This window comes from Meriones unguiculatus, chromosome 21, assembly GCF_030254825.1.
Source record: "Meriones unguiculatus strain TT.TT164.6M chromosome 21, Bangor_MerUng_6.1, whole genome shotgun sequence".
NCBI classification, from domain to species: Eukaryota; Metazoa; Chordata; class Mammalia; order Rodentia; family Muridae; genus Meriones; species Meriones unguiculatus.
The window spans coordinates 17,311,500-17,382,090 of NC_083368.1; the positions used below are offsets into that span (position 1 = coordinate 17,311,500).

General features: G+C 45.1%; 2 protein-coding genes, 1 long non-coding RNA gene and 1 other non-coding gene across 5 annotated transcripts in view; 3 read left to right on the plus strand and 1 right to left on the minus strand.

Annotated features, from left to right (window-relative positions):
* The first annotated feature begins 2,100 nt into the window (after positions 1-2,100).
* On the plus strand, positions 2,101-6,655 carry LOC132649726 (uncharacterized). The gene is made up of 3 exons (XR_009588229.1): positions 2,101-2,316; positions 2,748-2,827; positions 4,345-6,655. It is a non-coding gene; the product is annotated as an uncharacterized LOC132649726 (long non-coding RNA).
* Positions 6,656-9,848: 3,193 nt separating this feature from the next.
* LOC110542232 (solute carrier family 40 member 1-like) lies at positions 9,849-36,006 on the plus strand. Its single transcript, XM_060374208.1, has 9 exons — positions 9,849-9,887; positions 10,759-10,867; positions 19,665-19,750; positions 20,382-20,541; positions 22,504-22,619; positions 23,009-23,135; positions 26,575-27,288; positions 31,815-32,092; positions 35,631-36,006. The coding sequence occupies exons 1-8, from the start codon at positions 9,849-9,851 to the stop codon at positions 32,087-32,089; spliced, it is 1,626 nt and encodes a 541-aa protein (XP_060230191.1). The 3' UTR covers positions 32,090-32,092; positions 35,631-36,006.
* A 10,393-nt stretch (positions 36,007-46,399) lies between these two features.
* On the minus strand, positions 46,400-46,470 carry LOC132649826 (small nucleolar RNA SNORD93). Its single transcript, XR_009588332.1, has one exon. It is a non-coding gene; the product is annotated as a small nucleolar RNA SNORD93 (small nucleolar RNA).
* A 16,486-nt stretch (positions 46,471-62,956) lies between these two features.
* Positions 62,957-70,591, plus strand: part of Tomm7 (translocase of outer mitochondrial membrane 7) — an 8,723-nt gene continuing 1,088 nt past the window's right edge. Inside the window, exons 1-3 of one of the 2 annotated variants that reach the window (XM_060373994.1) lie at positions 62,957-63,158; positions 66,626-66,674; positions 70,330-70,591. The exon at positions 70,330-70,591 is cut by the window's right edge and continues 954 nt beyond it. In XM_060373994.1, coding sequence (XP_060229977.1) covers positions 63,056-63,158; positions 66,626-66,674; positions 70,330-70,429 — 252 coding nt within the window. In that variant the 5' untranslated portion in view covers positions 62,957-63,055 and the 3' untranslated portion in view covers positions 70,430-70,591. The remainder of the gene's footprint in view (positions 63,159-66,625; positions 66,675-70,329) is intronic. The other variant, XM_021661445.2, reaches the window with a different exon arrangement.

Consider the following 70,591-nt stretch of genomic DNA (forward strand, 5'->3'; position numbering starts at 1 on the left):
GGGCTGAGAGGTAGGGTGTTTGGGAGGCAACTGGTTCGAGAGGTCTGAAATCATTGGTGGAGTCATGATTTTACAGACTACAGAAGCCGTGGAAACTTTTAGGGGTGCAGCTTTCTCGAGAAAGTCTGTGGCTGGGAATGTGCCCTTGAGGGGCGTGACTGCTGTCTGGGTCCTTTAGCCTTTCTTTGCTTCCTGGCAGTCCTGAGGTGATCAGCTTTCTCCCATAGTGATGTATTACCTCACCACAGGCCAAAGGTCACCAGGCCAAGAGACCCTAGACTGAGATCTCTGAAGCTTGAGCCAAAACAAATCCTGCACGTTGCACATTGCTTGCCTCGGGCATTTTGTCACAGTGACAGAAGGCTAACGTGGAAGGTGAAAAGAAAAAGAAAGTTTCTGGGACCTTTCCTCCTCATCCAACACTACAACCTTCAAAGTTAACCTTCCCACACTCCCCACACTCAGTCTCATTAGATTTCCCACAAAGGCAGCATGAGATTGGGACCACAGTTTGTGGAGGGGCTGTGGCAGCAGAACAAGGCAGCAACTGCCCTGGCAGCCACAACCAAGAAGCAGAGTAACCGTCCACACTCACCCAGCCCTCGGTCCACAGAACGGAGCAGCTCACAGTTAGCCTGGGCCCTCCCGCCTGAATCAGCCTAACCCAGGAACTTCCATACAGACACGCCCGGGAGTTTGTCTTGTGGGTGCTTCTAGATCCCGTCAAATCGACGACATCAACAATCACGCTCCTCACTCACCCCCTAACAGGCTGCTCGCTCCTATTTATTGGTGAAAGAGCAGCTCCCTTTTACTATCAGTAATGGTGCTTTGTATGGTCTAAAAGCAATGATTAAAAAATAAAAACAAGAGTAAAAGTGATTGTTGTTTTACTCCTTCCGTGAGTAAGGAGGCAAGCTGACAAGCAACTTTCAAAGGTTTCATCAATAATTCAGCAGGCAGATAGACGCCTTGGTGATGGGCTGGGTGGTGAGAAAAAAATCTCCATAATGCGTACACCCCACACCTACAACTGCAGCAACTAAGACCTTTAGAGGCACACAGGTTAACGTTCTTGGGCCTTTTACTTTAATATCCCCATCACCAATACCGAGCACACCCATTTTGGGTACTCAAGTCCCTTCCTTTTATCACCTACTTCCCCAAATCTGCTCTCTAACACCCCTCAACAAATAACCTAACTGCAGTACTTAATCTGGACATCCATGAAAGTACCTTGACTCTCGGAATAAATCCACATCCCGTTGAGTACTCAGTATGCATTGTGAGAATGAAAGTAGACGGACTTCCTGAACAAACCCCACCTTCTGGGAGGTGTGTCCTGTTCGTGGGAAGATTTTCCCGGGGGGGGGGCATCAGCTCTTGCCCACTCCCACAGCTTTCTTTATTCTCACTTTTAGAAAAGATCGGGTTTTCTCAGGCTCAAAACACAAAACATGGATTAGCATAGTTGTGTAGGAATTTAGAAGCAGGACCTCTCATCAGTAGATAGGGAAGTTGAAGCTCAGAGCAGCTTAATGATGAATTCATGGTCTCTGTTTAAAACTGCTAGAGCCTGCTGGGAGCCAAAGCTATCTACTGAAGCCAAAGTCAAACAGTGAGCCAAAGCTATTTAGTGGAGATAAAGCTATTCACTGAAGCCAAAGCCAAGTAGTGAGCAAAGGTCATTTAGTGGAAACCTAAAGCTAGTTAGTGAAAGAGTTACCTAGGACCCTAAGTCATGGGTGATAGATTGTGAGAACATCCGTCTGTTAGTTTTAGAGCATCGTGAGATAGCTTAAGAAAACATCCTTACGGCATCTTGCAGGTGTAATATTTAACCCATGGAAGCACTCTTCCTATCTCCTGCAGCAGTAAATTAACCTTCCCCCCTTTCCTGCCTTCTCCCTATATAAGTTGGGTAAAAATTTCTAATAAACGAGGCTTTGATCAGACAAACAGACTTGGCCTTTATTTCTTGCATTTCTCGTCCCTTCCCCCCCCCCATTCCTTCTATTCTCCTCTTTAGGAACCCCGTTGAAGTCCCGCAGGTCGGGGCAAGAGCCGAAGAGCAGTAGCTAGTAGTCTGTTGGGCTAGTGGCATAAAGTCCCGTAAGCAACGGCTCTGGAACAGACAGAGGCAAGCAAGGAATGAGTGCTCACCGACTATTAGTGCCATCCATCACGATTAGACACAGATGGAAGGGAACCAGCGAGGTGAAACTGTTTATACGCAGTGGCATGGAAACATGCCCAGGCACTGCGGGATGAAATCCCAAAGCAGCACGGAAGCTGGATCCACTCACGAGAATCAAAGTAAGTAGTGTGTCTTCTTTTCTGGACAGGACATGAAAGAATGGGCCTAGGTTCAGCCATGGTGACCAAAGGAGGGTCATTTGAGTATCTGTAAGGTGCTCCTGTGCATTGATGGCATAAGCAGTAAGTTCGGTGTTAAAATGATACCACTGTGTCTCGTGCCGTACTCATGGCTTCGTTCTTGTCACTGTGATCCTGCTCTGTGGAACTCATCCCAGCCCAGTGGGATGTCTATGTTAATCTCTCATCTACGGGGCCTGACAGACAGGAAAGGAACAAAGGTTGTGCCTTTTAAGCTTACCTTTCCCAGAGGACTGGCTGCCCCACCTCCTACATATTGACTGTCCTTCAATGCTTTCAAGTGTTGGTATGACAACATTCAGTTAATAACTGAATGTGACTGCGGCCACTAATACATATTATTCCCTAAGCTCTTTCAGGCTCCACCAGACACCGCCTCGAGCTCCTTACGCACTGTCATTCCCGGCTGCTCCTCAGCACCATTCCTGAGGTAAGCACCATTATCATATTCACGCTAGAGTTGAAATCCAAGGCTTAAAGAAGCCAGCCAGGCCACGTGTGGCTGTGTGCCTTGTGGGTGGAGAGGCCCAGGTTCGAACCCAGGAGGTTTGATTCCAGGGTAGGCTCAGAAGAGCGCATTCCTCAGAGAAATGCTGACTGCCGACATTTGTAGGAGGAGCACACACACTGGAAAACAGGATGTGAGGCAAACTGGAAAATAAAGGGCTTTCGAGAACCCCGCAATCTAATCTGTGTTCCGCTGCTACCTCCTTGAGATCCTTTAAGCCCTTTAACTTAAGTTTCCATTATCCCTGGGTTGCTAAGTCAAATGCATCATTCTATTAGGCAATGTGTAGTATGGCGGAAGGGAATCCTGACTGGACAGTAAAAGCCTGTCTACTGTCACATACAAGACTCACAACAGTTTCTCCATCGCCAGTTCACTTTCTGTGAAACAATGACAGTAGCAAGAAACCTCCTTTAGTGGCAAACACTAAAGTAACAAGAAACATCCTTTAGTGGCAATCAGGGCTAGCCTGCCTGAGGCCAGTGAGCAGCATTCTTTTGACTTCAGTTTGGATGTCAGTTTCTTCTTCTTCTTCTTCTTCTTCTTCTTCTTCTTCTTCTTCTTCTTCTTCTTCTTCTTCAGATTTATTTATTATTTATATAGTATTCTGCCTGCATGTGTGCCTGCATGCCACAAGAGGGAACCGGATCTCATTATAGATGGTTGTGAGCCACCATGTGGCTGCTGGGAACTGACTCAGAACCTTTGGAGGAACAGCCAGTGCTCTTAACCTCTGAGCCATTTTTCTAGCTCCTGTTTTGCTTCTTAATGACATGAAAAGCATAAGGTAGCATGCTTTGAAATAATACCTATGCCTTCCTGTTTTTCAGAAAGATGGCCATCTTACACCAAATTACATTTTCCTCTTTGTTCTATCTTTATCTATATGTTGGAATTTATCTTAATATTTCTGTGGTCATAGTCAAAGCAGCTATGATTTAGCACTAAAATTTTGAGTTAGATGATTGAAATCTGTATTTAAGTGTATTTATATACATAATACATTTATTTTTATCTATGTATGTTTCTGTAATGTAGCTATTGATAAAAGGAAAAAAAAAAAACCAAGGTATCCTCAACTTAATTACAAGGGCTAGAGGAAGGATTTGAGGACAGATAAAGGAGGTTAATTAGCTCACAGCTGTCATGAGAACCACCCAGGGATTGTTTCATATTCTTTGGTGTATTAATATGTTGAAACTGTTTTCCTGGATAGCCAACCATCAGGTGCTGTGTCTTCGCTTATTTTTCTGTTGCTGAGACAAGGTATGAACAAAGACAGCTTAAGGAAGGAATTGTTTATTTTGGCTCACACTCAAAGTAGTGGAAAAAATCAAGGCAGCAGGAGCTTGAAGCAACTGGTCTCTTCACGTTCACAATTGGGGAACAAGGTGGTAAATGCCTGCTAGCGGTCAGCTTGCTTTCTCCATTTTCTGCAGTCCAGAATCCCCTGCTGGGAAAACGATTCCACCCACAATGAAAATCCCTCCTGTTGCTGAAGACACCACATGCTTAAATCATAGAACATGAAAAAATCAATCTGGTACTATCCTGGAAGCATCATTCCATGTAGGTGCTACTCATGCTACATGGGAAAAAAGTAATCATCAGGATTACCCAGCTGTGAACCCTGCAAGCTATAATAACAACTGAACTAGCAAGATATACCAACGGTTACAACAGTGGCATGAACGTTATGGAAGTAACCAAACACTTTCTGATTGAATTTAAGGAGCATGCCACAAGACAGAATTCAAGCCTGCACCACTAATAGATCCAAACTGAGGACAGGCAGTGGAGGAGGAGATATCTTTTATTCTGCTAAATAAACATAGTGTTAAACTGACTCCCCAAAACATATCATTATAACCACAGTTAAGTGCATCTCTCAGACCTCATCAAAGAAGTTTCTGCTAGCAGTAGCTGACACGGAGAATAAGAGATTGTGGAGCGATCAGCCCTAAATGGTACATTTACGTGACACTCTGCCCCCTGAGTAAGGCTCAGGGATCATCATAGAAGATGAGGGAAAAGAATTGGAAGAGCCAGAGGCGGTGGATGACTAACAAAAACAACGCTTTCTGGACACATCTTGGAAGTTGTGCTGATGCAAAGGATGCGATCGCATGCACCAGGCCTGAATGAGATCAAGCCAGACAAAAGGTTGTCATGGATGGGGAAGAAAGTCTCACTCCTAGCTGAGGCACTGTTGGCAATGGGTAGCTATTAAGACAGGGAGAGCAAGTTTTCTCCAGGGAAGAAGCCTGTAAGAGCTACTCATGCTCCAGTAACGCCCTACACTCCAGCACATACTGGCAAGACTAAGTGGACTCCCTGGGTTAAAAAGATAAAAAACAGAGCATATGAAACTGGGAGAGAATAGAGGTGGTAGAGAAAAAGAAGACCTGGAGGAGAGGGAAGGAGAGATGGGCTTGACCAAAATGCATTATTACGCATGTATGGAACACTCGTTCAATAAAAAAGAAAAGCATTCTTTCCACACCGATTAATGTCTTCAAGATAGTCCCTCGCAAGGGTGTCCAGGGGACCCTCTCCCAAGGTGATTGCAGATGTTATAGAGTTGAGAGTTAACAGTAACCATCACAACCACCATGCAGAAGTAAATAAGCATTCTGGATTATTACCTTAATCAATCTTGAAGCAACAAAACGCTTCTCTCTATGGAATGCCGTGACCCCCTCCCCACCTCTGTGTTATCAGTGCAGTCTCAGTGTAGACTTTCCTCCCCCGGGTAGCCTTTATGAAAGCACCTGTGGCTCTTAGTTCTGGCAGACCTATTTTTGTTACTTTGCCTTCCTGCTGGGAGCCGAGCAACTTGCTCCAGGACCACGTGATCTTTTTCTGACCAACATCTGTCCAGTAACTTCCTTATAAATCTCAAGAATCCCCAGTCTCCAGAGTTTTGGTTAATACTATTTATAAACACATATGTGTGCATATACTTTTAATTGGAAACATTTCTTTAACCTGGAAACCATTTGATGAAATATGAACTAATATGTAAATACACACACAGTACAATGGGTGCATATTTGTACAGTTTCTCATCAGTTAAAAATGGGAGGACACTGTAAGAAATGTATTAGATCATTTCATTTTGTAAGAACCCACACAAACTATGGGTATGGCTAAGATATCACTTGGCAATAAGAAGAGTTAGTTCAAGCTAATCCTATGAAAGGAATTACCATCATACATTCAGTTTACTGTTGGCTGAAACATTATTGGCAGTGCATCATTATGTTGTGGATATAAACATGGTTTTGTTTTGGTCCCAGGTGTGGGATGTAGGACTGGTTCAGATGGTCCACAGCAGCAGACTATTTGCCTCATGCCGGCTCTGAGAGGAGCTCTTTGCTAGCTGCAGATTGTTTAATTCTGAGGGCTCTGGAGAGAGAATAAATGCCAGAGCCCAGAGAGTGAGGAACTCAGAGAAAGAACAAGGCTGCTTCTGCTCCCCCTTGCTGTTCCTGGTTGCTGTTGTGAGACAAGAAGTTCAAAGGAGGATTGGATTGGCTCCAAGGAACCAGACAACCCTAACCAGCAGGAAGCAGCTAAGAGAACTGCGTCCCCTCTCCCACTAAGCCTTTCTCTCTCCTACCTGGTGTTGGGGTGTTGAAGAGGTCAGGTGGAGCAGGGAGAAAAAGATATAGAAATGTAAATAAAAGTTTTTTTAAGTACGCCTACATCATTATCTATATATAGACACATTTATATAATATTTATTGATATAAATATATGTATATTGCTTTTAATTTAAAATGTACATTCTGTCAGAGTCATGATAACACTCTTTTAACAATTGGTCCATACACTCAAATTTTTTGTCTGAAGTGCTAACTTGCTGTGGTTTTAAAAAATCATGTATGTACACAATGTATTTTGGTCATATACACCTTCCCTCTGGCCCCCACCTTTATGCCCTTCTCTTTTCATAATTGTTTTTTTATAACCCACTAAGTCTAATTGGTATTGTTCATATGTTCACAGTGAGGCCATCCATGAGAGCATAGGTAACACAATGGCCGCATCCCCAAAGAAAAATGACTCCCCTCCCTCAGCAGCCAGTAATGCCAATAGCTCCTCTTTTATCGGAGCCCTTCTGCCATCCATGCTGGAATTTTGACTAGCCTGATCTTATTCAGGTCCTTTATGGGTAATCACAGCTCCTGACAATCCATGAGAGCAACCATTACTTCACACTGCTTCTCCCAATCTTCCAGCTCTTGCATTCTTTCTCCCGCCCCTTCTGCTATGTTCCCTGAGCTTCGGGCGGTGGGAAGTCGATATAGGATCAACAGTCACTTATTTTCAGAAGTCTGACCGGTATGCGTCTCTTCATTAGCCATTGCCATTTGCAGAAAGAAACTTCTCAGGCCGAGGCTGAGAACAGCACAAACCTATGAGTATGATCGTAAATATTCAGAATGAAGTTTGACAGTGTGACCGTGTAGGAAAACAGTAGTAGATTTTCCTGTAGCACCTATGGCCTCTCCATCCATGGCCTTTGGTGGGTTTGCAGTGTATTCCTGTGGAGGAGGCCTGAGTTCCACTCGGAAAACAGCCGGTTATCCTCACCACAGTCTGCCGCCGTTGCACCCGCTCTCTATCCATTTTCCCGAAGGTTTCAGAATTCCATTTTTCCTTACGGTTGAATGAATGTTCATTGTACATATGTAGCACATTTTTAGCATCCCTCTGTCTGTTGGCAGATATCTGGGCCGGCCCCACTTCCTGGACGTCGCGAACACGGACGTGCTATAGTAGGATATGCTGGTGGATATATGCCCAGGCACGGACACTCCCTTTTTAGCTTCCTGGGACACCTCCTCACTGGTTTCCATAATGGATGCACTAATTTACACTCTCTCTAACAGCGGCTTTCCTTTTCCCCACATTCTCCCCAGTGTTTTATTGTCATTTTAGAACTAGATTTATTTTTTTAATTAAAATGTAATTATATCACTTCCCCCTTCCCTTTCCTCCTCCCAGCCCCTTCCATGCCCCCTCCATCTAACCCCTCCCGTGTCCTACCTCACTCTTAAATTGATAGCCTCTTTTTCTTTATTATATTGTTTATATATGTATGTATGTATATATATATATATATATATGTAGGTATATATACATACATGTATATATATGTATGTTTGTGTGTGTATATATATATATATACATACATATAAATATGCAAGCTGCTGTTGATGATAGAAGAGGCTGACTTGCAAAGCAGTTTTAATTTGCATTTCCCCGATGGCTAATTATGTTAAACACACTTTAAAACGTTTATTGGCCATTTGTATTTCTTCTTTTGTAAACTGGCTTTTTCCAACTCCTGCTTAATTCCGAGTGGGGAAACCCCTGTTGCCTCAATGCTGCACTGTCTCCATATGCCTTGCAGATGTTTTTTCTGAATGGAACAATTCTTTCTCCCTTTTGCTTTCCCTGTAATGGGACACACGTGTTTCTCAAAGACGAAGCTGGGACCTGTTCTATTCCTTCTAGGCTACCTCGCCCCCAGGTCATTCTTGTAAATAAAACAAATGGGGCTCCTTGCTCAGCTGTCTGCTCTATTTCCACCTTTTGGTTGAGATCCAAGCTGGAAGAATGTCTTCTCCCTTTTTCTCTCCTCCACGGCGCTCCCCAGTCACCAGACGTACAACACTTCTAAACAGAAGAGGGTTGACAAATGCATTGCTATTTGTTTCTGAAACCAAAACTGTTCATGTTAGACTGTAATATTTGCAAAAGTTAAGTACCGTGTCCATAATGTGTTATACACAAGGCTTTTGAATTCTTATTTCTTTGTAAGAACATTCATGATCTGAAAACTTTGTTGTTTTAGATGTCTCAACTAACTCTCCATTAACTGCAAACAAGATGTACAGACTAAGCATTCCTGAGCAGTCCATAAAGGCAATTACTGAATTAATGGAGGCATTCCGTTATCAGTGCTGAATGCTCATGGTGGTAAAGACTATCCGGCCACAGCTGCCATTCAATGCTACCCACTGTATTATGAACCAAGGACCTGGAGACAGTGTTGTGGTTGGACGCGAACATGCCTGCACAGGCTTGTGTCTTCACTGCTTTTCTCCTGCTGCTTGTGCTATTTTGGGATCCCAGGAAACCTTTGGGAGGCATAGATGGTGGGAGGAGTTAATAAGGGTGGGCCTTTGAAGGGCCTACCCACCTCCTGATTCAGGTCTTCTCCTCTGTTTCCTGGCCCTCTGGGATGTGAACAGCGTCTTCTAAGCATTTCTGAGTGGCCCACCCCACTACCCCACCATATTAGACTAAAACCCCTGAAACTATGGGCATATATATATATATATATATATATATATATATATCTTCCTCCCCCCAATTATGTTGTTTTTGACAGGTCACAGCAATGTAAAAGTAACCAATACATTCTCTAGGCCTACTATTTCCCCAAGACACTCCGCTCTAAAGAAATAAATAGATTAATTAATTAACTGGCTCCTGAAATTCTAATTTTAAAGTGGAATTCTTTAGGTTAGGTTGGTACTACTCTTGGAAGGAGGTCACCCTCTGTGGAGAACCAGCTCAAAGCCTGCGGCTACTGACTTGTACTGGGGTTCCTCTGCCCAGGGGCTGCCCACAAAGGGAGGAGTCACAGCATTTGAGAGTCTGCCTTTTCAGAAGGGTGTGGGGAGAGGGGCACTGGGTAACCTTGTTCTGGAAAGCCTGGGCAGCTGCAGCTCCCAGGAGGCAGTCACTAGGCATGGCAGAGGTCTTGTGACATGCTGCCCTCTTCACTCTACCAAGGACCAGCTATTTGATTCTAAGCAATTTCTGACATATTTGCAAGTACTAATAGGCCTTTTTTTCCCCATTAAGACTCTTGGTGGATGTCCCTGACTGTGTCCAGGTTTTTCCAAGACAAGAACCTTCGAGCATGTCCTTCCCCGGGCCCCCAGGAGTAGCTGAGCCCCAGGTACCGTTCTAGTGCTCTGAACTTTAGGCCCAGAAGGGCCCCTGCCAGAGCATATTGTGCTGGGCGGTCACGGGAGGCAGAAGCTGCTGGCCTCTCTTTCCATAGCGCACAGGACACATTTGCACCTCCAGCACTTTCCACACAAAGCGGTGTGTGGTAGCAAGGCCCGCGTGTGGCTCAGAAGCAGTTCACCGCGCTGCTCTGTCCTTGCATTTGGCCTTCCGGTGAGAGACCCGAGCCCGACGCTGTCTGTGTTTGGTAAGCAAAAGGATTAACTTTGAGAGAATGCCTCAGTTTTCCCCCTATTAGGAATAAAATAGTCATTAGCAGAAATAAATCTTTTCTCCTTGTGGACGAATGTTAAGGGAAAAAAGCTTTTGTTTATAACTTTCATTAGGTGTAACTTGTTGGCCTAAATAAATTTACACTGCTGGAAATTAAAAGTTGGGAAAAGTAACATGTTAAAGAAGGATAAATTGCATATTCTGTGGCCCCTGGGTTGAATGGTAACGCAGAGAATTTGTACAGACTCTATCTTTAACCTTTGTACGTGTATTTGATTTAATAAAAAAAGATTACTCTCTTGAGTCTCTTATCACAGCTCTATGAATGTTCCCTCAAATAGTTGGTTTGAGCATTAATAATTAGCCTATATGTTGGTGACAATTGCTATGGCTTTATACATGGGCAATAAAGCCCTTATAATGAATTATACAGTTAACACTCGACAATGCCATGAGGGTGATATTAATTGCTGTAATGGAATCCAGTCAGAATTAAGTTGATTAAGCATGCTGACATCTTCCCGAGAACAGCCATATTGTGGTTGCTAGAATGAACTTCTTGCTATTTGAAACCTGTTTTCTCTTAGCCTCTAATCATGGTGGGAAAATCGACTGACATTGAAAACTCTGGAAACGAAGAGAGACAGACCAAAGCCTCAGACAACAGGCGAACGAAGGGAGAGATGAGTACTGCTGGTAAGTTCCGGCCAGCTGGAACTTTCTTCCTGAGAAAGGGACACTCGTCCCTCTGTGGGGAAGACCTTGCTGCAGTCACTCTGCACGCAGCAGCTGTGATTATGCAGAATCGAAGGCTAGACAAGCAAAGGCACTCAAATAACATTTTCCCATTTCTGTGAGTCTATTCTAGACAATTGATTTTACTAATTTAAATATCACAACACAATTAGCTTTGTTTTCCCACCTCTTTTTTCCAAACTTTTTGGGCTAATTCCACTTTTTAATTCCATTCATAAACAGTGTTGACGGCTTCATGCACACAATTAGCGGCGTAATTACCCCCAACACTGCACTAAAAACATCATCATGGTCTCCTGGTCCTTCTCTCACCGGGCCGTTGTGAACTGTGGCGTGGGAACCTGTAGTGAGCCGGAAGGAAGCCTGTCCCCAGGGAGGGCCCCTAGCTCTGCATTAGGCATTCAAGGTGCTCTCTGTGGCTGTCCAGCTTGCATCTGTGTGTCCTTCCAGAGCAGCATACACTCCTCAGGAGACCAGCTCCACGCCTACATCTTCCCAGCAGGGAGCTCCCTTTACAGTGAGCTTAGAAGGGTTACAGCCTTCACTCCAAGCCTTTCTCAAATCGTTCCAGGGGCTCTGCAGGCCTCAGGAGCCCTCTTCCACTGGGACGTGACTTTAACCTCATAAGAGGAAGAAACAATGAACTTTCCTTTTTCATTGGAAGAAAAAGTGAAAAATTCCCAAGCCCCATTTGTCTCATTACATGACAAATTTCTCCAACCACAGAAGCAACAATAGGGGAATCCTGAGCAGGTTCTCAAATGGTATCAAAGAATCAATATTATCTTGGGAGACGAGCGTTGTGGGTCTGAAGGAAAATGTTCTTCTTAGGAATAAAGCATTATGATACCTACAACTTATCCCCCACATTAAAAATGCAAATGTGTTGTGCGTGAGATGGCTCAGCAGGCAAAGGCATTTGTAGCCCAGGCCTGACAATGTGAGCTCAACTGCTGGCACCCAGAGCTGTCCGAAAGGATGACATAATTTGTCTCCACTTTAGGACCAGGCCTAACTTTAAAAGAAAAGCCGTCACTCCCAGAACTAGGCCATAAGTCACCAGTCCTAGGGACTAGGTCATAGGTCACCAATTCCAGGAACAAGACCATAAAATCCGTTCTTTGATCTCCTCCCCGGAAGGCGGAGCAGCCTTACCAGGCCACAGAGAAAGACAATTCAGGCAGTCCTGATGAGACCTGATAGGCTAGGGTCAGATGGAGGGAGAGGAGGACCTTCCCTATTGGTGGACTGGGGGAGGGGCATGAGAGGAGAAGAGGGAAAGAGGGTACAATTGGGAGGGGCTACAGCTGGGATACAAAGTAAATAAACTGTAATTAAAATTTTTTAAATTAAAAAAAATCACCAAAAAACAAACAAACAAAAAGATCATAAAATCCCCTACCCAAGGAACAGCCTGGAGATGACCACAAGAATGGGAAAATATCTCAGGATGGGGCATCTGTGCCGGGCAACCCCACCTCGTCCTGTAGTTAAACGTTCATGGCACAGAAATGCAGCCCACCGACCCCCTGGATGCAAGCCGATTAGGAATTCACCCTTGTAACTTCCCCGACACCCACCAGTGAGGTTTTAGATTGCCTAACCCTTACTGCAATTTTCCTAGTTCCCTATAAAAAGGCCTGTGCACCTTTGCCTAGGGTCGCCATTTCGGAATAAGACACTCTTGCCAGTTGCGTATGTGAATGGCGGTCTCCGTGCGGTGATTTCAGACTTAATGTCCTCTGTCTTCCACGTGCACTACAGTCATACAATGTCCCCCTGAAAATCTCTTTCTCTCTCTTTCTTCCCCCTCCCCTCACCCACACATAAACGACAATAATATAAGTAAAGTAAAAGTGTACACACAAAGCAAATATGGAAAATATTAGAAATAGTTGAATCTAGACACTGGGTTTATGGGCAGTCACTGCACAGTGATTAAAGGTCTAGGGAACAGTGGAGGTTCCGCGGCTGCGCACACAACACAGCTGACAGGGGCTTAAACTTGAAAGACATTTGTTCTTTGCAAACCAGGAATTTCAGTAGTCAACTTGGGCAGGATAGGACGTGCATGGCTCAGAGTCTGGATTCACCCTGGGTTACAAGGTGACATTCTGACTCCGAAAAAGGGAGGGAGGGGGAGAGAGAGGAGGGGAGAGAAAAGAAAAAGAGAGGAGAGGAGGGGAGTGGAGGGGAGGGAGAAGAGAGAGGAGGGAGGGGGGAAGGTTGGTTGATGGGCCAGCTGATTCTGTCAGTTTGTCTGGGTAGCCTCAGCAGACTGGCTTTTGACAGTTAGTCATGACTGCCTGGCAGCTGGTGCAGCTAGAGGCACGGCAGTCTGTATTAGACTCACCTTGGAAGACAGACATCCATTGAGAGCCAATGCCTCTGGTATGGCTGCCTTGTCATGCGGCACATACTGGGCCCTCTGTTACACAGAAAAAAAGGGGAAATGATGGCAATTTGTCACTTCCTGACCTGAATAGGAGCCCTTTTTCTTAGAAAGGAAATGGAGTTATTTCACTAGACAGAGAAGTGGTTTTAAATGAAACTAAAACCAAACTCATTGTGTGCAGGGTCCTGTTGATGTCCAACTGCAGATAACTGGAGCTCAAAAGGAGAATTGGGGTTTCCTAACTGTGCATGGTCTCTTGAACCTAAGGAAATGGAAACTCACCCTCCACAAAAACTACCTTTGTATTGTTGGCAATCCATTTCAGAATACAGTGAACTTTTTAAGTCTGTTTTCATTGTGCTAGACACTACGTCAGAAGGGAATCTATTTCTTGTCTCATGATTAGCCACAGCTGGTCAATTGTCCTGTAAGTGCAAGGCACTGTGCTAGGTGGGAGCCTGTTCCTTTGTTTAAGCAAGAAGAATGTTTCTGGCTATTACACAAAACCCTAAAATAAATCTGAGTCATTTCTTTAACAAAGAAAGAGAAAAATGAAAGCTTCAAAAACCATGCTAATTTCCTTTCCTCTCCAGCCCGAGTGAGCTTACAACTGAAAACTCATGACGCTGAACTCTTTTTTTTTTAAACATTTCTCTCTCTCTCTCTCTCTCTCTCTCTCTCTCTCTCTCTCTGTGTGTGTGTGTGTGTGTGTGTGTGTAGAGAGAGAGAGAGCCCTCAGAGACCAGAAGAGGGTGTTGGATTCTCTGGAACTGGAGTTGCAGGCAATTGTAAGTGCCATGTGGGTGCTAGAAATTGAACCTAGGTCCTTTGCTCTGGCAGCAAGTGCTCTTAATGATTGAGCCAGCTCTCCAACCTCATCTGGGCTCTATCTGTTGACCACAAAAAGAGGCACAACTAGACTTTTCTAGATCTGTTCAGTGTCCCCTTCCCTTGACTTTTTTTTCTTTTGACAAAAGGTGCAATACGCTCAATGTGCAAGTGTTGGGATGGATTCTCAGACAAGTAATAGGTATATAATCGTCAGGGAGGGAGGCGTGGCTGTGGGGCTAGGGACAAGTCCTGGCCTTTGTCACCCAGCTCTTGTCTGATGATCTGGTGTGTGGGGTTCACCTGAAGTCTGTCCTGGCCCATAGCTGAGCACTGCTATGAAGAGCTGGGCTCTTCTCTGATAGCAGCACAGAAAAGCAGTGGCTGACAGAACTCCAAGCTGCTCCTGCCTTTCGGCCATCTGTCGTCTGAGTTACACGTAAGAAACCCAGTAAGCAAGCCAGGTATGATGGCCAACGTCTTTAGTCCCAGCACTTTCGATGCAGAGGCAGGCGGATCTCTGTGAGTTTGAGGCCAGCCTGTCTACAAAGTGAGTTCCGGGATAGCCAGGGCTCCACAGAGAAACCGTCTCAAAAAAAGAGAAAAGAAAAGAAAAGAAAAGAAAAAAAGAACCTAGTAAATTGAGGCTGGTTGCATGAGTCTCTGATGAGCCAGAGCCAGGAGGCCAGGGTAGTGTGTTAAGGTTCAGATAGTGGTGAGTTCATCAAGGAGAAACAAGAGGAATGTGTGAGAAAGGAAAGGCGCATCACAGCAAAGGACTGGAAGAAAGAAAGAGCAGCGAGGTAGGAGATGAACTTTGGAGCTAGTTAGCCGAGAGCAGAGCGTACAGGCTCTATCATAGTTTGTTCATTCCCTAAACAAATTCTCCTTAAAGGATAGGTCATGTGCCAGAAACTGTCTGCGGTGCTGAGAACGTGGCTGTGAACTGTTTTCCTTGTGGAGCTTACCCTCCAGCAGGAAGAGCAAGTCATAAATAAGACACAAAATTAAATCACATAGTCTAGTCTAGTATAGAATTATGTAATATATTAGTGACAGATGGAGAGGAATTACTTACTAACAAAGGAGATAAGCAAGTATGTGGGTGCCGCAGTTAGAACACAGAGGTTACTAAACTTCTGTGGCTGCATTTGAATCTGTTAAAATGAAAAGTCTGAGGCAGGCTTGCCTTTAATCCCAGCACTCAGGAGTCAGAGGTATGTGGATCTATGAGTTCAAGACCAGTATGGTTTTGAGCAAGTCCAGGACAGCCAGGGCTACACAGAGAAACCCTGTCTTGAAAGAAAGAAAGAAAGAAAGAAAGAAAGAAAGAAAGAAAGAAAGAAAGAAAGAAAGAAAGAAAGAAAGAAAGAAAGAAAGGAAGGGAGGGAGGGAGGGAGGGAGGGAGGAAGGAAGGAAGGAAGGAAGAAAAAAATAGAGGAGAGAGAGAGGAAAAGAAGAGAAAAGTTCAAGGCTGATGAGGTCTCTGTTAGCTCACAAATCGATGCATTAGCCCACTCCTAGGTTGCTTAGCCACCTGTCATGTCACCATTGGTCACTGCTTCAAGGGGTCTAGGAGAAAAGGACCCCTGACTCTTACTTCCCTCTCTCTTTCTCTCTGTGGCTCTCTCTCTATCCTCTCTGCTCTCTCCCCTCTCTCTGTTTGGGCTTTCCCCTCCCCCTACCATGTCTCTCTCTTTCTTTCTCTCTCTCTCTCTCTCTCTCTCTCTCTCTCTCTCTCTCTCTCTCTCTTTCCTCCTTTCTCCATCTCCCCACCCAGAGAGCTAGGTCTACCCCAGTCCTGCTCCTCGCTCAACTCCTTCGTGCTCTCTGCTTTTGTCCATAGGTGATACCTGTTTAGGGTGCCTGTCCTGCCTCCTCAGACTGGGCTGTCTAAGGCTATTAAGTTTTTCCATTATCTAACAGGCCACTTCCTTCCAAGTACCAGCACACCATAATCCTCTCTCTGCACTTGAGCAAAAGGATAGAGCAAATATTTCCCCGGTGTCACTCAGAATAATGACTACTTTAAGCCAATGGAAAAAAAATTCTGGGAATTCCCAAATTTGTATATATACCATATATTCTCTGTTGTCCTGTGTAATACCAGGTTCACGGGACCCTCAGAGACCACCAGGAGATGACTCAATGAAATAGCAAGAGAGCTTTGTTACAAGAGCGAGCAAACTCGGGACCAAAGTCCCACTGACGCAGCAGTAGAGAAGTGGGACCCTGAGCTCTGAGTGAGCAGGGTTTTTAAAGGGAAAGTCTGTGATCAGGGGGTTTCCATGACAGCAAGCAGGGGGCACATGTTTCCATGACAGCAAGTGGGGGGGCATGTCTTGATGTTACAGGATTGGGTAAAAGTTAGAGGCACATAATCACAATAGCTATTCTTCGAAACTATATCTGAAACATTGGGGAGAATTTTCCCACCCGATTCTGAACTGATTCCTATTGATTATTGCCAGGGAGATTGTCCCTATTTTCTATGAAGCATTTATTCTGTATTATTTCCTGGAGGCTGTTGCTAGGAGAGTTAACTTTGTTTTCTGCCAAGTGTACATTCTGTGATATTTCCTGGTACCTGAATTCAGCTCCCAGTCAAGATGGCTCTTTATTAAAATGGAGTTATACTCAGGCTAACTAAACTAGGCTAACTTAAACTCTTCACCTGTATTTTTATTTAGCCTAGGCTACTTTCTGAAAGTATATTAATGCTAAGTAACACTTTACTTTCTCTGAGTTATGCAAATTTGCTTTGAATATATGTTCATTTTGAATTCAATCATCTTAATGATTTGAATTTCTACATTTTAGGAGCAACTTTGATCTACCTCATGAGTCCAAGATTTTTGATTTATGTAAGCTGTGCCTTATCAATATGGGTAAGATGAATTATGAAATTAATGTTTTTACACTGTTAAGAAAACTTACATTAAAGATGTTGGAATGTCCAAAAATAATGGGTACAAAATACATGTGTTTGTTTAAAATGTTTTAAATGAGCTGGGCATGGTGGATTTCAAGTTTAATCCAGCACTCCAGAGGCAGAGGCAGGTAGACCTCTGAGAGTTCAAGGACAGCCTGGCCTACAAAGAGAGTCCAGGACAGCCAAGGCTGTTACACAAAGAAGCCCTGTCTCAAAACAAACAAGAAAGAAAGAAAGAAAGAAAGAAAGAAAGAAAGAAAGAAAGAAAGAAAGAAAGAAAAGAAATACGAACAAACAAAACAAAAATTTTTAAAAAGAAAAAGTATTTTAAATGAGCAACTGCAGAATGAATAGAAAATGCACAACACTTATGTATAAAGCATGATTCTTAAAGGGAGCAGGATGGGGGAGGGAGAGGCACAGCCAGCTTGAAGCCAGCTTGAAGCCATCTCTCAGGGACCATTCTCAGTCTCACCCTCCTCAACACGTCTCCTGGCATTGCTTCCTTGCTGTCTTTTGTTTTTTGTTTTTCTTTTCTCCAGCGTGACTCTGGTGTAGACAACCGTTAACGGTGTCATTGTTTAGTCTTTGAAGGGTGCGTAAATGAGATCCTACCGAGTATATCTATCTCCTTTAGTTGACTCTCACGTTCATAATACTGACCTTGTCATGAGCAGCCCTGAAACTTTTCATTACTGTGTAGATCTCCTTGTGTGACTTTTATTTTCCCAAAAGCCAGCATTGGTTCTGCTGATTTTCAAAATGAATTTATTTTTAGTATTTTTTTTAGGATGTCATCCAACATATTTTGATAATATTTGCCCCCAAGTCCTCCCCTTAATTTCTCCTGGATCCGTGCCTTTTCCTTTCAGCTTTATATCCTCTCTTCTGTGTGTCTTCATTCTCATTATATTTTCAGTTGGTGAAGTTTTGACTTCTCTCCTTCCCTCCTTTCTTTTCCTCACCCCCTCTCTTTCCTTTCCTTTTCTCCCTTCCTTTCTCCTCCCTCTTTCTTGCTTGCTTTCTATGCTTGAGACAAAAATTGGTGTCTTGCTCTGCCATTAAGCAATGGTTCTAGCCCTCTACTCTTACCTTTCTTACTTTTATTTTAATCATTCTTTTGCTTTCTTTGAGGTTCATTTGTTGTTCATTTTTCCACTATTTTTCCCTTGTGGCATGCTCTCAGCTGTCTCTATGTAGCCCAGGCTAGCCATTAATTTATGATCCTCCTGCCTCAGCCTCAGGCATGGGACGTCATGTCCAGCCCAGTTCTAACTTCTAAACACACATAATTTGCTTACTTAGCCTTTCCTTTCTAACAGAAACATGGAAGATCACTACTTTCTTTAATCATGCTTGTGATAAGTTTTACTGTATTTTGTTCGAATATTTTATTATTTCACAATTATTGGTTTGATCTATGGACTTCTTAAGAATTAATTTATAAAAAGCCAATGAGAGTTTTTAGGCTTCTGCGGTAGTGGTTTTTATCTTAATTGCTGTAAAGTCCGAGAACATGAAGCTAGTCCCACCCCACCCCACTCCACCCCCGTCACATGGCTAATTTTATGATTTGCTGCGTGTGTATTAGATGGTGTGTATTCTGAGTTTGTTCCAGCATTCGTAATGAGACTCTTAGGTCTTACAGACTTACAACTACACAGCACATTTAATGCACATTTATCTACCCTTTCTTACCCTATCAATTACAAAGAGAGAGATGGGGACTTAAAGGCACCTCCAATGACTGTGATCTCTCACTTTCATTTGGTACACCCTTGTGTCAGCTACTTGAACTCTTGTTCATAACCACAAGGAGGACTGGAATTTGTATCGCTTTCTGATGAATCAAATTTTCATCAGTACAAAGTGGCTCCCTTTGTTTCCACTAAAGCTTTTAATACTGGAGTAGGTTTGCCTGGTGTCAATTTAGTGATCAAGGTTTCTTCGGGAGAGTGTTTACACAACTCATTACTACCAATCCCTTTACTTCCACGTTTTCTTATGTTTTTAGAAATACTTGTCTTTACACAGACCATGATCATGTCTTAATGTCCAACCCATCCATCTTAGCCTGTAACTGGAATAGTTGGTTCCCTTTTACTCATTGTTAATTGGTGTTCTAGTTAAGCCTTTTATGTAATTTTGTGTTTTCTTTCTACCTGGCTTACTGTGAGTTTCTTGTTGTTTTTTTTGTTTTGTTTTTTGTTTGTTTGTTTTTTGTTTTTTGTTTTTTTTTTTGTCATTTTATCTTTCTGTGCTTCATTATGAGTTGCTTCTTCTGACAGTTAACTGACTTTTTAAGTTATATCCGGTCTCCCACGTCTCCATCCTCCTGCCTCTGCTCCTAAGAGCTAGGGTCACCATGTCCAGCTGCTAGCAACTGAATGTTTGGTTTTAGTGTCTATGGTTCTACTTTCAGCTCTAAGAATTTTATTTATCTGTTTGTTTTGTAAGTATTTTTGACTCCCTGCTCAGCTTGCCAGGCTTGTTGTTGCTTTGATACAATAACCATTATTTTACAGCCTGTGGCTGATGACCTGGATTTGTGCCGTCTCGGTCTTTGCTGTCGTTCATTGTAGATTTCATCTATGGTGCTTTCCTTGCCTTCTACAACTGGCTGTCTCTGACTATGCGCTGGACATCCTGTTTAAAAATGGTTGCGAGCGTAAGGTGAAGCTAAGACAATGGCTTTTTCCTTAGAAAGGCTTGTGATGGCCTCCTCTCACAATCACATGGAGCTGCTAGCTGCTGTCTCTGACTTCGGGCTGCAGTTGCTGGTGGGAATGATAAAGCTTGTGAGCACTGGTTCATCCGGGTCTAAGGGCGGAGGTTTCCTGGACCATGCCGATAGGGGGCAGCCGAGCTGTGAGCCCACCGGTTTACTCTCTTTTCATTCACCTCCTTGCCTTGAGGGTGTGGTTCCAAGCATTCTAGGCTCTGAAGAAAGCGCTTCTTTTGGCTGATAGTCTGAGGCAAACAGAGCTTCAGGGCTGGTTAATCTATTGCTTTTGACCAGCAGATGTTCTCAGGGTATGCTGGTAGTTGTCGTTTTATGTTCTTCTAAGTGCTTGGTATTTTCTCGTTAGCTTCTTCTTCTTTTACGCTCTTGATTTTTGAAAATATTTAAGGTCATAAGTACATTGCATAAGATAAAGTCATAGTCATTCTCCATAAAATATGCTTTCGACATCCTGTTTTGAAAAGTTAGTGTGCCTTTTGGGGCAACTTCGTCTTTCTGGGGTTAATTATCCTCCACCAGTCTCAATGGTTAAAGCTTTGGCTTTTTTGTCTGGCAGGGAGACGGGATGTGGCACTTTGCTATGTCTGTGTTCCTGATAGAGCTGTACGGACACAATCTCCTCCTAACGGCAGTGTTTGGCCTAGCGGTGGCTGGCTCCGTGTTAATATTTGGGGTTTTAATTGGTGACTGGATCGACAGGAAACCGAGAAATGAAGGTAATGCTTTTTTCTGGGGTGCCGAGGACACGCGGCTCCCCAGCTTTGGTACCTGATGTCGTGAAATAAAGTATCTCAAAACTGTGCTGAGTAGCAGTGGGTCTTAAATGAGAGACTCTCATAGAAAGAGTGGTTCTGCTCTGGGTCACTGTCGATTTCCACCTTTGGAACACATCAGTGTGAGTTAGTTGGTTGTTATTGTGCAGTGCTGTGGATCAGACTCAGCTCCACACATGCAGATGAGCACTCGGTGATCCAGCCACATACCTGAGCCCTTGAACGGAATGTTAGATTGGGCTCTTTGCTTGCTTGCTTGGTTTTTCAAGACAGGGTTTCTCTGTGTAGCCCTGACCGTCCTGGAACTTGGTCTGTAGACCAGGCTGGCCTCGAAATCAGAGAGGTCTCCTGCCTCTGCCTCCTGAGTTTTGGGATTAAAGATGTGAGTGAGTCACCAGCACTGAGTTTAGGGATTTAGATTCTTACCAAGTACATGTTTTCAGTACTGAATTGTCAGAAAGCATGTTTTCTCTTAATGTTCTAGCATTACCTGTGAACCCAGAACATGTTTTTTGTTTTTGTTTTTGTTTTTTTTTATGTGTTTATTTTTAGTCAAGACAGTTTCTATGTAGCAGAAATGCCCTGTACGAGACAGCTAACCTCAATATTGGAAACTTACTTGCTCAAATGGAGATCTCCCTTTAGCCTCTAATGATAATATCGTCATAAACTCTCCCTTTGCCCAGGAAAAACATATGCCTTCCTAAACTGTCTTGTTCTTAATATTGACTACTCAGCATAGCTATTTTTAATCATATCCAGCAGACTTGGAGAGACAGGCCATTGAAAAGTCAATTGCTTTAAAACCTGAAGTATTACTCTTTAGACCCAGTTGCTACAACTCAGTCAGAGATGTAGGAAATAAAGCCAGGAGAGTCAGAGAGTCAGCCTTAGAATTTCACATTCTCTAGATTAGCTGTAACCTGGGTTGTTTTGTTTTATTTTGTTTTTTGTTTTGTCATCTTCCTTTGCATTTTTCTTTACTTGCAAAGTTCTGTTAGGCCCAGTAAGAGCCTAAATATAAGAAGGTATGAAGAGAACTCAGGAAACTAATCATCCATCGATGCAAAAACGCAAGAGACTCTTCTTGACCATTGCACAATGGGTCACCCCTGCTGGTCAGCTAGGAGTGGCCCCGGGAGACAAAGACCTTAGGTTTTTAAAAGACACAAGGCAGGAATCTCCTGGGGTTGACTTCTTGGCAATTTAGGATTGGATGAAGTGTTTAACTTTTAAAATAATTGGTCAGTTCTGGTCACCCTTAGGTCCAGTCAGCCCTGTCGTAAATATCTGATCGTCAAGTCAGTTTGGAATTTCCTGCCATCCACAGTTAAATGTGGGAGGGTGATTAACTCATCCCATGTCTGTTCTGAGGAGTGGGGGTTACAGGCTTTGGATCAAAGGTCAGGAGAAGGATTGGGGCCATTTGGCCCAGTTTCCAAACAAAGCCCATCTCACTAGCACCAGATTTAGTAGAGATCTCTGCTTGTTCTCTTCCTTATCTCTGCCCTCACAGATGGCTAATGCCAGGAACTTTTACATTCCTTGGTTCTCTGGAGAAGCAGTAAGAGGCTTTAATTAACATGGACCTAAAACTTGCAAATATAAGTTATAAGGCAATTAAAAAAAACATAGGTTACAAAGTTAGTCTGTTCAGTTCAGCTCTGCTTTTCTTGCTTGGTTTTATTTTGCATTTTTTTAAAATGTTGCAGAGGCTTTAGTGCTCACGGGGCCTACCTTTTGAATCCTACCTAAGCCTGGGATTGCTGATGGAAATGATGAGCCCGGTGGGCACAAACAAGCACGTGGTAAAACATAATGGCTCCATATTAGGTGGTGGTGTAACTGTGATCTGCCTCCTAAAGCCAACAGTAAATATCGGGCCCTGGGCGTTTCCGTTTGCAGCTGCTCATGCCTCGCTCTTCATTCAGAACGCCTCTGTCACTGCCTGCTGTGTGGTCCTGATGCTGGTGTTCTCCTACCAGATGGAGATGGAGCGAATTTGGCATGGCTGGCTCACCGTGAGTGTCTCCCCTCTCACACCTGCACCTGCACACTATCAACACACCCAACTGTCTGTTGGGAGGTGCTCCCTACCTAGCTGCCTCACTGTGCCCTTTCGTCAGTGCCCTCCAGGCCCCTAGTTTCTGAGTTGGAGCCCAAATCCCACAGAGAATGAGGCCGCAGAACACCAGAGTTGTCTGCAAGGTACAAATTAGCATTGCGCCTGGCCTGATGGGGGAGAAGAAGAGAATACATTTAGCTTAGACTTAACATAGCCTGTTCCTCTCAAATGTCACTGGGTTCGTTTATGTGTTCCTCAGGATGTCAGATAAATAACTGTGTTCTTCTCTGGGCCGGGAGGTCTATTCTTGGCCTCCCTCCAGCCTCTTCTTCCCTCCTTTGGTAGGTGGCTTGCTATGCAGTGGTGATCTCCCTGGCGGCTGTGGCAAACCTGGCTGGCACCGCGCTTACCATCACCATTCAGAGGGACTGGATTGTGAGCCTCACCGGGGACAACAGAGGCCAGCTGGCTGGTGAGCACTGCCACCCTCACGGTCCTCGGATGGGCAGAGAAGCAGAGATGACGAGCCATTCAGGGCTCGGGGAAAGGCCATAGCATAGCTTGTAGAAGGAATTTGGAGCCAAGCAGATGTGGGATTGCATTCAGCTGGAAGCTGCGCTCTCTTTCGCCAGCTTCCTGTCTGGGGGCAAGTTCTCAACCTCTCTGAACTCAGCTTCTCTCACCTATAGCATGGGGCCAATACACACATACATGCACGCACACACACTTGCAAGCATGCATGCATATCCACATTCATTCGATCTGAGCTCACTTTGGCGAAGGAAGGATTTCGTGAAAAGCCAGGTAGGTGTTTGTAAGTGCTTAGCACAAATCTGCACAGAAGGAACGCCCAAGAGATGACCATCACCGTTAGCACCTAACGCACAGGTAGTCGGTGGTTCAGGAGGGAAGCTTTTCATTTACAGAGGATCCGGAGGAGCCATTTTAGACCTAGACAATAGGTGAAGGAAAAGATTTCTAAATTCCAGTGATAACCTCCCACATTCCCCACCAAAAAAAAAAAAAAAAAAAAAAAAAAAAAAATCTCCTCCAGTGTGACTGTTGATTCCTGCTGATGGTGGAGGTGGAAATTCGTTTTCTAGTAAAGGAGCTCAGCAGAACGGTCTGACAGCTTGTCTTTTCCTCCCATTTAACGAAGTGTGCACAGCTCCCTTTGCAGTGTGTTCTAATTGCCCACTTAGAGGGGAAGATTTCAAGCTACCCTATACTTGAGCGTTGTAGTGCCTGAATGTTGATGGCCAAGATAAAGGAAGCTGCTAAGGAGTCTAAAATACATGCCTTGCAGAGCATCACGTTTTCTTTTTAAATTGCTCGTATTTGGATATACGGTGGCTTCAGTAACAGCCCCCAGAGTAAGAGCTCTGCAGATAAAAGCTGGTGAGCCTTCAGTGTGTCCTGTCTTGGGGTCCAGAAAATCTTACTCTCTCTGTTAATTTCTTTTAAAGGACTTCAAAGTAGAATTTGGCTCCCGTTTATTTATTATAGGTTTGGAATGAACTCGTGAATATTTTCTTCACTGGTGGTAAAATCCATCAGCTTTGGAGTCTGATGGTTTGGATTTTGAGTCTTGGCGCCATCGCGTTCTTTCTCAGCAATTCTGAGAAAACAGTTTTTCCCGTGTGTGCCTCCGTTTCCTGGCTTGTAAAATGGAAGTACCGTTGCCTTCTCAGAATTGGGAGGGTTAACTGAGATGAGCGTAGGTAGAAGGGTCAGGACTGTCTCCCTGGCACAAAGTAAGAATTCTACGCTTTCTCCTCTCTCCTCCAGTCACCTTCCTTCCCACACCACTCTGCTGGTTATCAATTAGAGGCCCTTACCGATATTGGCGTTGTAAAGACTATTTACCAATCGAATCATTCACATCCCACCACAGCTGGTCTTGCAGTTGTTTTCCAGGTTGAAAACACTGCTGCTTAACCTACAGACAAGCCTGCTGTCCCCACCATTGACCCTGGGGTAGCTGTCAAGCCCAGTGAGAACACAGTGTCAAGTTCACCAGGAGGAAGGCGCCGGCCACCCACCGAGTCTGTGTTTCCTCCTCTCCCCTGCAGGGGTGAACGCAGCAATGAGGCAGCTGGACCAGGTCATCAGCATATTCGCCCCCCTGTCCGTGGGCCAGGTGATGGCGTGGGCATCTCATGTGATTGGCTGTGGTTTCATTCTCGGATGGAACTTGGTTTCACTTCTTGTAGAGTTTCTATTTCTGTCCAGGGTTTATCAGCTGGTTCCCCAGTTGGCTGTCAAGCCCCAGCGGTGCACAGCGGGGTGCTTCCTAGAGCGGCAGCCGGAGGCTGTGAACATCCGAGGTAATGCAAACCCGGAGAGAGCGCTTGCTCATTCTTTCCAGTCCCCCCGTGTTAGTGTTTCACTTATTCTTTGCAGACCGCGCGTCTAACCACATCTTACTATTTTATCCGCAAGTGTGCCTAAAAACAGTGATAAACGAGAGGCCAAAGGGTCATGAAGTTCACATGACTTGACAGCGTTTGTGGGGGCGGGGCTGGGCGGGGCAGGGTTCCTTTGTACGGTTCAGTGGATTACGAATAACTTCACCGACTCCATTCAGAGAAGGTCCAGCGCGAGCAGCGTCCCCGGGACCGCAGGATACAACCTGCGTCGCCTATCTCGCCATCTGGGAAGACAAATTACTCCTTCCCATCCTGCTTGTCAACACCTTCCCCAAAGCCCCTGAACTTGAGAGAGACAAATGTGTGGAGGAGTCTGGACTACGCTTGGAGCAAGATAAAATAGTGTACCCCTGCAGCGATTTTTAAAATTAGAAAGTCCTAAGCATGGGGGGGGGGGGGGGACAGGGACAGGGACACTGCCCGTACCCCTGACCACCTCATTCTCCTCAAGGGTGAGCCATCTTCATCTATCAACCACGTTGCTCATCTAGTTGACTCAGTTTCTCTGTCTGGGCTTATGACTAGCACTCATTTTTCTTAAGTTGTTTTTTAGATAAAGGCCGCCAGATCAATTTTATGAATGGACTGTATGTATTGGAGAGACAAATAGATAGAGGTGTGTGCTTAGATGGTGAATGGACAGATGGGTCTCCGTCAGCGGTAGATCAATAGATGGGGTACACCCCTCTCATCGACCACGGGTCGACTATGTGAGCTTTCATGGCTACTTTATTTCATAGTCTCTGCCTTTCTGCAAAGTAAGAACAATTTCGCCAGGATACCGGGAGAATTAGGTAGGGTAGTCTACACAAAGCCGGCTTTTATCCCCCCTCATATAGTAAGGCTGAAGCCAATGGTCCATTGCTTGGCTCCTCTAGACTTTGCAGGGCTCATCTTCCTTGCGCCGAGCACCTCTAACGCAGTTGCAAGTTTGTAATCCACCTCCACAAGCACCTACTTCAGACAGCAAGCACTCACAGCGGTTTCCAGGAGGTCATCCTCACATTTTGAGCAGGTGACGCTTTTTCTTCCTGCTCCCTGAACTAGCCCTTCACTTTCTGGGCTGTCACATCTCCTTTCTCTGTGCCTTCGCTTGGCTCTCTCCTGAGCACAAGCTGAGACAGTGTTCCACGGTGAAAAGCGCTCTGCTTGAAACGGGATCCAGGAAGGAGGGTGAGGAAAGGGAGAAAACACAGGAAAACGTGGGGAGAAAAACCGATAAAGGGAGTGGTGTGACTATGCAATGGGAGAGAGAATCGGGAATCTTCAGACACTGTTGGTTGTACCTCAGGATTGTCCCACTAATGGCCAGGTAAATGGGAGTGTTCATCCAGCAACTTCTGTCGCTCATTGGTGATACTTGTCCCCTAGGGTGTTTACAGAAAACTGTCCAGTCTAACATGGAGACAGAGGAGCCTGCAAGGGACCTTGGAGGGGCCGTGGCCATATATTGAATTGAAGCTTATCTGGATTTTATTTTAGGTGAAACCGAGTTTTGGGGAACTATGTATAGATTCACCAACAACTCCAGAACCCTGGAAAAACTGAAGGACCGCAATTCTAGCCTTGAAGAACAACGGGCCACAACCAAAGGTTGCCTTCTTCGCTGCCTGCACAGCACGCGTCGGCTGCTCCACACATGCCGGGAGGGATGGGAGACGTACTGCCGACAGACCGTCTTCCTGGCTGGCTTAGGCCTGGCTTTCCTCTACATGACAGTTCTGGGGTTTGACTGCATTACCACAGGCTATGCCTACACCCAGGGCATTGGAGGCTCCCTGCTCAGCATCCTTACAGCCCTTTCAGCTGTGTCTGGCCTCCTGGGAACGATTCTCTTCACCCGGCTCCGGAAGCATTATGGCTTGGTCACCACGGGAGTCATTTCCAGTTGGCTCCACTTGGGCAGCCTAACACTCTGCGTGTTTTCCGTCTTTGCACCGGGAAGTCCTTTTGATATGGCTGCCTTCTTCCTCCCATTAAACAAGAACTCCTCTTCGAACCATGAGTTGCTAAAAGTTGGCCAGGCACGTGTTTATACCTTTAGAAGAAACCTAAACCAACCCATCTTCCCAGACCGCTCTCCTATTCACTGGACCAATAATACAGTCCTGTTTGATGGCCAGCAGGACCCTGAACAGCCTGAGTCTTACATGTCTATCATCTTGCTCTTCTCAGGTGTGATCCTGGCAAGAATCGGTGAGCAGTGGGTCACATGGGATGTGGGGTTCTAGAGCCCGTGGTGTTGATAAGTAATCTTGGAAACATTGGTCTCCCCACTAAGCCACTGTATATATTTTCAGCATCATTCATCAAAAACTCATTAATGTGTCAAGCACCGCCCTGGAGGGTGAGGACACAAGAGTGACTTGATCAGACAAAAGCCATAGTCCCATGGTGTGATAGCCTGAGTGGAAGGCAATAAGTAAATGGTTATAAACAGAGTGGCCAAGAGGATCAAAGAGGGGACGGTTGGTGACTTGAGAACACACAGGAAGGATATCAGGTCTGAGGGCTAGGAAAGTCTTACCCTAGGAAGGCACCCAGAGATCTCCAAAACACAAGCTAGATGCATGTCATGGAGAGGGATGGCTGCTCCAGGCAGTGGACAGTAGGGCAAAGACAAGTTTGAAAAGCAGAGCTTGAAGATTTGGGGAAGTGGAAATGGGGGCCAGGCATGTGCAGGCTACAGGCAGTAGCTATGGGAGAGCTGCGTTTTCACCGAGCCCCCTTTCTGTGGAAGAGATATGAGGTGACAGGAGAGGTGGTAACTTTATGGGAGCAGACATCCGGGCACTCCTCCCAGAGATAGGGAGGGGAGGACCCTAATCAGGAGTCTAGAACCTTCTCTTCCCTTCAGTGTTGTCAGCACTTTACCATCACACCCTGCCATTCACACCTGGCAGTAAGAACGTACTTGTTTTTGCTGGGGTGTGTATTAAAATGAAAAGGACTAAACATGGGTCCTTTGATGCCTGACAAACCTAAAATGCCAGCGCAGATCAATGGTGATGGTGGCAGGAACCAAATAGCAACACCCTGACTCTTGTGATTAGACCTACAGATTCCTGGCTGGGAAGGTCTGGGACATGGATCCCTGTGAGTGGGTTTCTAATCAGGCAGCACCATTACCTTGACAAAGTCAAGAGTTCCCACATTTAAGGTCGTTACCACAGAGTCTCCTTCAGTCCCTGTCAGGTCAAAAACTGGGGCACTAGGAAGGATGGAGGAAGCTGTCAGTCAAAGACCCGCTTCCCTTGTTCCTTTGCACAGACCTCCCCTGGGTACCAAATTTTCAGGAAGTTAACTAAAGCAAAGTCTCTGCCTCTTTGGGGCTCAGAGAATCACCTTCTCATCTCTGAGCCTTGGGGAAGTAGGACCAGGGGTCTGGGATGTTTCTCACTGACTTCTGCCTTGGATTTCAAGAGCCCCATGCTCTGATAAAGCTTGGAAACACTAAGAGAGAAGAAAGAAGCTTTGCATGGTGCTTCAAGAAGCTATAAATGGGCTAGCTTTGGAACCTCATTCCTTCATTCCTCTAATGTAATATACATGCAGGAACAGGACAGTGTGCCTCTGACTCTAAATGAGTGGTTTAGAGGTCAGCTCTTTCTGGGTGTGGTAGTGCACACCTTTAACCCCAGCACTTGGAAGGCAAAGGCAAGATTTTTATGAGTTCAAAACCAGCCTGCCCTACATAGTGAGATCCAGGACAGCTAGGGTTACATAGAGACCCTGTCTAAAGCAACAACAAGATCCCAGTTCTTTCATCCAGAGATTATCTGACCCTCAAGTATTTTGAGTGAGATATCTAGCAGGTGAGATACCTTTTATTTTACCTTTATTTCTACCCTTTTGTCACACAAACTGAGAGAAGACTGGCCAGGAAAAATTCATGTAATTCATATTAGGATACATATTTTGCTGAAAATGGAGGGAAAAACATTCCTAGCAACTCCATGCTACCAAGATAACTGGGCTTAACTTTTGAAAAGGAAATGCTCTCCTCTGGAAAGCCTGAAAGCAGAGCACACACCTAGTGTTCCATATTTCAGAGTTTGGCTCTCTCTCTCTCTCTCTCTCTCTCTCTCTCTCTTTCTCGGAAGGACATCTCTTAATCACAGTATGCCAAATGAGGATTTCAGAGCTGGCTTGACTCTCTTGGGGGATGGGGGATGTTCAGGAGCCTTGTTGCCTGATGTTAGGGAGACACCTTAGTCACTGTTTGCTGATCTGTAGGTGGGACAATGACAAGGGTGTTGGCATACTTTTAAAAAACTTTTTTTTCCATTTACTTTACCTTTTTCTCCCCACTCCACCCCAGTCCTTTCCAACACCCCAACACCAAGTAGGAGAAAGAAAGAAAGAAAGGGTTAGTGGGAGAGGGTTAGCTATTTCCTGCTGGTTAGGGTTGTCAGCTTCCTTGAAGCCAGTCCAATCCTCATTTCAGGAAGTCTCCATCTTCTTGTCTCACAACAGCAACCAGGAGCAGCAAGAGCAGGAGCAGCCTTGTTCCTTCTCCAAGCTCCATGCTCTCTGGGCTCTGGCATTTATTCTCTCTCCAGAGCCCTCAGATTTAAACAATCTGCAGCTGGCAAGGAGCTCCTCTCAGAGCCTGCACGAGGCAAATAGTCTGCTGCTGTGGATCATCTGAACCAGTCCCACATCCCATACCTGGGACCAAAACAAAACCATGTTTATATCCACAGCACAATGGTGCTTCCCAATCGGGGAGGTCTTGAGGTCACTCCTGTAGACAATTTGGCCAGCACAACATTTTTTAAACTATAGGGCCATCCATTAATGCTTGTCTTTTGTCACCATTGTCATGACTGGATTTTAGCTGTGGTTTTGGTGTTTGTGATATGATGGTGAAGTGCGGGTGTGGACAGGAAGACATAGGGGCCACTGAGCTTCCTGACTCTGCCCACTCAATACCATCAAGCATCACTTTGATGTTGGCTAGTGGTGTGGTATTGGAACTATAGACATTAAGAAACCGCTGCCCAGCGGGATGTACAGGCCTCTGTTAATATGGTCACTACGGTCAAACCTGGTAGAGCTAAGATCAGCGGTCCTCTCTTTCAGAGCAGCCTCTTAGGCATGTATTCAGGAAGCGTTTCCACTCCAAAACAAACCAACTTAGAGAACTCTGCCGATAGCCAGATTCAGCACATTACTTGGCAGCGAAGAACTAAAGGACAAAAGGGTTCACTTCCCCTGACAGCTTATCACCGAGGGAAGCCGAGGCAAGAACCCGGAGGCAGAACTGGAGCAGAGGCCATGTAGGAGCGCTGAGTGCTGGCTTGTTCTCATGGCTTGCTCACTTTGCTTTTTTTATAAAACTTGGGACCACCTACCAAGCAAGGCCTTCCACATCAATCATTCGTCAGGAAAATACCCCACAAATTTGAAGGCCAATCTGATGGAAGCTATTCCTCAGCTGAGGCTGCCTTTTCCAGACGACTCCCTCATGTCAAGCTGACAGAAACCCCAACCAGCACAAATGGCTTCCCTTTTTATAGTCTGAGGACTGTAACTCTTTACGCCCTTAATTTAGAACTAGTTCTCAGTGTATAATTAGCCCACATTGTACTGCAGCAACATCTTCCAATCCGTTCTATCTTTGTGAGCACCTCTTGCAGAGGACCAGGGCAGGGAACTTGAGCTCTGGGCCACAGTCCAGCACTGGGTGATGTCCTTGTCCAGCAATCCTGGAGGGATCTAGAGACCAGGACAGCCCAGAGGAATGGGAGAATGTCAGAGCCTGTTATCATAACAACATGGCTAGGACAGCCCAGCCTGGGAGTGACTGCATGAGCAAGGGTCTGCAAGGGAAGACAACTGAAGGCATAGAGTGATTCTTGTGTCATTTTTGAGTCCAGAGCTAAGTCTAGTAATTGGGATAAAGGCAGAGCCAGTGCTGCGTGTGGGGAAGAATCCAGGAGGCATCTGTCTGGGGAATCAAACAAGCTAGAAGAATCTGGAATGCTGATCTCTGGAGGGGCAGGTGCCAGAACCCCCAGAGAGCTGTGGCCATCCCGGGACAGCCTCACCTTCAGCACAGCTAGTGGGTCTGACCCTGTTTGATGACTGAGTGCTAGTTCCCAAGCTGCTTCTGAGGCAGATTAAAATGTAATCTCCTTATGGGGTTGAATTGGGGGAAGAGAGAAGCCTGATCCCCCTTCCACCTCAGGGAAGGAAACACTTGCCTTACGATGAACCGGGGGCACAGTGAAACACACGCAAAGTGACCTCACCGCGCGTCAGATGGTGCTAGTTGTGAAGGTGAATAAAAAAAAAAGGAGGGGGGGACTTTATTCTTCAAAAACTAACTGCAGAATAGGCATGGCAGCAAGGTGGGCCTTCGTGCGTCAGGCTTGTCAATTCTAGTACTTGAGAGGCTGAGACAGGATAGTTTGAGTCCCTCCTAGTTCAAGTGAGAACCTATGTGAAAACAGCACCGTCGCCACCAACAAATAATAAATTCCAGCCTCTGACAGCACTCACCAAGAACAGAAGGCAGGCAGCGTGATACACTGTGATTTCATGGAACCTCCAGGGGGGGAGTTGTTTGAAGTACCCCATCTCACAGACAAGAAAACCTGAGCAGCTGAAGTCTGCATTTAGGGGATGCAATGCTAGCTCATGCCAAAGCCACAGTCTTACTGAGGTCCTCTGACATGTCTTCATGTTTCTTCTTCCGCTACATGGCTGCCCCGTAGGCCTCTGGTCCTTTGACCTCACCGTGACTCAGCTTCTCCAGGAGAACATCCCGGAAGCAGAGCGAGGGGCTGTGAATGGTGTGCAGTGCTCTCTGAACTACCTCATGGACCTCATCCACTTTATTCTGGTCATGCTGGCCCCGAGGCCACAGCAGTTTGGCATGCTGGTGTTCCTCTCCATGCTCTTTGTGGGCACAGGCCACGTGCTCTATTTCTTCTATGCGAGAAGGAGTAAGAAGGCAACTGGGAAAGGTGCCGAGACACGCCCCACCTGAGAGGTAGGCAGCCCCGCTCAGTGCTCTGGGCAGCCTTAGGCCCATCACCCGCCCAGGATTTCCAGCTGCTTTGTGTGTGTCTTGTGCCTTGCTACAGCTGACAGCCAATATGTCACTTTCCACCAATGACATCACCTGCTTCTGGGTCTCTTCCTGGTACTATCTTGAGGGTCAAGGGGGAACAACTTGAAGATGACCTGTTGACTGAAGTCAGAAAGATCTTCCTCTCAGCTCCTTCAAGGGACTGGTTTTAATTTTGCCAGTGTCAAGGCTGTTAGAGCCCATGCCTGGCATACACGGAACCCTGCACCATCCCCAGCACCACTTAGAAAGTTGGGTATGGCTGAGTGTGGTGACCCACACCTTTTGATCCCAGAACTGGATAGGCAGAGACTGATGGGTCTCTGAGTTCAAGGCCAGCCTGGCCTACATAGTGAGTTCCAGGACAGACAGGGCTACGTAGAGAGCCTGTCTCAAGAGGAAAAAAAGAACGGGTGTGGCGGCACATGCCTATAATCCCAGTACCACTCCGGGGAAGTAGAGGCAGAAGGGTCAGCAATTCAGGGCCGTCCTCAGAAACAGGCTACCTGAAATCCTACTTCAGCAGGGGGAAAGAAACTCGGCGTTTTTATGTTTTCTTCTTTTCCGGGAGCTAAACTCAATCAGAACATTCTGGCTCATGCTCTAGCCAGACATGTTGGTTATTTGAATGTGAGTCTGTTGTTCCTCTTTGGTTAAGTGGCATTCTTAGGTTAAGTGTCCCTCGTGAAGAGAAGCTATTTGCTGGAGATTAAAACAATCTTTGCCTGGCTTACAGACCTTGTGCAAGGCCAGAGATTTTGCAGTCTGGTGGCCAAGGAGGGCAAGGATCATCTTAGCAATCAAGCTAAGAACAGATTCTGAGTAAGAATGTTGTTTGCAGTGAACACACGGGAAATTTCGAGTCACCACTTAGCCAACACGAATGCTAACATTAGAGGAAGCTAGAAGAAAACCTATATATCTTTAGGCTTAAAATCATGATTAACTACAGTTTTTTAAAAAATAAGTGTTATGCTATATAAGGTCATCTTATATAGTGAAATCAATAAGGCTAGCAATAAAACCCCCTTAGGGTTCATACTTTAGGGAACGTGTCCATGGGCCAGGAATAGCCTGTAACACTTGTACCTAGGCAGGTGGGTGGGTGCTAGGTGCCAGCTCCGGCCCATTGACTGGGTTCTGTCTGTTGAGAGCAGATAAGGAGTCAGCATTGGAGGAGTGAGTCAAGCATGGTGGTCAGGGGAATCTCAAAGCTCTGACTGACTAGCAATCAGATTATACAGGTTTTAGAGAACAAAGACAGAGTAATAATTATCCAAGTACAGATTATATCATTATATTATATTATGTCATATCATGTCATTTATGTCTCTGGACATGTGTTTGATCTTTCATTATATGTCTGGAGTTACAAGTTCAGTCACAATTAGAAAGTACAAATAGAAGAGATTTTATTCTTATTATTAGCCCTATAACTCCAATTCAAAGAATCTAAAGAATGTCTCCACCGAAGCAAACACACTTATCATATGGCAGCCTGCCATATAATAATTTGCAGTTTTAGAGCACTCCAGACAAACAGAAAATATCTGACCCGTTCTTTTTATGAATAGCAAGTATTAATACCTAACTTCTTTTATATAAATTTATCTTCTATTCTATAAAGTAGAAAAGGGTTATTCTACTCAATCTATCTTATTTACTGAGTTCTCTTCCTCCACGGGTGTACTCTCTATGACTCCCTATCTTTAATCTGCATTTTTCAGAGAGCTCTAAGTGTATTGTAAAAAGAGGTTTAGAATCTGTTACTAATTCTCCTGGCCAGTCAGTTTGTCAATTATCTCTATCTACCCTGCACCGATTTATGCTGTTTGAGTTTGCATAGGGGCACATACCCCAAGATGATTCCTGTAGTCATGGCCTCATTTAGAAATTCCTAGGTTTTGCTTATCTGAGTTTATCACAATCTCCAGGACATGAGGAAGACTTCTAAATAGTGGCCATATAAAGTTATTTCCCTAAAAGCACAAGTAAGTTTAGGACTTTCCTAAAATAAATACTCAGACATAATTTTCCTCGGAAGAGTCATAAAATTAATCATAATGCAGAAAGTCCCCAAAAATGCAACATTCAGAGACCAAAACCTAAAGGTGAGAGACAGAATGACAGCGATCACAGCGTTCAGTTCAGCTTTGCTGGAACTGTATCAGCAAACAGCTGTGCTGGCTTCGTGACTTCTGCCGTTTCCAGTGCTGTGCCAGGTATAGGAAGTGACATTTTCTAAGACAGAATGTTTTAACTTCTGTACTACTGACATTTTGGGTCAGACCATCCTCTGTCACAGGGACTGCCCTGTAGGAGATCTTGTAGCACCTGTTGTCTCTACCCGCTAGATGCTGGTAGCCACACGAAGTTATGATAATCAAGTGTCTCCAAATGTTACCAAGTATTTCCCCAGTTAAGAACCCCTGTTTAGAGGGCCAGGTGTGGTGGTCTACACCTCCAATCACAGCACTTGGGAGGCAGAGGTAGGCTGATCTCTGTGAGTTCAAAGCTAGCCTGGTCTACAAAGCGGCTCCAAGATAGCTAGGACTCTGTTACACAGAGAAACCCTGTATGGAAAATTAAAAAAAAAAAAAAAAAAACAAAAAACAAAGCAAAACAAAACAAAAAACCTGTTTAGGGGCGGGAGAGATGGTTTGTCAATTAAGAGCACTGACTGGTCTTCCAGAAACCCAGGTTCAAATCCCATGGCGGTTCACAACTGTCTATTACTCCAAGATCTGACAGACATACAGAAATACATTCAGGCAAAACAACAATGTACATAAAATATAAATAAATAAATAGATAAATAGCACAAAAAAAAGAAAAAGAAAGAAAAGCCTATTTAATAAGAGAAATGTGAAAACCATGGGAAGAATTCCCTCACTGTTAACAAAATAACAGGCTAGGGATTAACTCCATGAGGAATCTCTTCTTTAGCAAGCCTGAGGCTTTGGGGTTTAATCCCCACCATCTTGCAGAACAAAATCTCATTAGTAGCAAGAAAACTACAAAAGGGAATCTTCACTGGACTGACTGCTTTTTTGGCATAGCTCCATAAAAATAAAAGAAAGAAAAATTTGTTAAATATTTTGCTTAAAATAAGGCCCCGCCCCTTTTATTTAAATAAAACACTTTCTATAAGTTCTGGCAATATTTATGTGCCACCTCCCCCTATTTCTCTCCTTTCATAAAATGCCTGAAAGACTACCAAGTACATTACTACACACACACACACACACACACACACACACACACAGGACTAAGTGAAGACACCAGAATGAATCTTCATCTGGTTTTGACTAGGGAAGTTTGTACTTTCATGCAATGTCATGCATTAAATCTGTTGGCTCTTGATTTCCCTAATGAGCACACAAATATTTAGGCAGAGTGGGTGCAGAAGGAAACAATGTTTAACAAATACATATTGAAGTATTTTATTTAACATCTCTAGAAGTACAAGCTGCACGAGATGATTTGCACCAAGCAGTCCTGGCACCCTCGCCTCTCAGATTCTACTGTTGGAAATGATAGCGACTTCTCTGCACATCCTTCGTCCTCTGCTGATTCACTCTTCCTTGAGGCTCTGCGTGGTAGAACAGCATCACTGTCCTAGCCCACCGTGGGCCATTATTTCTTTATCTCCGTGGCTACTGATTTTGTTTTGTGTCTTAGACCAGTGTTGTCTAATAGAAATAGAATACAAATCATATATGCCCAACTTCAAACTGTATTTCATTTGACCCAATGACAATCACTGGAAAATTAAAATCTTTACTTTAAAATTAAAATCTTTACTTTCCACATTCTTCACATCTGATTTCTAAAAAAAAAAAAAAAAAAAAACAGCACACACCAAATTGAAATTTGTGCCGGCCACATTTCACGTGTGAATAGCCTGGTAGCCGCCACATCAGAACAGTTTCAAACTCTGCCTTCCCAAGTGCCACCGTGGAAGGTCAAGCCCTATAGTGGGTGCCACTCTGCCCTGGATACAGGCCAGGGCACTGTTCAATTGTAAGGGGGTTATGCTTCATTCTACCAACTGCAACATTCTGCTGTTCCCAGAAACGGATCAAGGTGACACGCACGAAACATTTTTTATTGAGTTTGATCTCTTGGTCTCTGACACAGACTGGAGGCCTTCTGGAGGTGAGGATGCTGGTGGTGGAGTTGCTTTCAGTCACCGTGAGCTCCATCAAGGGCCCATTTAGTCTTGTTTGTAAGGGCTTTGATAAACTATGACTGCATCACAGAGTATTGGGATCAGAAGGCTTCAAATTATAAATTATTAATACAGGGTAAATCCCGAAAGGGCAATCTTTCTGAATAAAACAAAAACAAAAAACTGTTAAGCACATCCCCAGCTGCTCCTGTTTAGTCTAATCATGGCTTTCCTTTTGTTAGCCTGGCTTCAGCCTGACATGCTGCTGAGTGGACCCGGGCTTTCTGCACGCATTTCATTAACTGCCTGCATGCCCTGGAGCCGAATGTACCCATCTCCACTTTCTCTAGAGCCTCCATCAGTTATCCAGGCCTTGAGATTACAGGGAAAAGCATCTTCACTCTTGGAAAGCCTTGAGTGCAGGTGGCTCCGCCCCTCTATTTGCTGCTAGAGAGCCCAATAGGTCCCAGCTGACAACGCGAAATCAAATTAGGACTTACCTCCTTGTCTTCTTGCGGGGCTTCTGTTTCCTCTTCTGACTACCGTACTGTTTGATGTTTGTTTATAATCTATCCCAGGCCGGTGTGGAAATGTGATGGAGGCAGTGCAAGTAAGTATTCATTTCCTCACAGCTGAATCTTTCTGATGTCTCACAGCTGAGTGTAACTGTCCCTTTTTAATGCTCGAGCAGATGCTGCCTGATCTTACACGGGGAGATGGGTGTGTGGCACTGTCTGTGTCCCATCTAGATGGCAGTTTTTCTGCACCACAGGACACAGGAAATACTTTTAAGAACCATCTTATACACAGTGCTCAGGAGACTTGTGGACAAAAACAAAAACAGCATGCTTTCTTCTCAGTAAGCTTTTTAAGTTTTTTTTTTTTTTTTTTTAAGATTTTTATATGTACCAGCATTTTGCCTTCATGCATGTGTGCCTGGCACCAGTGGGGATCAGAAAAAGGCATCCAATCCCCTGGAACATATAAGTTGGTATAATAAGACTATGGAACAAGACTACTCCACAGACAAAGTTTCTTGGAAATTGCAGGTCCATAGGTCCCATCCCCACCCCATTGGCCATTGAGCACCAGTGGTCACAGGATGCAGAGAAGCTGGGGAGCTGAGGTTGGGGCAACAGTGAGTATGGCCACCGGGGAGACTGTTTCACAGGACTTCAGAGGGCAGCTCCTTCTAGTCCTGGAAGCTTCTCACCTCCATACTATCTAACCTATGCCTAGAATGTTTTCAGCCTCTGAGACTTCTTAACAAGCTCTTAACCAGACAGCAGTGGCCTACGCCTGTAATCTCAGCACTCAGGGAGGCAGAGGCAGGTAGATCTCAGTGAGTTCAAGACTAGCGTGGTCTACAAAGTGAGTCCAAGACAGCCAAGGCTACACAGAGAAACCTTGTCTCTAAAAAATAAACAAAAATTAAGAAATGAAATAAGCTCACCCTCGCTTGTTCTTGTTCTTTCTGAACTCATAGGTGGCTGGTTCAATTGAGCTGTTCTGGCTCAAACTCCTTTCCAGATATTTGCTTTTCTCTTGGCCTCTGAATTACTCTGCTTGGCCTCAAACTAACTCAAACAATCTGCTCTAATCTTCTGGATCCTTCTCATTCTCTGGCTCATTCCATCTCCAACTGCATCTTCTCTCTGCAACCTATTACTGTCCCAGTAAAACTGCCTCGTATCTCTCTCTCTCTGTTGCTCCTCTTCTCCTGAGAGTTGGGCGTATCCTATTCTGTCAGCTCTTTCTCTGATTTGTCACCCTTTCTGCCACTCAAGTAAACATCACTTTGAAGCATGGGTGTTTCCATCTACAAACTAACTTTACCTCCATTGCTTGAGATCAAAGATGCATGCCACCACACCTGGACCTAAGCTTTTCTTTACTTGAAACTTGCTCTATACCAGGCTGAGATCTGCTTGCCGCTGTCTCCTGGATTAAAGGCTTGTTTGTATTCCAGCCAAATCACACAGAAAGTCTTTGGATGCGATCTCTTCCCAGAGCAGCCATGTTCTAAATTCAAATTCCTCTACAGGAAGAAGTGTTGCTCTGGGGGCAGGGGTCTTCCAAGCTTAACAGCTAGATTAGCAGACTGGCAGTCACATGATTTCTGAGAAGCCAGATAAAGGCATGGCTTTATCATGGCATGGCCTTTGTCTCTATGGAGTTGAGTAGGCCTTAGCCTGATTTGGAGAGGGAGCAGCTGCATTCCTGCTGTACTCTGAGAGATGTCCAGGGTATGGACAATGCTCTGTGGTCCCTCATCTGGCTTGGAAATCCATATCTCTCCCTTTGTTTTATTACAATGGGGCTGTGTCATCCTATGTGCCAGCACATTCTGCAAAAATAGTTTGATACAGTACCAGAACTTGGTTGGTGGTGACTTTGGCTATATTAATAATTTGTTTTTTGAGAAACTGTATAAGGCATGAGACAAAAAGAAAGAGGGCTTTGATGGCTGCTATGGAGCCCACGCAGGGCAAGAGCCAGGCAATAAGGGGTCAGAGTACTGGGGGCAGGGACGTTGAAGGTATATCAGGACCTCAAATGGCTGCGGAGGTAAAGAAGGTCTTAATATTTTGTTCAACCACATTTCATTCACTTATACAGAAACAACATTCTTCCCCCAGGATGACATAGTCACCCCGCCCTGCTGTCAAGTGGTTCAGAGGTCTAGAGGCCTTCTATTTGTAGTATAACTGCTACGGTCTGTGAATTGCTGAAGAAAACCCTCAGACTCAGATGGTATGCAAAAACAAGGAGTGTTTATTCTGCAGAGAACTCCACCATGCTGGGGTCACCACCTTAACAAAATGGCAGCAAGCCAGAAAGGGGATTTTCTACTGTGGCTACATGACTTCCATTGAGATTGGCTGGTGCCCATGGAGGCTACGTGCCTCTGACTGGGACTGGCTGGTGCCCGTGGAATTGAGACCTCCCATTCCCCACCCCCACCTGAGTAGGATTTCATCTCAAATCCTTGAGATGGATCTAAGGGCTGGTATTGCTGCTTCAGTATCATTACTTGGACAGTAGAAACACATTCTTTAACTAATTTAACTAAGGCACCGATCATGCAGGTGCCGCAAGCAAGAGCAAGCAATAAAAGGGCAGTGGGCCCAGCAAGAGCGGAGACCAAGGTTGTCAGACAGGAGGACAAGTTAAACACAGATTCATAGCAATTTTTGAGATTGTTCTCTTTCTATTTTTCTTTCATGAAGCCTTTTTCCGAGCAATGCTAGGGATTCTTTGACAACCCCAGAATGATCTACGTAGAAACAACATTCCTCTTCCAAGACTAAGCATAGGCCTCCCTGGTGGAAGGAACAGCAAGTCCAAACCTCTTCTGTTTTGCAGAACTACTTCTGCCAGTGATGAGAGGGAGTCCTAGATAGAGGTGATCAATTTTTCTAATTGCTCCAAATCTGCATCTATAGCTGACTTTAGGAGCCTATAATTTTTACCCTGCAGAGCTAGTACTGAAGTCCCAGTACCTATGGCTCCAGCCAGACCTAGATCCAGGAGGGAGGACAATAGTATGGCTGTGATGGCCTCCCATTTTGCTCATCCAGTAGGTGGTGATGGTCCAGGTGAGATTAAGGGGTCGGGACGGGGGAGACATAGCTAGGGGCATCAGGCAATAAGCAAGCAGGATCAGGAAGGTTGGAATCGCCGCTTTACTGTGGGGTGTGTGGTGACTCTCCATTGCTGGTGATGTAATAGAGGGCACGTATTGTATGGTTGCCACCAGGTCATGGGGATCCTTCCAGGTGACCTGGTTCCTCTGTTGCATTGTGTCCCCTTCTGGGTCTCTCCTTTTCTTTCCTGCCATCGGTAGATGAGGCATCTTCTTGTTGGGTGGGGGATGTTGGACATTTGGTGCAGGTATCTAGAGAGACCAAGGCCGGGCCTATGGAAAAAGACAAAACCCCTTCCCACCATGAGGAGGGGGTCGTGTCCCTTCCAGATCCTGTGTAGGGGTCCCACCATCTCACCAACAAGGGGGTCGATCTTGGTATATGCCAATCAAGAATAATGGATATTGTGTTTTTCTATATATTAAGAATGTTTAGCACTGTTAGGGCCATTGCCAACTGACCATTAGGTAGGAAAGAGGTTTTGCCTTGCCTTTTTAGCTGGGTTTTGAGGGTTTGGTGTACCCTTTCAACCACACTTTGTCCTTGGGGATTATAAGGGATTTCCATATGGCAATTTTCCATGTAGAGCAGCAGGTTTTAAAGGAAATGCTGGTGAAGGCAGACGCATTAGTGGTCTTGATTTATTGTGGCAGACCCATAATGATGACCGAGGGCAGCAGGCGAGAGTAAGTTTTTTAGAGCTTTCTCCCATTTGAGCAGAGGCCCACATGAGGTGGGAGTGTCTATTGTAACAAAAACATATTTTTGTCGCCCAAATTAAACTGGGTGAGTGACATCAGTCTGCCAGAGAGCATTGGTCTTCAGACCTCAGAGAGTTAACTCCCATTTGGTGTACTGCTGCAAGGGTGGAAATTAAGTGAGGCACATGAATTACAAGTTTTTATGACGCGGTGTAGTTGACTGGATGGAATATGGAGGAATCGGGATTGTAATCCTTTAAGGTTAACATGGGTGACTGAGTGAAAAGTCTTTGCTCATTCAAGGGTGACTATAAAAAATCCCATTGAGGGAACTTGGTCAGCCAAGGAGTTTCCCTCGGATATAGGCCCAAGTAGGGAGTATGAGATCAAACAAGGTGGACTAAGAGAAGAGTGAGCATCCCTTGAATTAAAGTGGAAACTCTCATGAGCATGGGGGGGGGGGGGGATTTTCATCTAACCAGAGAAAGGATCTGGTAAGTCAGGGAGTAGGTTAACAATATACACGATGTTAGTAAATAAGTTGAAAGGGCCATCTTCCTCCTTCAGGGCCATGTATACAGCACAGTCGTCTGAATTGGGAGAGTGGCCAAATGGCTAGTTAGGGGTTCATCTCTGGCATGAAAAAGTTTGGCTGCAGCCCCCATGCTCCCCCACCAGAGAAGACAGAAGGGACCTCAGGAATTGGTTCTCATGAAAAGAGGTGGGGGGGGACCATTTCTCATTGAGATAATGGTTATTGATTTGCCCAAAGAACCCCGTTAGGCTGATGGCAAACTGGGAGTGATTTTGAAGTAACCATCAGACATCCAAAACAGAGAGGCTGTCTGGTTCTTTGCCCAGGGTTTGTTAAGGCCCTGTCCCTTCCCAGCTTTATCATAGAGGCCAGGGCACCAATTCTCTGTTAGGAGTCTGGGAGCACCACCAATAGGAGGGTGGAGTCATTTTAAAACTCCCTGAGGCTGATGTGGGGTCCCCATGAGGGGAGAAACGGGTTAAACATGAGGAGCTAGACAGGTTTGTCTGGTGTGGATTGGGCCAGGGACACGTCCTGGAGTGACCCATTAATCTTTCAAAGGACAAAGGGTTCCTTTGGCCTTGGAGGTGGGAAGAGGTACATACACCTCGTGTCTGCTTCTCCCTCAGGGTAGCCAGGCCTGTTGCGCACTGAGCGAGGCTGGAGAGAGTTGCCCCATGCATGGGTGGGTGCAGTGCAGGATCTTGGCTAGCACTGGGTGGAGGGGCAGAGAGCACAGCTGGGAACAGCTTCGGGGAACTGGTTCAGTTTATTGGGGGTGAGGAAGGGGTCTTCATGACCCTGGGGAGGTCGCCAGGGTCTCTGGGGCAAGACTTGTGTGGCCATCGGCCAGGGCAGGGATGTTGGAAAATACTTCTACATAGTTATGGGCTGTAGAGTCTGGGACCTTATATGTTCAAACAAGGACTGAAGCCTGATGGTGGGGGAGTGAGATTTACGGCACCAGTTGAGAGCGGGGAGGTAGCCAACTCCTGCTGTCCTCCTGAAGGAGGTATCCAGAATTGAAGTTTCCTTGATCCTTCCTCCATAACCCTGGGCCATTGTGTCACACCTCCTCCCTTGTGTTTTGTAAAGGAGCAGTATCATAGTCAGTATCTATGTCAGGGATGGTTTGGTATTAAACCAGAACCTGATTGCTAGTAATTTTTGCAATGCTACTTATCTGTCATTTTAGAAACTGGATAAGACAGGGTGCCAGGAGGAAGAGGGTGCCAATGGCCAGTACAGGGCCAAGGAGGGGGAAAAGCCAGGCTACCAGAGGGTTTGAGTTCCAAGGTGTAGCGGTATCTGGGGCATATCAAGCTCAGAGATCTCACCAGAGATCGCTGAGCATTTGTATATTTTGTTTACCAACTCAGATTCAGGGGGAAGATTCAGTCTTCCCCCAATGCAAGTCCCTCCCTGCTCAGCAGGCGGTAGGTCCAGCACTCTCCTGTTCTGTAGGACAAGCTCTGGTAAGGTGATCTGTCACTGGAGGGCTTCAGACTGTCCCTGGTGGAAGCCCTGGCCTGGTCAAGCTTATCCCGGAAATCGCTGGCTAGAGGGTGTGTTGGAAGAGGGCTGCTCCAGCGGGTCCTGCAGTGCCCAGGGGGTGATGAGACCCAGTCTGACGGGTCTCAGGATGAAGGCCTCCCTTTTCTTTTGGTCCCTCCCAGCTGCAGAGGTCTTCAGGCTCACAGAGATAAAAACCGGCGGAGCAATCACTACAGGGGTGTGTAAACCTTGAAAGGGGGGTTTGATGCAGGAACTGGTAATATTGCACCAGAGAAGAGGGGAGCTCACTGCTTGGTGACAGTGATGTTGCGGGAACATGGAGGGTGGGAGCTTGAAGAGTAACCTACAAGGCAAAAGAGGAAGGGGAGATTGAGGAGAAGAACGTTTTGTAACTTACCTGTGGGGAAGGGCCCACGAGGTTCATGAAGCGAGGTGTTACTGGGAACAGCTGCCAAGAGTGGTCAGGAGAGGGAAAGGCAGGAAGAGCACTGAGGGGAGTTAGGGTGGGTTGTTAGAAGGCCAGCTGTATACTTGATGTACTGTAGCTAGGAGCGGGTGGCACGGACCTTTTGAGTTTGATCCTAACATTGAATGTTAACACAGGTAAAGACTGACTTGGAGGCAGGTAAACTGGCAGGAGATGTGTAAGTCAACTACAATGCATTTGGCACGGCCATCAGGGCAGAGCTTAACCGTAACCCCCATTCGCCACTGTTTTTCCCAGGGATCCCGGATGGGAAGCTGAAAATGAATATCAAGGTTAGCGAGCAGGATGCCACCAGGACTGGTGAGTTCAATTCAGCCTCTCCAATAGCAGCCTTCAAATGTGGAGGAATCACCTGTGTTGTAGTGAGGATCGCAGAGGAAAGGACTGGGGAGAGTTGAAGGAGAACCTCAGTCCTGGTCCAGCGTCCATTAGGTGGGCAGTCTTGGGTTCCTTTAATGTTGTGTCTGTTGTTGGTCTCCGTAGTGTTAAAAGGACCCTACTGCTTGAGGTTGCAGCCCTCCCAGTCCAGACAGCCGTTCTGAGCTTGGAGCCAGGTGGAGGACTCGCTCTCCCCAGCAAGGTCTGCTCTCCCCAGCAAGGTCTCCTCGCTGCCTGACCTCACCTGGAGTTCCCTGCTAGCTCCCCCCTCCCTGTACCTATAGGGTAATTAGGTAGTTTCTCTTCATGATAGAAGTGTTGTTTAGTGCAAATCAAGCACCTAGTTCTAACCAAGCACAGACACCTATCCTGGGAGCCCCACCCACTCCCCAAGGAGTATATTACCTTTGTTTTCCCCAAATAAAGCTGATCTCACTGAAGTGGTTCCCAGGGGCTGTTCTATTGTACTTGGGCCTCCCAAGTCTTTCACTTTACCCTCTCCTGCCCTTGTGGGCTGGTGGCCAACAGACCCCCCCCCACCAAAGAGAACCACACTCTAGCACAAACCAAACACTGAGGATACCCGTGAATGGAGAAAAAAGTTTATTTTGTAGGCAACACGTACTGGCAGCCAGGGATGCGGATCCAAACTCAGGAGTTGGAAATGCAACCCTCAAGAAAACAATTACAGCCTTTTTAAAGCAAAAACAAAAACAAAAAGTAGAAAAGCATGTACAGGAAGGAGGCAGTTTTTTACTGGGTCTCCAGGACCCCAAAGACCAACAAGGAGCTGATTCCAATGGAAACACAATAGGGTCTTTATTACAAGCTCAGGCAGGCAGGAGGGTTTTTGTTGGGGTTTGAGCAAGGACCAGGAAATTCCAGCTTAGCACTATTGACATGCAGCAAGGGCAAGCTTGCTACAGTGTACACTGGGGGAGCCTTCTATAGACTTCAGAGCTAGCTACTTTCCAGCTGTTTTCTGATTGGCTCTACTTAGGGTTGGGTTCTGCCTAGGGCAGCTTGGTTTCTCCAGTAAAAGGTGACTTGCTTTGGGAAATACAAAGTTAGGCCTGCTCCTTTTCACTGTGACTCATGAAGTCAGAATGGCCTCGTCTCACCATAGGAGCCATTGAGGTTGCCAAGTTTATTCTGATCGTATCTGGAAGAGCCACAGATCTTCACACTGGAGGAGAATGTAAAGTTCTCCTTCGGTCTACATGCCCAAGACTCTTAGAATTATGAGGTTCTCTGAAAACATTCTGTTGGACCCCCGAGGTGGGGAGATCCTCTGTCCCTCGGGATAGACACCAGACCCCAATGACCAATGAAGAAGCGTACTCGATACAAAACAGCAAGAGGCTTTTATTTGCAGGCTGACCCGCCGGGGCTCAGCACACAGCTCCTGTGCAAGGGACAGTGGAGAGCCCCGAGGAACAGAATCAGAGTTTATAAAGGCAAAAACCACAAAGCAGGAGGGGTTCTAGGGGTGAGGGTCTTTCCTAATGGGGCAATCGGTGATTGGTTGTATCCAGGTGCAGTGAGTGCAAAGCAAACAGGAGGGGGTCTAGGGATTGTTTGCACTCCTCCGTCAGGGCGTTTCTCAGTAACGTTTTGTATCAGATCCTGGTTTGGTAATGATTAAAGCTCAGGAGTTCAAGTACCCATGGTCAGGGCCAAGTTAACCTCACAACTTAAAATTCGCTTCATTTCTCGAAGGGTATCTGAGCATAAGGAGGAATCTGCCTGGTAACTTAAATCACATAGGTTGTCTGTTCATTCCAGCTACAGCTAATGAGCACACACGACCAGGACACCACATGGATCCCACCACACACCTCACCCTCCTGGGCACACAAGATGCCAACCATGTGTTAGACAATTCTGAGCTGGCAAAATTTAGGCCTACAGAGATGCCCAGCAGTGAAGGGCCCAGGCTGGCTGCTCTTCTAGGAGTTAGGTTCAATTCCCAGCACCCACATGGCAGCTCACAAACTAACTTCAATTCGAGGGATTCGATGCCCTCTTCTGGCCTCCGTGGGCACTGCACACACATGGTTCAGACGCGCAGGCAAAAATATAAAACCAACCTTTCCAAAAAGATCTTTGACAGGGTTTCTCTGTAGCTTTGGCTGGCCTTGAACTCAGAGATCCACCTGTCTCTGTCTCCCTAAGATTAAAGGTGGACATCACCACTGCCGGACTAATGGAACAGAATTCTACAGGCACAAAATTCTCATATTTCTCTATGTGCAATTGGAACTGCCTCACAATTCATCTATCCCCACTATAAAGGGGGCAAAGAAACCTGAAACCTTGGTTCTGTACAGTTGCTTACCTTCTCTTCTAGAAGTTGTACCCGTTCATTTCCAGCACCACACCTACAGGAGAAACGCCAGAGGTAATTAGACCTTCAACGTTTAGATGATAAAAACACTGATGTCCAGGCTGTGCTGGTGTTCACTATTTTTGTGTAAACAGAATCCTCAATGTACTCCTCAGTTTACTGGATAAACCTACTCGGTAATGTTTTAACACAATTTTTAATGCAAAACCACATCTTTCTCTATTTCCCAACACCCCCACTCATTATTTCATGTGTGCACACAGGGGCCATAGCACAAACGTGAAGGCCCAAAGATAACTCTAGAACGTTGGTTCTCCCCACCAGGTCCCAGGTATCAAAGTCAAAGGTCATCAGGCTTGGCATGCTAAGCCACCTCACTACACATCCCCCAACCCAGGCATCTAATTTAAAAGGAGGTGAGTGACCGCATTCAATTCCTGCCTATTCTTGGCCTCAGGTAAATCCTTTAACCCATCACAGCAGCATTTCCAGTCAGGTTAGAGTTCTCATCCTTGGCCAAGAATTCTGTTCCTGGAATTATGCCTGAGACGACCAACCTTCTCCTTTAAAACATACCTTGAGTTCATTAGCATCCCGGGCATAGGACCATCTGCTTTAAAAAAAAAAAAAAAAAAAAAAAAAGTGTCAACAAGTTACAAGTACCAGACGATAGCTTTTTACAAAAAGAACCTGTGGCTAATAGCTGCATTGACAACACAGACTCTGCCTCTGAATAGCATTCATTCCTGTACAAACCTCTGATCTTACATTTCTGTCAGCTGGGAGTCTTTTATTCCCTCTGTGCCATCTCCCTGAATGAATCCAACACGTGAGCACAGAACAGTAACGTTTAGAAACAAAATTACTAGCTACATCGTTTCTTTAGGGCACGTTGAACCACTTTCATGATTTCAAAACCAGAAGCAGCACCAAACTTGCTGAGGCTGAACAGAGAAGGAAACGAGCCCCATCGCTGGACCTTCCTGTGCCCACAGTCCTTAGACAGTGGCTCATGCTGCCCCGCACTCCAATGGCTCAATAGAAACATAACCCCTAAAGGAAACAAACTGCCACTCACTGCACTTCCTTGAGGCACGCCAGCCAGGGCAGTGTATGGAAGAAGCTCCGACACTGTTCTCCCTCTGAAACGGGCTTCCCCAGGCGCACTGGCTCATGCCCACAAACCCCAGCACGAAGTTCGAATCTCAACACAAAACAACTACGCGGCACCCACCTTCCTTCAGTCCCGTCTAAACTTAGAGTTTCCCAAGCGTTAAAGCAACAGTGAGCAGGCAGGACGCCTATGGCCGCCCGGTCTTAGGAACGAGCCGTTTCTACGCCGTGGAGCACGGAGTCAGGATCTAATGCCCTGCACAAGCGCGAACCCCGACACTCAGATTTCCCCAGGAGCCCAGCCCAGACAGCCGGGTTTCCGTTAGGGGAAGGCGGCGGCCCACCGCGCCGGCCCACCCCGTGGGCGAAGTCACCTCCGTCCCTCGCGCTAACCCTGAAGCCGTCTCGCTGCGCTCGGGTCTCCGATCTCACTCGCTTCCCCACGCCACACCCCTGGGCCAGCGGGCGCCCCGGCTGTGCCCAGGACCCCGGGCCCTCCGCATTCCGCGCCTCCTCGGGAGGGGGCTGCGCGCGAGGCCGGGCCCTGCCCCGCGCGGATGGGCCGCGCACGGGACGGGAGCCGGCGCGCGGGGCTAGCGCGTGGGGACCTCGGAGGCCACGCGGTGGGACCTTGCGGCCCGCGACACCAGGACCACTTACCGGTAGCGCGCCCCGGCGGAAAAGGAAGAGCGAGCGCCGGGCGGACCAAGTTCAAACCCGGAGGGACAGCGGGGGCCCGGCCCAGCCAACCAGAGGGTCCCGGCGCCCTCCCCGCCCGCCCGCCCGAGTTCCCGCCTCCGCCAGCTCCGGCCCGCGCGCGCCCCCTGGCGACCTCGGCGCCTCCTAAGCTGCCCCCAGCCCGGGGCATCTGTCCTACTCACTGTCCTGATGCCGAGAGCTCACCCCGCTGCGGGGTGGAGGAGGATCTCGGCCCCACCGCCGCGTGGGAATCTCCACTTCCTTCTTCGCCTTCCTCCGTGCTTCTCAGAGTCACCTAGTGAATTTGATGCTACTCCGTATGTGACAGAATTTGCTCCTGGTTAGGAAACTGTGACACTGGAGAGTGAGTGGTCTTTGAAGAGGGCCTGATGCAAGGGACCTCCCCTCCCCGCCTCCCCCACCCCCGGCCCCGTGCCTAGAAACCGTTCCACCACTGGCTTTTGCATTTCCCGCGCTGGCCAAGATCTGTAAACATTTTGCCCTCGGAGTACCTCTGTGCCTGAGGTCATCAGGCTGGGGCTTTTTGTGTTTTGTGTTGTTTTGAGACAGCGTTTCTCCATGTAGCTCTGGCTGTCCCGGAACTCGCTCGTGGACCAGGTTGGGCTCGAACTCAGAGATTCACTTGCCTCTGTCTCTCCAGTGCTGGGATTAGAGGCCTGGTGGGCCTTCTTAACTAAAAGCAGCTGTCCTTGTAACAAGGGAAAACAGAGATACGAACCAGCAATGTGTGTGGACACAGTGGAGAGAGATACGGCTGCATGCCCAGGAATGCCAAGGACTGTGATCACTGCCAGGAGCTAGCAACACACGGGAAGAATTCCTTTCTATGGGTTTCAGAGGTAGTTTGGTCCAGCCGCTACCTTGATTTGGATTTCTGGCTGCCAGCGCTGAGCTGGCATTTCTGATGGAAGCCACCAAGCGCTTTGCTAAGGGAGCCCAGGAAGCTAACAGGATGACTGATAGGAAGGGCTGACTCCTCCCAGCCGTTGAGACCAGCATCTCCTAAGGCTCCCCTGCTTACTGCTGTTTACTGCTTTGGGCACTTGCAGTGACCTCGGTAGGTAACCGCTGAATTAATCAGGTGCTGGGGGACGGGACGGTGGGCATCTTAGTCGTGAGTGTCCGAGCTTGGCGACTTCTTCGTTAGACATTTACAAACTCCTGAGGCAAACCCGTGTTCCCATCAGCCAAAGCGCTTACATTTCGATCTATAGCAGGAATTCTCTGGAAGGAGAGCGAAGGGGGGAGTTAGGAGTGGGAGGTGGGAAGACAAGCCCCCCACACCTCCTTGTAGGGAGGTCTGCAGGCCAAAGAAACACTGCTGAGCCACCCCTGCGGTCCTCGGGCCTACTTTTGCAGACATTTGCTTTTACCCACAGTTTGTCCCTGAAATTGTGAAACTTGAGGTGTCCTACTAAATGGCCTTGAGACCATTTGAGTTAGAAGGATTGAATTTGTGTTTTGTGCCAAGTACTACTGTGACTGGTGCTGGGGGGATGTGTTAGCATCTTCCCGTTTCTGTGTGTGATAAAAGCACCATGGCCAAGATAACCGATAGAAGAGTTTATGTGGGCTGATGGTTCCAAGGAGTGAGAGTCCCCGGCAGAGTGAAGGCACAGCGGCAGGGTTGGGAAGCTGAGGGCTCACGTCTTGAACTGGAAGCACAAAGCAGAGAGAGAATTAGAAATGACACGGGTCTTTAAACTCTTAAAGCCCATCTCTAGCGCCACACTTCCTCCAAGACCATTCCTCTTAGGCCTTCCCCAATGGTGCCACAGAGTGGGGACCAAGCATTTCAATAGCGAGACATTCCCCATTCAAACCAAGATCTTCCTGCTGAAGCAGAGCTGGCATGAGGGCTCTGGGAGAAGAGTGAGGGCCAAGAATGCAGCCCAGAGCCTGGACTAGATCTGAATAAAGGCAGATGACACTGTGTTCTGAATGCCTGTAACCCCAGCTCTCGGGAGGCAGAGGTTGAAGACCAAGGTCAATCTGGTAGCATGGTGAGATCTTGCTCACACCACAACAACATCAAGGAATAATAGTCTCAATGTACATGCTAAGGCAGGGGTTCTCAACCTTCCCAGTGCTGTGACCCATTACTACAGTTCCCCATGATGTGGTGACCCCCAACCATAAATTATTCTGTTGCTACTTCATAACTGAAATTTTGCTAGTTATGAATTGTACTGTAAACACCTGATGTGTAGAATATCTGATGTCCTGCCCTGATATCCTGCCTTCAAAGCAACCGAGACCTGCAGTTTGAGAACCACTGTGCTAAAGTAACTAAATATTCATGTCCTAGGACCCAGCAATCTTCTGTTTTACAGCGCCTTGATCTAGTAAAGCAGGTAACACCCTCATGTCTCAAATAACTTCTCTCGGTATTGGCTGGCTTGACCTTCACCTACCCAGTAAATTATGTGTACAGCAGGAAACCCAGGGCATTAGCAGTGTTTGGCATTGTATTAGGAACAGGAAGAGTCTGTCCCCTGTTCCACTCTGCTATAGCTCATGCTCTGAGCTCTTGCTTAGTCTTTTCCTCATCCCTTGCAAAGGAAGGAATGTCAGTAAGATCCTCTGTTGGGGTAAATGTTGATGGGAAACTGAGTCAGTCCACAACCCTCCATTCTCTGCCCGCCCCACTCTCAGTAGGAACCCAGTAAAGGTTCTCTTTGATGGGGGAGGAGAAAGGAGGGTAAGGAGCCCTCTGAAGGCCAAGGAATGAGCAGTCAATTAAATACATGTACCAGCTTCTTTTGATAGTACTAGCTGAAATCAGTATTCTTCACTAATCATGAACCTGTTCTTAACTTGCTGTATTGCAGGATATTTGATCCCATTGTGAACCTCAAAACTGTGAACTATAAAACCCTGTTTCTTTGGTGTGATTGAGCCCTATCACACACTTTTAATCCAAGAACTTTCTTTATTGTAAACAGGTTATAATGGTATATATAGTTCACCCAACCCTAGCACACAGCCTTAATCCAAGAGCTTTCTGTACACAGGATTTAATAAAGCTAACCCCAGATCAAGAGGCAGAGCAAGAAACCAGCTGACAGGGATTAAAGAGTAGGAGGGCCCTTGAGTTGAGGGGTATTTAAAACAGCATGGAGAAGGAGAAACAGCTTTTAGCTCAAGCTCTGGCTTTAGCTTTGACTTCAGCTCCTCAGCTCCCTAGCTTTTGGGGTTTGAGCTAGGAAGCCTTTGTCCTTGGGTTTTTTGGCCTTTTCCTCCTGGGCTGTCAGTTGAACTTGTGAGCCTTTTGGGGTTTTTTTTTTTCCATCTGGACCTGAGCCAAGAAGGAAGATCAGCTGGGTACTTTCTCTGCTTCTCTGAGCTAGCAGGTTTTCACCCTAGCATCTGGCTCCTGAGTCTTTATTGGTAAAATACAATGGCTGGGGTTTTCATTTTTATAAAACAACATCAGTGTAAATATTCAGTCCTCTTTTAGGCGATAGCTGTTGACATCCTTCTTAAAGAAGGTGTGCAATCAACTTGGAGTCGTGGAGGCTTTGCCTCCTTCCCCGTCCCTGCCTTGTTGGGTGGGATTGTCTCAGTTCTAAAGTCAAAAGCTGAGTAGTAATAAAGCAATTCCCCTGCCTGAGTTGGTTCCTAACGTGAAATGGGAAGAAAGTGTATTATCATCTTCCAAGATCCCACCCATGTCTTGATCTATGTCTCCAGGAGGATCTGAAATTCATGTCCTCAATGGACGAGCCGACACAGATGTGGGAATCTGCTTTCAAAGATTAATGAGCTCAGTTGTGGGCTCTTGTGTTTGTGTCTGGTGTATATTTATACTGCAATGCAATGAGAACAGAAAGCAATGGCAGGCATTATTAACATGAGTGCCCCAGCTGGGTACATTTCTAGCTGGGGTTATTGGGAGATTCGCCATGTACAGATCTCCAGTGAGATGGCTCATTGAAGTGAGTATTTGCTGAGTCAATTCTCAGAACCCATGTAAAGGAGAAAAACGAGAACTCAGAGTTTTCTTCTGATCTGTGTATGTGCTTGTCTGCGTGCGCGCGCACACACACACACACACACACACACACACACACACACAAAGAAGAAGAAGAAGCAGCTGCAAGATGGAAAAGTTGAGAATTGTCTATCATGATTTTCTAGCTTTTGTGTTCCTATTACGATCTTTATTGTATATGTTGGGTTTTTGTTGTTGTTAGCTTGTTTCCTTTTATTGCTTGTGATAAAACATCAGAGCCAAAAGCACCTTAGGAGAAAGGGGGTTATTGGACTTACCTTGTCCTAATCACACTCTGTCACTGACAAGTCAGGACAGGAGGAGGAGCAGGACCCTACTTACTGGTTTGCTCTCTGTAGCTCACTTAGTTTGCTTTTTTTATACAATCCAGGGCCACGTACTCAGAGTGACACTTCCCACAGTGGGCTGGGCCCTTTCACATCAATCATTTATCAAGAAAATGTCTCTCAAGTTTGCCTGCCAGCAATCCTCAATTTAAGTCCCCTCTTCCCTGATGACTCTAGTGGAATCGTTGACACAAAATTAACCAGCATATCATGGTTTCTAATTGGGTCCTCTGATGATATCTGACAATCAAATCAAAGATTAAACATGCACAGAAATAACATTCGGTCTTCACTGGGTGTAAGTTAAATAAATTATTTAAAGCAATCTGGGCTTTTGTAAGAAGGAAGCTGTATGCTAATTTTGAATTATTGAGAAATACATTTCTTTTATTCTGACATGCTTCAAGACTCACTAGATGCTCCAAATAGCAGCATCCTATGTGTCTTTCACTCAGTGAAATGATCACACGTAACCATAACATCGTCACGATCAGAAAACTGACACTTACACAGTGCTGTTAATTCAGAGACTTCATTTGCATTCCCCAAAATGCTTTTAGGTAAAAAGAGACAAGATTATACATATATGTACATGTATGTATGTGTCTTACGTGTTGATTTGAAAAACAAGTGGGGGGTGGGGGTGGGGGTGAACACCTGTACTCTCAGCACTCAGGGAGGCAGAGGCAGGCAGATCTCTGTGAGTTTGAGGCCAGCCTGGTCTACAAAGCAAGTCCAGGACAGCCAAGGATACACAGAGAAACCTTGTCTCAAACAAACAAACAACAGCAAGGGGGCAGGGAGAGCTCTTATTCATTTCCATATGCCCAGACTACCTCTGAAAAGAGATAGGAAAAGGCAGACGCCATTTCCCCCAGCAAGAACTGGGCAGCTGGGCTGGAAAGATGGCTCAGGGGTTAAGGACCCCAGCTCCTCTGCCAGAGATCCCGAGTTCAATTCCCAGCAGCAACATGGTGGCTTATAACCATATAATGAGACTCGGTGCCCTCTTCTGGCCTGCGGGCGTACATGCAGGCAGAACACTGTATACATAGAAAACAAATAGATCTTTAAAAATAAAAAGGGCAGCTAGGTGCAGAGGAGGTAGAATTTTAAATCCATGTTCTTATGATCCAATTCATTTATTTTTAAATGGTAAATAAGGCTGTTTTTATGTATCCAAGCAAATGAATTCTTGGTAGACTTTTCTTATGCGGGATGAATGTGTATGTCCACCGCATTTCAAGAGGGGGATGGGGGAGACTTTATGTGTGCCTTTGCTTTCAAATGCAAATGCCCCTAGAAGACTGCGTAAGAACACGGGCACCGAGAAACAGTTGCAGGAAGAACAATTCTGCTATGTGCCCTTTCACACCTTAAACTTAAATTACCTGACTTTATTTCTGTCAGGCTCAAAGGCCTCCCCCCAGCACACCCCTCCCCAGGTCAGTACTGAAAACATTGTCCTAAGAGAAGAACTCTGGCCAGGTAGACAGAAGGATTGTTTGAGCCTCAATAAATCTTTTTTTTTTCAGCCCATTGAACTCAGTCTAGTTCAATGATTTCCCTGGCCCATTGAATTTCTGTTTTGACAAGGAAAAGAAAACTGGCAAGGGGATCCACCTAAGCCCTAAAAATGCTTTCGCTTTTCATGTTTTGTTTTTGGTCTTTTTTTTTTTCTCCTAAAATATTTGGCAGGTTTGCAACTGCTCTCTGGGTAGAATCCAATTCTTTTTTTAACCCAACAGTTTTGCTGTTTGTCTTGTGTCTTATAACTTGGCTTCATGGTTTCCTGCCTGTAGTTTTCTGTTCTATTCAAGTGCTCTCTTGTGATCAATTCTCTCTCTCTCTTTCCCCCTTCCTCTCTTCTCATCTCTCCACCATCCCTCTCCCCCTTCAATATGTAGACTTTGACATTTCTGATTTCCGAGCCTTCAAAAAATCAGTTAGGAACCTGCGGGGTAGAGGGAGTTGGAACACTGCTCAGTGGTGTTAACTGAACTTAGAATGGGGAAAAATCAGCTGTCAGATCAGCTCGTCTATGAAGTTTCCGCTCAACTATGACTCTTCTTAGATTCCTGTAACAATGCGTAGTCTGCTTTACACCTGGGGCTCTTTCTCCCTAGTGTAATTAAGAGTATGTGTACTCTGTCCCCAAACATATGGCCAACTACTTTACAACGATAGCTGGGGATGAGGGTCTTCTGAAACTTTTTTCCAGATATATATAATATATACATATGTATAATATCTATATCAGATATATATAATACATACATATGTATAATATCTATATCATATATATATAATACATATATAATCATATATATGTAATATATATATGACTGCTGTCCCAGTAATGCTTTGTTCTATTGAGACAGGGTCTCATGTAGCCCAGGCTGGCCTGTAACTTGCTGTATAGTATATAGAGCCCAGGATGAGCTTGACTCCTGATCCTACCTCAGCCTCCTGAATGCTGGATTTCAGGTGTGCATGTGTGCCCAGCTGCAATGATGCTTTTTTGGGGGGTTGGGTTCTTTTGGTTGTTATTGTTGGATTTTCTGTTTTTGTTGTTGTTGTTTGGTTGGTTGATTGATTTTTCAAGACAGGCCTGGATGCCTGGTGCTTGCTCTGTAGAGTAGGCTGGCCTTAAACTCACAGGGATCTGCCTGCTTCTGCCTCCCCAGAGCTGAGATTAAAGGTGTTCACCACCGCTGCCGGGCTCTTTGTTTGTTTCTTTCTTTCCTCCTCCTTCTTCTTACTATTATTTATTATTATTATTTATATGCTTTGTATCCCAGTTGTAGACCCCTCCCTCAACTCCTCCCGGTCCTACCCTCCCTCCCTCATCCTCCCCTATTCCTCTTTCTTAGTCCTTTGAGTCAAGGGCTCTCATGTATCCCTGGGCAGCCTAGAACTCGATAGACCAGGCTGACCTTAAACTCAGAGATCTTTCAGCTTCTGCCTCTTGACTGCTAGGAAAGATGTGTGTTCCTCCTGTCTGACTGCAATAAAGAGATAAGTAGTCAGATAATAGACTAACTACTCATCTCTTCTTTGTTAAAATTTTATTTCATGCGTATGCTTACTTGATGTGCTTAACAATACTAAGCTGCGGGCCGGAGAGATGGCTCAGTGGTTAAGAGCTCTGCCTGCTTTGCCAGCAACCACGTGGTGGCTCCCAACCATCCCCTCCACTGCCCTCTTCTGGCCTGCACCGGGGTACATGCAGATAGAGCGTTCAATATAAGTAAATAAAAGCTTTAAAAAAACCACACTAAGCTGCAGCATGACCGCAAAAAATTACCCCTCAAAAGCAGCCTAGCAGAACAAGAGAGACTCGGGAAAACACATGATATTTTACTATTGTATGTTTCTAAGCAGAACATTTTTGAGAAACAAGATGCATAAAAAAATGTCCCCTTTCTCATTTGGCTCGTTTACTTGGCTGCATTTTAGAAACAGAGCATTGTTTTCTTGGTAACCATGGTGAACCAATTAACGTCTTTGGTACATTATCAACCAACTCTCAAGGTACTTATTTTGAGTCAGTTGCAGAATTCGATTAAAATCTTGGCACTTCTGATCTTAGAGCTGTTCCCCCTCCCCCCCCCCCCCGCCGCCCCCAAGACATGGGGTTTCTGTGTATAGCCCTGGCTGTCTTGGAGCTCATTCTGTAGACCAAGTGCTGGGATTCAGGGCATGCACAACCCACCATCCACCTCCTCGCTCCCCACCCCCAGCTTAGAGCCTCATTTTTTCTATACTTACGTTCTTTGTTCTTTTTCATTGCATTTTACTAACAATAGAACGTATTCTTTGAGGACTAATACAGTGGGGCAGGTGAGGAAGTCAGACAGAATTAAGGAGACATGAAAGGGAAAGGAGTCCCTCGCTTTGGAGTAGGGCGACGTCTCCCAGCAGGTAAGCAAAGGATCCATGACAGCAGGATTTGCTGTGAAGACTGCCTACAGAGGCAGTCTACTCCTAGAACTATTTCCAATAAGAATGTTAAAACAGTGACCACGCTTAAGGCTTAAGCAGATGTGGCCTTACTCTTTCCCAGATGTAAAATTACTGTTTTCTGAGAACCTAACAAAAAATTCTATATACATTTGTTTACAGTAAAATGAATCTTAACTCCCTGTGCAGCTCTTGTGAAGACCCAGAGCCTTACCTAATCACCTGCAATCCCGTGCATCCTGGGAAACACCCTATGATCTCATTAAGCTCCTTAGCAATCCTTAAAATGTAGCTCTAGAAGCCAGCACAAGTGTCTATAAGGGTATTATAAAGGCACTGAAGTGAACTCTGGGAAGTCCACACCCACACTTTAGGCATGTCCTATGCCATTATTTGTATACTGTGCATTCCATTTTGTTCATCACTTATGGGGGGTGTGGAATAGGTGGAGCTAGGACCAAGAACACTATTCCATAGAGGCTTTAGAATTAGAATTGTAGGAAAGAAAAGTCTGGAAAGCTCTGATCCCTGAAACTAGTAAAAATAAAAAGGCAAACTACAAAGAACAACAGATAAAACATTTGTTCTATGTGTGAGTCACTGTTAGGAGGTGGGTTCCACTTTATGGAGTCAAGGAGAGAGACTGTTAGTTCAGTTAGGCATGGTTGCAGGCTGGTGCTTACAGTAATGATGGAGGTAGGAATTCTTTTCCTCCTCTGTGTCTGAAGAAGAGGCTCCAAGAGGTTAGGAGACTTGACCATGATCACACAGCTCAGTGAGAGAACCAGGGTTCTAACACAAACCTTTTGACCCCTGGTCCTTGTGCTTTTTCTTGTCTTTATGTTACTATTTTCCCAAAGTTAGTTACATGGAGAATCACTTACGGATATGCTTGTCTTCATCTCTAATTAGATGGTAAAACCTTTAAGTGACCCAGAGCACAGGTTAATGAAAAACCTTCATACTCCATCTTCTAGAATAAATAATGCATGAACCATTATGACTAACAAATGCAATTTGATTTGCTCAGTACCTTGTTCTTCGTGAAGTTCCTCCTTATCACTTTACAATGCTAGCTCTCCTTTATTCAGTTAATTTTGTTTGATTACAAGAGAACATAGGAAACCACTTTTTTCTTAATCACTATTGTCTTTCTGGGTGTCATCTCTCATTGACTATGATACTACAACATGTTCAACATGCAATAACTGCTTTTACTCCTCATAGTAATTCTGAAAATTAAGCTTATTTTCAGAAGACAGGTTTAGTGGGCTTTACAGTCAGCCCAGATATGCAAGCCTACTACTTGGGAAACCAAGAAGTATGATTATAAATTCAAGGCCAGCTGAGACAACTTAATATCTTATGTCAAAATAAAAAAGGACTAGGGCTATAGCTCAGTCACAGAGCCCTTTCCTAGTGTTCTTGAGGCTGTGAGTTCAATCCCCTGTGCCGTCTCCCCAGTGTTGTGGTTGCTTTGCTCATTGCTCTGACAAGCACAAGTTAAGGACAAAAAGTTTATTTGTGATCAGTTAGAGTGTACAGTCTGTCGTGGTCTGGAAGCCATAGTGAAGGAGCGTGAGGCAGCTACTCCTCTCCCCTCCCTAGACAGAGAGCAGAGATCAATGCTGCTGCTCATCTCTTCTTCTTAGGCAGCCTGGGACCCCAGCCCTTGAGCCGGTGCTGCCACTTTCAGCTGAGACTTAACCCCTCAGCTTCTGGAAACATCCTCACAGACTCACCCAGAGGTGTGTGTCCGTACTGATTTTACATCCAGTCAGGCTGACAATAAAGATCACACAAACAGCCAGGTGTGGTGGCACATGTCTATAATACCAGCACTCGGAGGCAGAGGCAGACCAATCACTGTGAACTCAAGGCCAGCCTGGTAGGAGTCCAGGACAGGGAGAGTTACACAGAGAAACCCTGTCTGGAAAAGCAGAAAGAAAGAAAAAAATCACACAAACAAAACAGATTTACAGGGGTAACCCTTGGCACCTCCCTGGGGGCTTTTGGAAAGAGGGTGGACAAGGGTAGGTCTCTAATTAGAAGACTTGACTGGCGAGTAGAGGAGTCTCTCTGTGGGTGGAGACCATGGATAGAATGGCTGTTATAATGCTGTACTCTGTGTGGAGACCTGAACCTGGAGATGCAGCAAGGAAACAATGCCACATCAGAGATTCTAAACCTTCTGTCTTTAACAAGAAATACATCCAAGGAGCATAAAGAACAAGCTCCAGCCACTACAGCGTTGCCCACATTCCCAATCTTCTTGTGGAGGTCACTGCAGGGGAAAGGCAACACCACGCTATGGCTGTCAAGGAGTAAAACCTTTCACTGGGTAAAAGACACAAATTCAGAACAGGGCTGTTGGCATAACCGATTTGTGGAATGTATACAATTTACCCTCGTTCATTCAAATGCTGATTTCTCTACCCCACTACCTGGTTACAATCTGGACATTGCATTGTGATGCTTCTCCTAAGCATCACCTGGCTCAAGTTTGTGTAAACATGCCACCATTTGTTCTCTGTAATTTCAATAAAGCAACCAGCCTATGCTGAGCGATGGAGAGAACAGGTCCTGGTCCGGAGGGGAGGAGAAAGAAGTGAGTGGGAGGAGTCAGAGAGGAGAGATAGGGAAGAGAGGACTTGGAACCATGAGGAGAGATGAATCAGACCTCAGAAATGACTAAAAAAAAAAAAAAAGGATAATGTGGGAAATCTGAATGGGAGGAAACTATGCAGGCTTGGAGGTTTAGGATGGAGTAACTATTGCCCAGCACTGTGCTCGAGGTTAATTAAATAAATCCTAGTCTCTGTGTGGTGATTTGGGTATACAGCTGGTTTAGGATTAACTACTGTTTAACTAAAAGATAACTCAATGTTAAACTTTAACCTTCAACAACACTGGGCCATCACCCTTGCCAACATTTTTCAGCATAACCCACAGGTTCTATTGGTTTTACCTTCTCACATTAATCCTCATCTCCAGCTTCATTGACACTGGTATCTTCAAAGTTTCTTGACTTCCTGAGGCAATGTTAAGTTTCTTCCGTTTGTCTTCCTAGCACATTTTGTGTATAAGCTCATTGTCAGACTTCATAAATATTCACATTTGGTTGGAATAAACCTTCTTAGTAAGGGACTAATGAATAAACCTTAGTCCCTTCTTAACCACTGAATGATGAAAGAAAGTACTTCTTTAGAAAGTAATGTTGGACTGGGGGTATACTTCAATGGTACACTCCATACTTTTCCAATACAAGGCCCTGGATTCCATTCCTGCACTAAGACCAGCGGATAAAGAAATAAATACAAACATATTGTTTCTCTAGCATCTACCATATAGTAAGGCTCAATGAGGGTTTGAGAAAAGACTACATCAGTTCTATTGGACCTAACAGGCCACATGCTAGATTCACTGCATTATCAATCAAGCATTTGGATAGAAAGATGAGAAAGTCTCTGTTTTGGAGCTCAGTTAACAAGGAGCTATATAAAGAATTAAAACCCTGGGGCTAAATAGTGGCACTCATATGTTGGCAGTAACTAACAGCTACCTAGTTAGACTTACAGTCTGTGCAGAACGAGGGAAATAGTGCCTGGTACTTGAAATCTAACCAGTGAGGAATTTGTGAGGTCATGGGTCTTAATGAGAACCTACTATCACTACTTGACTAAATTCAATCCTATTTGCATTCTGAATACTTCTCCATATACCCACATATAAACATAGCTTCCAATCCTCACCAAAGAAGCTTATCTTCAAAACAGAGATCATTACAGAAAAGCACAACTAGTCAGAATACAGGGAATCGCTGATATGGTATTCCCAGCCACATGGATATATTTACAACACAACTTCTTCATCTACGGCTGGGAAACACTGCAAAAGAAGAGATTATAAGAGCCAGAGACTTAGAAGTCTGCTGTGAGAATGTGTCTCATAGAAATGACAGGGAAGCTACACTTATGATACCTCAACAACATGGCTGCCTAACTGAACAATGCCAATACCATTAGACATGTGGACACAGAAGGAAAAAATCTCATGGGGAACCACCCAGACAAAGAACTATAGGCAGCTAAGGTATGCAGAGAATGGAAAAATAGTCTTCCCTCGGGAAGGAGGTCCCTAATTGATGGTCCCAAGTGGTCAGCCTGGAAACCATGTACATGTAAGCAACACTGAAAGGACTTAGCAGGTCGTATTTATGTATTTATGCATATATGTGTCTGTGGTCACACTAAGTCAAGACGTTTTAGAGGGAGTAGAGGAGTACAGGAGGGGTTGGAGGAATAGGGGAATAGGAGAAAATCATGCAATTACATTTTAATTTTAAAAAGTTAAATAAAAAGAGAGAGAGAGAATTCTGGGGCTGCAGTGATGGCTCAGTGGCTGAGTGTGTACTGCTCCTGGAGAACACCTGAGTTTGGTTCCTGTCACCCACATCAGGTGGCTGACATTCACCTGTGACTCTGGCACACATCCACACATGACATAGAGTACACCGGGCATGCACACAGCACATAGACATATACACAGGCAAAACACCCATATAAATTAAAAGAGCAGGCCAAGGTGGTGCACACCTGTAATCCCAGCACTCTGGGAAGCAGAGGAAGTTGGACCTCTGTGAGTTCGAGGCCAGCCTGGCCTACAAATTGAGTACCAGGACAGCTAAGGCTACACAGAGAAACCCTGTTTGGGAAGAAGGAGGAGGAAGAGGAGAAGTGGAGGGGGGAAGAGGAGGAGGAGTCAGGAGGAGGAAGAGGAAGAACAACAACAACAACTAACTTAGAGCTTGAGAAATCAAGAAATTCTAAACCTGTAGTCAAACACTCAAACATGACTGCATCCAGACAGTTAAATATTAGAATCACAAGCCTGGAGAGGTAGTGCAGGCCTGTACTCCCAGCACTCCTGGGAGGCAGAGGCCAGAGGATCTGTGTGAGTTCAAGGTCAGCCTGATCTACAAAGCAAGTCCAGGATAGCCACTATCTTGGAAAAACAAAATTTAGACTCACTCAAGGAACTTCAAAGACAAACCAAAAGCCAAGCTTCAACCCAAACTAATCAAGGTTTCTAGATGTAGGGCCCTACTAGGAGGTATAGCTTTAAATCTCTTAAAAAGTGCAATATACTGATAGGGGAGGTCCTCCTCTCCTTCCTTCTGATCTTAATCTATCACATCACATCAGGAGTGGCTGCATTGTCATCTTCTGTGGCCTGGTAAGGCTGCTCCCCCCTCAGGGGGAGGTGATCAAAGAGCAGGTCAATCAGATTATGTCAGAGGCAGTCCCTCTTCCCAGTACTATGTAACCCACTTGGACACTAAACTGGGGAGGGGCATGCGTGAAGAAGGGGGAGGGAAGATAGGACCGAAGGGGAGGAGAGAGGGACTATGGGGGGATACAAAGTGAATGAAGTGTAATTAATAAAATAAAATTTTAAAAAATGCAAGAAAAACAAAAAACAATCCATCTATTTCTTACTTCCTAAAAAAAAAAAAAAAAAACAGAGAGGTCAACCACCAACCTATCTTAGGGAGGACAAGATATGAGCCAGAATATTGTGGCTTGTTTAGTATTGGAACTTTTAGTGGAGGAGGAAGCTCCTGAAGAGTTTAAGTTAGCTTGAATATAACTCCATTTTGAAATAAAGGGGACCTGAATTCAGGCACCAGGAAATATCACAAAATGTGCACATGGCAGAAAACAAAGTTAACTCTCCTAGCAACAGCCTCCAAGAAATATCAGAGAATAAATGCTTCATAGAAAATAGAGATAAACTCCCTGGCAATAACCAATGGGAATCGGTTGGAAATCAGGTTGGAAAATTCTCCCCAATGTTTGAGATATGGTTTAGAAAAATAGCCATTGTGATTATATGCCTTAGCCACTGTGATTGTATACCCCAGAAAAGGTCACCCCGCCCTGCTAAACTTCACCCATTCTGTAACACCAAGGCTTGTGCCCCCCTGCTTGCTGTCATGGAAACCTCCTGCTCACAGACTTTCCCTTTAAAAACCCTGTTTACTCAGAGCTCAGGGTCCCACTTGGGTCCCAAGTTCGATCCCTCTCATAATAAAGCTCTCTTGCTATTGCATGGAGTCATCTCCTGATGGTCTCTGAGGGTCCCATGAACCTGGCATTACACTCCCACTCACATTCAGCCAACAGGAGTCACTATGTACTAATTTTGATTGTTGCAATGGAATCCGTCCAGGCATGGTGGCGCAGCCTTTAATCCCAGCAACGAAGAGGCAGATCTCTATGAGTTCAAGGTCAGCCTGGACTACACAGAAGGATTCTAGGACAGCTGAAGTTACACAGTAAGACCCCTTCTCTGCCATGTTAAGAATTTATGCAAGATAACACAGAATAGTAGACCGAATCGTACTAAAACTCGGTCCTCGGGAATTTTATTTACATTCCTTCCTTTCTCAAAGAAAGAACACTAGAAGGTGTGCTTTAAAAATTGTTAAAGACTTCGAAAACAAAAACAAGTGCAGTTCCAAACAAAAGGAATCCCCAAATCAGTGCTCCCTGCAATCGGGGAAGCCGGTGATAAACTCATGCACACCTTTAATCCCAGCACTCTGCCACGAGGCAGAAGCAGGAGGATCTCGGTGGGTTCCGTGGCAGCCTGGACTGAAACAGCGAGGCCCTAGCTTTAAAAACAAATCAAGCCACGGCCCCACACCTCCCCAAGAAAAAGCACAATACTAAAAAAAGAACACGAAAGACAAGGGGAGCGCAGCGAACCAACAACGCAAGGACCTCCCAGGGACCGTGGTTGGGGTCGGGCAACGATTTACGGCCTCTGTCGGTGATGCCTCACGACGCCTGCCGTAAAGCCCGCCTGTGGCGCATGCGCAGCGCACGCACAACGCCTCTCAGCTTTTCGGAATCCGAACGCGGTCGTTGCTGAATAGTCTCCATTCCGCTGGTCGGTCGGCACCATGGTGAAGCTGAGCAAAGAAGCCAAACAGAGGCTGCAGCAGCTCTTTAAGGGCGGCCAGTTTGCCATCCGCTGGGGCTTTATTCCTCTCGTGATTTACCTGGGTCAGTGGTTGAAGAACTTGGGAGGAGCTCGGGGCTGGGCTTGTTGGGTCTGTGAATCTTGGGGTTTTGGTCTTCTGGGGCGGGGCAGATAAACAGGGTCGCCGTGGTGTCCACGTGTTTTGAGGCTGTCTAGCCGGGCTGGAGAACCGAACTTCGAGTTACTTCTTTTAGCTTTTGGCCAGTATTTAGCCAGTCACACAGACCGTCATATTCCATTCTTATATCTGTAAAATAAAAGCTAGACTTTTCAAGATTGATTTTAGAATTATATGGCCCCTAAAGAAAGATTAATCCCTATTTGGCTTTCAGAGCGTTTCTCCTGCTGTAGGTTGGCCTAAGTGAAAAGATGCTAGGTCAGGTTAAAAGTCACCCCCTTGAAGCGTGATTGTGACAGTAGTTGGACGCCTAAGCTTTCTTAATTGTATAATGAATTTTCCCAAACGTTACTGACCTCATTTTTCAAGGAAGGAAAGTCATACCTTTCTTGCCCAAATGTCCATGCAAATATTTTCTCCAGGCCTGCACACTAAATCCCGTTCCTGGTTGAGTACTTTTTTCATTTTTAATCTTAATTGCCTTATTCAGTCAATAACGTAAAAGGGAATCCGCATAGGATTTTAGCTCCAGCTCTCTGGGCTGGAATACGTATTTTGACTTTTCAGAGTCCTCATTTCACATGTTAAATCAGGGCTCTCGAAAGGTGCCGCTTCCCATTTGTTTTAGATGACTTAAGATAAAATGTGTTCATTCACGGTCCTGACAGAGCCCTTTAGGTTGGGCATTCTCCAGGCAGCTGTACTTGTGAACTGTGATAGCCTGGATATTTTAATAAGTCTTAAATATTTTATTTATTTATTATTATTGTTGTTGAGACAGTGCCTCATGTAGCTCAGGCCAACCTTGAACTCCTGATTCTTTTTTCTGCCTTTCAAATGCTTAAATTACAGGCCTGCACCATCACATCCCGCTCTATCCTCTATTTTGAAAGAAAAAAAAAAAAAAACTCAGTGACTTTATTTAGTGTTAGAATAAAGAAAGTAATTGTGAGAGCTTACTCTTTTTTTACTTGTTTTGAGAAGAGGGGGATTTCTCTCTGTGGAGCTCTGGCTGTCCTGGAATCACTAGGTAGGGCAGGCTAGCATTGTGCAGAAATCTGCCTACTGCCTGAGCGCTGGGATTAAAGGCATGTGCCACCACACCCTGCTGACAGTTTATGGGCCTTGTTTGTTTTGGTTTTGGTGTTTGGTTTTACAAGACAGGGTTTCTCTGTGTAGCCTTGGCTCTCCTGGACTTCCTTTGTAGACCAGGCTGGCCTTTAGTTCAGAGAGATCTACCTGCCTGAGTGCTGGAATTAAGGTGTGCACCACCGTTTACTTTAATAGGCTCTATTGTCCATACAATTCTTTGCAGCCCCTCCATTTTCATAGTCTCTGTAGGGGAGGCTGGCTGAACTTGCAGCCCTGCTTCAGTCTCTGGTAAAATTGGAATTACAGGTGCACTGGACTCTTCTCCTTTGTCAATTTATCTTTCTCCTCTCCCCCCTCCCCCAAGATTAGGCCCTTCCATGAAGCCTAGGCTGCCTTGCCTGTAATCTCAAGCTCCTCCTGTCTTCCACTTTTGGCTTATGAGTGTGCACAGCTCTGTATAGATTGGGATTCTGTTTAGCTGGAAGCTGTAGCAACTTGTCAGAATCTTCAGTCTGAGGCCGGGTGATGCACGTTGGTTCCTTTTCTAAGACTTGTCATTCAGGCCAAGGTTGATGTTACCAGGGCTGCCCTTCCAGTGCTTCTCCTTATTTATCGAGGTCTGTCCCCATACACTGATAGGAAGTTGGATTCCATGCTTAAGCTAGTTCCCAGGTTCTACATCTGTCTTCTCTCACTGAAACCTGAAACTGCAGATTATCTTATGTATGTCCAGTTTATTATTAGTATTGGTACTTTTGAGACAGGTCTTTTCTATTACATAGCTCTCCTGGAACTCACTGTGTAGACCAGGCTGGCCTGGAACTCACAGAGATCTTCCTGCCTCTGTCTCCAGAGTGCTGGGATTAAAGGTAAGTGTTATCATGCCCAGCTGTAATTTATTTTCAAGCATGTTTTAGTGCTTCATAAAGGGATAGCATTAGAGAATATAACAGAAAAGAATCTATCTGGACAGTTACCAATAAAAAGGCTTTTTGTTGTTGTTGTTTGCTTGTAATTGAGACAGGGTCTCACTGTGTTGCCTGGCTATGAGAAGCAACCTGGTCTGTGATTAAAGGCATGTGCCACTACACCCAGCACAATAGGTCTTTGTTTTGTTTTTGGAGACAGGGTTTCTTGGTGTAGCCTTGGCTGGCGGGGAACTCACTGTAGACCAGGCTGGCCTCAAACTCACAGAGGCCACCTGTCTCTGCCTCCCCAATACTGGCATGAAAGGTGTGTGCCACCACTAATTGGAAAATAGGTTTCTGTAGTTTCTTGCTTTTCTGTAGCCCTTAGCGTATCTCTAATGACTCTATTCTGCATTATCTTTTGAAGATGTTCATAAACCAATTAGCCTTGGAAAATAGTACCTCTCTCCAGAGACATAGTTACAGCCTGTTATAAGAGGTTCTGGTTCCCAAACTCAGGGGTCCTGTCTGAGGCCAGGTGCTGTCTGACCTCTTTGCTTGGGCTTCCCATTAGGTCTTACCAAACTTGGGATATTACCATGGACACCCAAGTGCTGGTCACCATACTCAGCACCTCACAGGTTTTGACATTCTTAATTTTAACCAGTTATTCAGGAAATTAATACATCATCAACTGAATTTAAATTCTGTTTAAATAGTGAAGGTTTTTTTTATTTGTAATTAGAATACATTGTAAATAGGTAGATAAAAATAGTAAATGGTTTCTCTCCCCTTTTCTATCGTGAGTCTTTATTAAAGAGAGTAGTTTGAGGAGAATAAAGAAGATATCTTCAATTATACTTTCAAAAAAGATGTGATCTTCCTTCATATTTAAGCTCTTCATAGTTTCCCAGTATGGCTTGGGACTTGCGCTAGTCTTGGGGAGTGACTGAATGGAAAGTAAGGTATGGGGAGTGACTGAATGGAAAGTAAGGTATGGTAAGATTGACTCTGTTGGGCACAGTGGTGCACGCCTGTCATAGGACTGGGAGGCTGAGGCAGGCAAATCTTTGTGAGTTTGAAGCCAGCCTGGTCTACAAAGTGAGTACAGGACGACCAAGGCTACACAGAAACCCTGTCTCAAATTAAAAAAAAAAAAAGATTAACTGTGCTGATGACACAGTAGAAACAACTGTCCTTTGGGCCGAGTGGCCCAGGTTGCTGCTCCAAAATCTAGTGAAAACGAGGAACTTTCAGCAGCCCAGGTCAGCTGAGACAGCTGTCCCAGACTGGATTGAAGGAGATTTGATTGTAAACTTTTTGTCTGCTGTGCTTGTAATTGTTTTATTTGAAACTTTTTTTTTTCCTTCAGGCTTTACGAGGGGTGCAGATCCTGGAATGCCTGAACCATCAGTGTTAAGGTAATACTCTTGAAAACCAACATTGGAGGGCAGATGTTCATATGTCAATTGGTTTTGAATCCTTGGGAAGCAGAACCCATAACTTCACCAGTCATAATCTTGGGTTGTTGGAAAAAAATTGTGGACTAGTCTAGCTTGTGTTAACTACTGTGTATCTGCTTTGCTTTCTTCCCTCCACTTCAGAATCATTATTTACTATGCTAGTGTCATGATACACATTTTTAAAAGAAAATAATTAATTATGCCATGAAAGTATAACCTTTTCTATCATATCCTAACAGGATACATAGAATATTGGTCTTTTCACCTAAAATTAGAAGTGATAATCCCATATATTTTCCACTTGTCAATTACTTGGGTTTTTCTGTATTCTTCATAACAATATAATATTAAAAGCTTTAAGATTATTACTATATTAAAGTGTAATTAAAAATAAAATTTAAAAATTATTACTATTACTAATTTGTATTAGTATTTTCCTTGTATGTATGTGCACTGTGTATGTGCCTGATGAGCATGGAGGCCAGAAAAGGGTATCAGATTCTGTAGAACTGGAATTACAGATAGTTGTTAATTTCTAGATGTAACTGCTGGGAATTGAATTCTGGTTCTCTGGAAGAGCAGCCAGTGCTGTTCATTGCTGAGTTCTCTCTTCAGCTCCCCAAGCATTTTAATGCACATAACTTTATTGATTTTATTTCTGTATGAGATTAGTAAATTGAAGTATATGAATACATATCGCTTCAAGAATGCAGTGTCACATTTGTTACCCAGACATATTCTTATTGCTATTACATAAACTGCTTGAAAATTTCATGCACACAGTTTACATATTAACATGTGTGTGTATGTATATACATACATATGTGTGTGTGTTTATTATTAGTCACCTTCCTATTGTAACAAATTAGTTTATAAGGAGGAAAGGTTTACTTGGCTCACAGTTTCAGAGGCCTTAGGCTATGGTTGCCTCTGCCTGTTGCTTTGATCCTAGTGACACAGTCCATGGCTGCGGTAGGAGTGAAAGGATGCCCGTCGCCTCCTGGTGGTGGGGAAGCCAAAAGAGCACAGGCTGAGTCTGCATGTCCCACTCAGGGACATGCCCCATGGTCCAACTCCTCCCATAAGACTTTGCTTTTTATTTATTTATTTTTTTAAGATTTATTTATTATTTATACAACATTCTGTTGATAAACCAGATCTTACTATAGATGGTTGTAAGCCACATGTAGTTGCTGGGAATTGAACTGAGGACCTTTGGAAGAACAGTGAGTGTTCTTAACCTCTGAGCCATCTCTCCAGCCCAAGACTTTGCTTTATAAAGATTCTATCATTCTCCAGTATTTCTTACAGGCCGGTCATTAGAGCTTTAGTATTTGAGCTTTTGAGCACATTGAACTTTTAAAATGTTGCAACTTGTGAAAACGTGTATAAATGGTGTAGAAATATTCTTGTAAAAGCAGAGTCTCAAAAGGTAGGGTCTCCAGTCATAGCGGCCATTTCAGCTGTGTTTCAGACACTCATTGTTATCCTAACATCCTTCATTTGATACACCGGGTATTCAGTTTCTTCAAACCTTCCTCCGAGTCACTTCTTTTTAACGAATGGACAGAAAATACAGATTGGGTATTTTGTGCTTGAAGTGTTCATACTAGAAGTACTTCCGATTCAATTTTTCTTTCTTTTTTGGAATGCTGGGGGATTTGAACCCAAGGCCTTGTGCATGTCAGGCAAGCATTCTGCCAGTAAGAGGTACTATACCCCAACCAATCCCTCTCATTTCAAATTTTCAAATTAGGTGTGGGTAGTTTGCAGTGATATCACTCATACTCACCTCAACAGGCCAGTTATTTTAGGTGGTTTGTACATTTTGCTGCAGTTACCACGTCAGTGCCTCCAGAGCAGAGTTGGTAGGTAGTAGACCATCTCCAAATCCTGTATAGCCTTTGCACAGGGTTGCATAGCCTGCTGCAAGTTATCTTACCAACATTTCCTCTGCTTTGTGATACAATTTTTTCCCATTCCTCTACTGTGGTCTCTTTTTCAGAAGAGATTTTGCTTTCAGAGTTTCCACTCTGTGTGCCCTCAATATGCCCAGTGTACAGTTAAAGTGTTCCTGTTAAAATTCTTCATAGATGGTCTTCATTTTTGTTGTTGTTATTTTTCAGGACAATTTCGCTGTGTCTCCTTGGCTGTCCTGTAACTCAGAGATCCACCTGCCTCTGCCTCTCCCTCTCCAGCACTGAGATTAAGGGGTGCATCACCCTCACCCAGCTGCTCTTTTTTATTTCCTCATTTTATTCTTTTCTTTGGTCTGTTATGACACCACTTCTCTTTTATGTGTGGATTTATTTTTTTGGATGGGGTTACGGGGTGTTGGCAAGGCTTATATGTATCCTAAGATGGCCTTGAACGCAGCCTCCTGAGTGCTAGGAACACAGGAATGCATTTCATGGAATGGTTGCTTAAAATTCCCTTCATGGCATGGCTTCCCATTAAGTTCTTTTCTTTTTTTTTTCTTTCTTTCTTTTTTTTTTTTTGGTAGCCCTGGTTCCTTGAACTATGACTTTCTATTTTTGTGACATAGGAGTAAGGTAGTATGTCTGCTCTTTGTTGGCTCAGTGATTGTAAGCCAGTAACTTTTTTTCTCTGATTCAGTTGTCTCTGAGGCTTGCTGCCTCTGTCTGCTAACCTATGCCTAGTCCTGGAAGCTTCTAGCCTCTGTACAATCTAACCTAGGTCTAGAATGTTTCCAACCTCTGAGAATTACTGTTGAATAAACTCACCCTTTTTTTATTCTTTCTGAGCTCATGGCTAGCTGGTTCAATTCAGCTGTTCTGGCTCAAACTCTCCTCCCAGCTGGCTTATTCTCTGTCCAAAAACTGCTCTGCTTGGCCTCAAACTAACTCAGGCAGTCTGCTCTAATCTCCTGGCTCCTTCAGTCTTCACCTGAGTTCTCTCTTTACAACCCATCTGTCTTACTGTCACAGGAGAACTGCCTCCTTCCTCTCTCTGCATTACCCTTTCCTTTCTCTTCTCTTGAAAAGAGAATAGGGCGTACCCTATTCTGACAAGTCTTTCTCTGATTCGTCACCTTTCCTACCTCACAATTAGGCATCACTTTCAAACTTGGGTGTTTCCTTCTACAAACTAACTTTACTGTCATTGTTTGGGATTAAAGGAGTGTACCACCACACCTGGACCTAAGCTTTTATATTTACCTAGTACTTGCTCTATAGCAGGCTGGCCTTGAACTCAGATCTGCTTGCTTCTGTCTCCTGGATTAAAGACTTGTTTATATTCTAGCCAGATCACACAGACCTAGAAGGTGATCTCTTGCCGGAACAGCCATGTTCTGAATTAACATTCCTCTACAGTTATCTCTTTAGAGAAACATTCATTTAAGACACATTATTATAGAAGTCACTACTGTACCAATCTTTGAATATTTTTTTAAATACTGCAAGGTATCAAGAATGTTTCCTCAAGAGGCCCTTGAGCCTTCAAAGCTATGATTTCTCTTTATGGTTTGGGTATAATACCTCCTAAATTAGGTTACCATGAGAATTTAATAATGTATTATGTAAGTATTAGCAGCACTTACCAGGTGATTTTGACCAATAAACTTTTGCTGTTGTTTGTTCTTTGGAGACAGGGTTTCTCTACATAGCTGTGGCTGTCCTGAAATTGACTATGTAGACAAGGCTGGGCTTGAACTCAGAGATCTACCTGCTTCTGTCTTGAGTGCTGATTAAAGGCATGTACCATCACTGCCCAGCTAGGCTTTGAACTTTTGATCTTCTGCCTCTGCTTCCTGAGTGCTAAGCTATAGTCTTAATCCATCCCACCCAGTTAAAACATAAGTAAGACAAATATATTAACTAAAAGAATCATTTCTATTATCTGTATTAGACCAA

What these genes read in the sequence shown, in the direction of transcription:
- LOC110542232 (XM_060374208.1), top strand. Translation starts at nt 9,849, where the DNA reads ATGTCCTTCCCCGGGCCCCCAGGAGTAGCTGAGCCCCAG. An exon ending in CAGGAAACCGAGAAATGAAG is followed by an intron (nt 20,542 to 22,503) that starts GTAATGCTTTTT and finishes TTCCGTTTGCAG; the next exon opens with CTGCTCATGCCTCGCTCTTC. An exon ending in TGTGATCCTGGCAAGAATCG is followed by an intron (nt 27,289 to 31,814) that starts GTGAGCAGTGGG and finishes GCTGCCCCGTAG; the next exon opens with GCCTCTGGTCCTTTGACCTC.